This window comes from Chelmon rostratus, chromosome 11, assembly GCF_017976325.1.
Source record: "Chelmon rostratus isolate fCheRos1 chromosome 11, fCheRos1.pri, whole genome shotgun sequence".
NCBI classification, from domain to species: Eukaryota; Metazoa; Chordata; class Actinopteri; order Chaetodontiformes; family Chaetodontidae; genus Chelmon; species Chelmon rostratus.
In genome coordinates this window covers 5,703,201-5,775,289 of record NC_055668.1, presented here as the reverse complement: position 1 = coordinate 5,775,289, position 72,089 = coordinate 5,703,201, and the positions used below count along the sequence as shown (strand labels likewise).

The window sequence follows — 72,089 nt, the reverse complement described above, 5'->3', positions numbered from 1 at the left end:
GTGACAGTTTCCATTTAAAAAGCTTTTGTATAAAATGAAATAAAAGCAGGAAAAGGCCATCTTTGACAGTTCCCTGGTTTACAAGGAAGAACCCCAAAAACAGGCTGATCAAAAACTACCAAACCATTACGAACATCTTTTGAGCTGTGTGCCTTTTTCCTCAAGTCTTTAGGAGGATTTTCTTAGTTAAACATAATCAAGCTATAAGAGTTTGATGATGCCGGGGGATCAAACAGATGAGGATCTGCACGGTAAACACTGAGAGGAAGTTACCACGGCGCTCCTCAGACTCAAAGCTGGAGGAGCTTGATTCTGTGAACTGTTTTTATCCCTCAGTTTGCCTCTTATGATTCATGGAAACACCACTCAGGGGCAGAAAATAGAAGCCAATGACTGTATGTTTTATGGGAAGGACACATGTGTGGGAATATATGTGTGCCAACAATGCAAAAAATAACCATTGGCATTCGTGCCCTAATCGGGGATTGTAATTTATTTCAACTTTCATACACTTGATTAAAAAAAACTTTTTAAAAATCAGTTAACTTTATCTCAGTACTTGTTGACTGATAGTGATGGTGATACCTTTTTAATCTTGAACAGTCTCTACCTCCATGTCCCTGTATAGAACTACTTTTTATAGAAAAGGGATGCATGGAAGATTTTACTGGAAAACATATATCATCAAGTGGTGATGTAATTTTTGCTTCAAGGAAAACAGATGTCTACAGCCACTGTGTGTCGTATCAAAATGAATCAGCTGAAAGCCACACTTAGCAGCAGGTGTGTGCTTTTGGGAAGCTGATCAGTCCAGAGTCTAGAGTGGCCCCAAAGTACACACATAGCCTGTGTGGCAATTACTGTGTTGTAATTCAGTTACGACAATAAGGACCATTAAAGCAATATTTTAAAAATGAAATGGTAATGCTCCTAATGTGGTTCTGTTGATAATCTTGTTTTAATACCATTAATATTTCAGTTGATATTATGCTTTCATGATACGTAACACTACCTTTCCCTGTCCAGACGGCTGCACCTGATCCTGGAGAGCTGACCAGCAGGATGGGAGCCCTTCTCATTCCCTCACCTGCAGCCATGTACCAGCAGCACAAAAAAATAAAGCTGTGTTGCTTTTTGAATGGTGTAGTTCAGGGATTACGTTTTTTTTTTTTTTTTTGCCAACAACACTGATTACCTATCATCTATGAGCAAACAAAGATTGTTTTAATGTTTTGTTAGCAGTTGGTTTAGCAGTATTGCAGGTTGATTTGTCTCCTTTGTAGTGTACTAGGCTCTCCACCAGGTAGCATTGTAACCTAGGCTATGAATACTGTGTGACTGTACACTGTGAAGTAAAGAACCACAAAAAGTCAGTCTTATTCAGAAGTGCAGTGACATTTGTTTAAATACCGGAACGCTGCAATGACAGGCACATACGTGCATATGTTCAGGTGCATTGTTACTCTTGTTGAAGGTTATACAGTCACTGTTCATACGGTGCCAGCTTTACATACATTAGTCGCTTAAAGAATTAATGAATGGTCAAAGTTGTCATACTAAACTGCAGCTTTTCCTCAGAATGGATGATATTGCCTAATACTACTAAGCTAGATGTTTGACTGACTGCTGTAATTAATGTTATCTTAGCAAAAAGACTAAAAGCTGGGAAACAGCTAGCCTGCCTCTGTCCAATGGCAGCAAAGTACCAGCACCTCCGCAGCTCACTAATTAACACCTTGTGTCTGGTCTAATTAATCTGCATAAAGCACATGGAAAAAGGGTAACGTGTGGTTTTGTGAGGGAATCACATGCAGACCTATTTCGTGGCTGAGCAAACGGCCCTGCAGTCATGTCGTCACCATAAGGTTACCAGGCAACCGGCATAGACTTCAGGAAGTCACTGAGTCATGAGGAGTACTACCCAGCATGTGTATAATGTCTTGAGCAGCTGTGGAGGGAATGTTCCAAGAAAATAACCCTGAGGATGTCAGAGTAATGTCACCAGAGTTATCTCAGCAAACTTATTACAGCCTGTTAGGAACTGGTGGCATGGAGTTTGAAGACATGGCCATTTATTAGTCAAAGATGGGGTAATGAAACACACCATTGAGCCGTGTGAGGGTCCTCACAGTACAAATGTGTGTGTGTGAGTGCTAATGTGCTAAGACAAGTACAGACTGATGCAAGAAGGATGTATCAGGTTATTGTTTTTTCCTCACCGTGTAATATATCGCAGTGTAACGAGGAGTTCACAAGGCAGTGTCTGTTTCACAACAGAGGCCCAGGTCCTGCACGTCCAAATGCACCTGATTCGTTTTGTACATGCAAATAAAAGTAGTAGACTACCTGGCATTATTCATGGGCTGCACTGTGTTGCTGCAGGATATGTGGCTTATTTCCTTGAGCCAGAATGCGCCTGAACCATGACTCATCTCTATACTTTCACTCACCGGAGGCCAAATGCATTCAAACTCCCAATGAAGCTCACCTGTGTCAGTTGGAGACAGCACTCCTCTCTGCACTGCTTTATTCACTTCTGATGCATGGTATCACATAGCTCAAACCCCAGCCATTGATCAGGGGAGTGGCAGAGGCTTGTTTAAGATGAGAAAAGAGTCTTGCAGGCGCAGGAGCTCCCCAGCTAAACATTTTCCAGGGTTGATGTCACGACTGCATACCCGCCATTGCGGCACATGAGAAAAGGGAGAGAGAAGAGAAACAGAGGGAGGAAAAAAAAGGGGGTTTTAAGACAGGGTTTGCTGAAGGAAGTAGCTGAAATATACATCACAGCATGCTGTTCTTGTGAGATCCCACTGCAGTCTCGGGAGGTGCAGGGGTGGGAGAATGGAAAACACGCTCTTTAGTCACAGAGAGATGAAACTCAAATACTGCAAGGCGAGAGATGGCAGGAATACAACAGCGGAAACTGTCTTAATGTAGCGGTGTGTTAGGTAGTAGCGTGAATTTCAATCACGGCGCGGAGCGAAATTAATCAGGGACGTGGAGGGCTCTTGACGATTCCAGCAAAAGTGAACAAGATCACAGGAACGTCACAGTGCTGCATATTACAGGATCAGGGTTAGACAATAAGATAATCTGCTGCCGGGAATGAGGCATTATTATGAATAACAATGTGTGTGTGTGTGTGTGTGTGTGTGTGTGTGTGTGTGTGTCCGTGAATATTCCTTTTTGTTAATTGGAAGGTACGGCTCGGCTCATGAGCTTACACCTTGTCAAATGCGTTCACCTTTGAAAACACGCCTTCTGCTGCAGCGTCTCTCTCGCTCGTGCACACACACGCACACACACTCTAACTACATATCCTGTGAGTCTATGTATATTTGCACGTACGCACAGCCATGTTAGTCTTTCCCATCAGCTTCTCTGCTCCTCTGTCTGTTTGCCTGCCTTTGTGCATGTGCGAATGAGTGTGACTGCGTGTTTCTGTGTGTGCTGGTAAAACGCTGGAGCTGCTCTGTATTCTCGACTCCCCACTGCGATGCAGAGGCTCCAGACTGAGCTATGACTCATCATGGGCTCTCAGCGAGATCTCTGAGGTCAGACACAAAGGAGTACAGGCAGACGAAGCGGCACGGAGACATACCAAGAGGAGTAGGCTTAACAAGCGCACGAACATGAGCTTGAAATCCACCACCAGGTCGTAGCCACTCCACTAAAATAACCTCTGACAAAATATCCTGCTAAATAGGAAGAAGGGCGAGCCAGACCGTGCAGAGGAGGAGGAGGAGGAGGAAGAGACACGCAGAGAAATAGGCAGAGGTGGGAGTAAGTCACACATGTGGAAGTCGCAGGCAAGCCTTAGCCTGCAAGTATCAAGCGAATCAAACAAGTGAAGTCCCTGCGATAAGCCAAGGGTGAAGGTCAAGTCATTGCTCAGATCCGGCAAGTCGTACGAAATGCTGATGTCCTCCTCCAGTTTCCACATTCAAACCAAAACTGTCTAGCCTGCTTACACCTCATAAAACGTACTAATATCTGTCTATTGTGCAGTAATGAGTAACAAGCCTCTTAAATGAACAACAGTGGAGAGTAGGGCTCTGAAATCCTAAATGACTCGAAAGGGCTCTTCAGTGAAAACTCAATGTATGACGCCAAAAATTTACATTGCAATTTACAGCTTCTTGCCCTGGAATGTATTTTTAATATGACAGTGACCATGATGAATTATAAGCATGTGTTAGATCTGATGAGGTTTCTCACAGCCGCAACACCTCTGGCAGCAAAGTGATTGTAACAGAAAGGTTCAAATGAACGTTGTATAAAGAAGCAGAATGGAGTATAATGGCATGTTATGAGTAGACTAATGCTGTAAAGCACCTGGAACCATTTAGTCATGAGTGTGCAGCTGTGTTAAGCTAGTAACACCACGTGTAGTTTAACACTGGCCCCGAATCAGTCCCCTGATTGTCTTTAGATTAATTATATGATTTCTCAATAAAATGCATAACCGAGTGTATAATCAAGCATAATCAAGTCCTCAGATTTATGACTCCAGTCTGACTCAAGTGTTGTGTGACTGGAGACCCCCACCTCTGCACAAGGAGTAATAAGGACATATAGTAGCTTGAAATCCACCAGCTGCCTCTTCAAGGGTCAAAGCTACCAGATCATACAACCTCCTTTCTTTGCTTTTTCTTGCGTTTGTTAGATGCTGTGCACCTAAAATATGGTGCAGACAAGGCAAACATTCCGCAACGGCCCAGAACATTTCCATTAGGACAAACATGCCTCAGCTTCAGAAGTGATGACAATTCAAAAACACTCAATGACAAAACAAATACATTAACAGCAAACACTGCACCGCAAATACAGAAGTTGTTCCACTAGAGGCCTGGAGACCTGCCGTTGTGTTGCTGGATATGCAGCACTTTTCTGCTGCATTTGTTTCTGTGTCTTCAAATGGGTATTGTTTCTCTGTGTTTGTCGTTAATGCACTTTTCTTGGATTTTTGGATGTGTTTTCGAACTGGCATCGCTTCTCGAGTTGCAGCATGCTTCTCTTCGTAGAAATGTTTTGGGCCGTTGCAGAGAGTTTGTGGCCTTGTTGGCCACCGTACTAAAACGTGGCCGCTCCTGCTGCCTCGCAGGAGCTTTGGATGCAATTCAGCGGAGAAAAGAGACGGACAAACCAGACAGCACAGTGTTGTTATCACACAAAATGCTTGTTACGTAAACAAGCTCAGATCCTGCTTCCAATTTGAGCCCAATTACATGGTCCTCACAGGCCATAGGGAGAAACACAGATCTCAGGGCAGATTAGGGATCACTGCAGCACGCCCAGCACGGGGGCTCTCAATGGAGGCTAAACGCTGCCATTCTGCTGTGATCTCACACATGGGCAAAGTGGGGGGCAGATAGAGGTGGGCGTGTGTGTGTGTGTGTGTGTGTAGGTGAAAGAGGCAGTGAGGATGTGGATTTGTTCATGGTCTGCGGCTGCACATGACAATGAGCATGGAATCACATTTGATAAGACGTTGTGCTAAACAGCCCCATCTGATAAGACTGCTGTGGATGATTGTATAGAAGTGAGTCACTGAAGGCAGCGCGATAACCACAGCAGAGATAATGAAAGCGCTTCCTCAGTTTACATGCAGCTAGCTGGTTAGTGGCCATATTCTGACTTACTTTGTGTTGCTCAGGTTACGTCCCAATTAACTTTTAGCCCCTCTGCAACAGAGTCTCTTTTTAATAGCATGGGCTGAGTAAATTCAAAGAAAAATGTGCAGAGCCGGCCATGCCACAGCAAACCAGTGGAAAGCTGGTGCACTGTGGTTTCTGTGGGGTCCGGCGAGTTCTCACTGGCCCTTGAAAATCCGGGGGAGAAGGTGTAAATCTTGCTCCAGGCTGTAGTCATATCAGCAGCAGGTCCCCAAGCTGAACAGCCTCTGGCATGTTAGATCAAGGGGGCTAAGGGACGTCGGAAAGATAAACTAAGATAAGCATTACCGGAGGCCAGAATGAGGAGCCGTCCGGCTGCATGCCAGAATGACTAATTAATCACTAAAAGCGTGAAAATGATCTAAGAGCAAACTTTACTTGTGCTTGTGATGAGGCTCGTGAGTTGGCCGGCGATGCAGAGTTTTGGAGGCGTTAAGGTGGGCATGAGTGAGGGACTGTGGTTGAAGCTTGTCTGAGAGCGTTTGGAGAGACTTGGTTGGGACAGGGTGTGAGACTCACCATACTAGCCAACCTGATGTGATCGCCAGATCATTAAATACCAATGCCAATACCAATCAGATGCAAAAGGTACGCCCAGAGCACCTGCTCCACCCATCCAGCATGTTCTAGACAGGCCGTCTAACACGTGGTTAGTGTTAGTGTGGTTAGTGAAACAGTCACTGTTTGGTTAGGTTTAGGCAACAAAACTCCTTGGTTAGGTTTGAGGAAAGATCGTTGCATTTGGTTGGATGAAAGGCTTGTGTTTGTTTGACCCATCAATCCACTCCACCTTTCTCCATTCGTGGACTTTCTTGTTCTTTCTGGGTTTACAGTGGAGTTAGCTGAAAGCATGGTGCATTTCATACAGGTGCTAAAGGGTGACTCGTGCGTCAGTATGAGATGCCGAAGGGCAGGACAAAGCATCAGCATTTGACAGTCCAGGAATGAGACCTGGCTCTTGTAGCTGCAGAAATGTTGACCCCTCAGGAAAGTCAGAAAGCTCCCAGTGGCAAAGGCTAAGGCAATCCCTTGTAATCCTTAGCCCAGGAGGGGCGGTGACAGTGAGGAGTATATGACTGTGGAGAAAGGCATTAGGACGCAGATCCAACAAGACCATGGAGGTTCTTTCAGGCGGCTAGCAAAGCCCCATTAAGAATAACAAAATAGTAACGTCCTCAAGTGTTGCCATGTTCATTGTTTAAATCATGCAGATCTGGAAGTTCTGCACAGTCTGACTGGCAACATGTGTAGTACGTGAACAATTACTGTATGTTCACAACACAGCATGTTGTCTGAGCAAGTGCGTGGGGAAAAAAGCAAGTATATGTCCAGCCTAACGCTATCGGATCATATTAAATGATAGCCTTGAATCTACACTCGTGTGACTGGCTGAAAAGTGTGAGGAAGTCTCAAAAAACCCAAATGCAGTGAAGCTCACAGATTATTAACAGTTTGTAAATGCTGGTTTGTATATTAATGTAACATCCAAATGTGTTTTGCTGTCAATTTAATGTATTTTTAATCATATATATTAATGCATTAATGCTACATTTATCTAAAACAAGAAATGTGAGTGTGCACCAGAAATCAGGAACTATTTTTATGTGCAATAAAACATATTTATGTGCAGAGAGTCATTTATACATAAATCCCAAAACACATGGGACTCCTTCTGTGTGCATTCATTAGACTGATCTGACTCCATGTAAGCTTGGTGTATCATCTGTTGCACAGGTAAAGTTTAGCCTATATTGTCACAGGGAGGACTACAAGTTAGTGTTGAGCAGAAAAACACAAAATGTGCTTGGAAAAATGTATTCACATTATATGCTAGCAAGAATATGGGATTGTGTGTACAGAGCTCTTTTAAAAACTGTATTAAAACACACCTACACACCTATGGATCAGCTACAGTTGTCCTCCTCTCAGAACTGTGTGGGTGTGTGTGTATTGCAGTTTCCCCTAACTGTCCTAATAGTTGTCTACCACTATTTTGTTGCACACGTTTATTCCTCTTACATACATACTCTTTGGTGACTTGCAGAATTCCTGGAAACACCTGTGTACCTGTGCAGGGCCTTTAAATTGCTCTGAAGACAGACCCCAATCTGAAAAATAATATTTTTTAACCAGGTTTGAAAACGTTCACATTTCTTGGAAAAGACATAATTTTTTTTGTCAAAACTAGCTAAATATTCCTTCTTGTAGTGTCTTTGCTGTGAAATATATGCGTTTGATGTCAGTATTAAGTTTGATGCTATGCTATTTTTAAGTTTGGTTTGCCCAGTAATACCTGGACATTTCACTCTTTGTGTGGCTTTCTTGGCTTTTTCTTTCACTTACAGCAGATTTGTTACACATGAACTGTTAGCCTCTCAGTCTGAGTGAAAAGGAGTTAAATTAACTGGAAAAATGGCAGCTTATTTACTTTGTGGCAGAATAGGGAGTGATTCATCTCATGTATTGGGACCCTACACTCTTCCCATGTGCTCATAGATCTGGGGTCTGATGAGGGGCCACAGTTGGACCATCTTGTGTGATAATGCAGCTTCAGTTTTATCCTTCAACGAATAAGAGTTGGGAGAGAATGTTGGTGTCAGGCAATAGAACCAACATCATTAAAGACATGTTACCTTAAAGGCATAACATGCAAAATCTCTGCAGTAAAACGTCTAAAAAATAGACTAGACTATTTATAATATATTTTGCTGAGTTGTGCACCGACATTATACCACATGGTTCCACAGCCCAGGTGTAATAATGCTTAATCATTAATAATGAAATTAACGATGGCTGACTTACAGTACATTCAGCTTCTTCAGTTTCAGGGTCCTTATATCGTGCATGCTGGCTCACTGTCACACTGTCATGGCTTACCGGGACACTTGAATAGAACGAAGCCATCGTTAATGTGATTAGCAACACCTGTGCCTTCCCTGCTGTGACAGTCGAAATATCTGCTTTGAAAAAGGTCCGTGCTGACAGCTTCTGTGGTGTGCTAGAGCACCATATGGCCCTGAGCTTCATCTTCTTCTCAGGGCTGTTTCTGGCCCACAGGTGATCCATGTGAGGAATTTTCTTCCAGTTGTGAAGGTATGGAGAAACATACATGCTGAAGATAAGAAACAGTAAATATCTTAAGGTAAAAGCTAGAGATTCTTCCATTTCACAGCAGATAACTGCACAATTCCACTCATATTAAACGGAATGGAATTAATATACTTTAACTTAAACTCATGTTATATAATGTATGATTTCTGTATCTAACTTTGCTGGCACTCTTTGTATCTTGAGGCCCTAGTTTAGAGAACACATGCTTTGTGGAAGTAACCCTGTTATGAGGAGTGTGTTAAACATAGTGAGCTAAATGGCCAGTGATTAAAAGGTTTGATTGAAATTCAATTAGCAGGGTAATGGTCCCAGTGGTCCAAATTTGCAAATTACAAGGAAATCTGATTGACACAGAATGGGTCACAAGAAGTGGGTAACACTATTTCTAGCTGAAGTGCTGTAGCTGAGAGCACTTCAGTCCCGACGTCTTCGCAGTTCTACTCTTTCATGTTTTAATATACTCATACAATACAGTTTACTCAGTTGTCTGTAGATACGCATGTCAGCTTTCTCTGCTCATTACCTGTTTCTAAAATGTACCCTTTATTCTGCTGTTCTTTTTCATCTGTTTTTCAAATTTGGTCTTATACTGTCTAAGATCTGTAATGTTCACACCCAAATTTACTTGATATTAAATGTAGCCTAATTAGATAAATGACAGCTCATGCAAGAGTGAAAATATCTGAAGAAGCATTTCCTGAAGAGGTCCTTCTGTGAAGCTGATGCTGACTGCCATGATTTTTGACTTAATAACAATGTCTAAACTCAGTGATGTTTGGATGTATGCCAGTGTGTTGGGTGAGTTGCGGCATGAGTACACAGAAAGCATTTCAGGCACATTTTTCAGTCGTCTTTCTCATGCGTGTCTGACGTTGCAGTGGACATCTATTCAATCAATCCAGCCGTCTATGCAGGCCTTGCTTTTCACTCGTGCTGTACACCTCAGGCTAACACAAATGCTTCACGTCTATATTCTGTTTCATGTTCATAACTGCAGTGACTGTGTGTTGGGCTCTGAGCATTGCCAACACACAAGTGAACACTGTGCCAGAATGCATCATGGGTAGACACAGACAGACTGTGGCTGCTGCTGCTCTACTCACATTAATGAGCTTATTCACAGCTGATCAGAACTCAGTTGTGACTATTTTGAAAGTTTGTACGACACAGGTGAGTAATACAGTGGGACTGAATGGGCTTTCGAGGCGGAACGCATTTAATAACTCATGATGAACTCATGGTAACTCCTGATCTATGCATGTCATCAAGTGAGCATATGTACAGTTGATCAGAGTGCAGCAGTTCACATGTTGAAATCTGACTGGAGGTGGTTCTGTAAACTATAAATACCAGTGGGCCTCCATAGATTTAAATGAATCATTCCACTCGTAATAACTCACACTGTAAACTGTACATGCCATTGCAACAAGCTCATTCACAGCCGATCACTGTGCAATAATGAGCATTTTGCACTTAAATAGAGTTTGTTTGTATGCGGGTTAGTTATGAATACAGTGGGAGTGAATGGGCCTCTGTAGACTTTAACGCATTATATTACTCATACTGTAGTAACTCATATCCTGTATGTCATCATAAAAAGCATATACAGCAGATCACTGTGCAACAAAGCATTCTGAGTGGAATTTGCACTGGTGCTGAGTTATGAAAACAATGGAGGTGAATGGGCATCCATAGACATTAACAATACAACTCAATAACTCAAGGCTAGGGTTGGGACTATAGCAAGTTTATGTACTGTTCAGTGTGGAATCAGAATGGACTTCATGCTGTACACAACAGCTAAGTTATAAATACAATGGTTGGCTATGGAAATGTAATCATAAGAGGAAAAGTGACACCAATCATCAGAGAGATCAGACACTTGATGTATGAATTATGTATTGGTACTACAGAATTAAAACTTCAGGAAGAGATATGAATTACATGTGTCTAAACAAACAAACAACAAAAGAGTCTTCGAAATATCATGTTCAAGAATATCTTGTTAGATATGCAAATGTATGCACATTTTATGAAACAAAAATGGACACACATATCAATATACCTGTTTGAACAGCATACTGTATTTAGCATAAAAGGCTTTCAAGTAAAAGTTGGTGGGATGCACAGAAGAAGAATGTGTGCAATCACAGCAATTAGACTGCTTCTAATAAAGAATTTACTTGTGGTCAGTTCACTGTCATGTCAGATAGTCGGTGAAATATTGTGGACCAAGGTTCAGTAAATGTAACATCAACTATTTCTGTTAACTCAGCAGTGGTAGAGTCTCTTCCTTTTGCATTAAACAGTGATTTTTTTTTTTTTTTTTTGCACAACATTAAATATTTGTATATTGGATGAGTACAGGAGAGTAAATCAATCAACCAATCACTCGATCAGTCTTTTAGTCTCATCAGTTAATCAAGTTGCTTGTTAACACTGCAACTTTATAATCCACTTAAACAATTCCATCACCCAAGCTGAACCTCATTTTAATGAGCATCATTTTTTTTTTCCACGTGTGTCTTCCTGTGACTGTGACCCGCCGCTCCCTCAGGAGAGGAACACTGAAATTAAACATCAGACAAACACACACACAAGTTTCACGCACCGAGTCTGCTTAACACTAAAGGGGGGGTCGTCATTAAACTCTGATAACAGCTGATGCTTCCTCGCTGCATCTGTGTGAGTGGATCTCATTGTTCTCCTGTTTTGTTGCACATTGCAGCTCCTTTGCACTGCAGTGGCTGTGGTGGTGAAATGTGATTCCACACTGCCATCTTGTGGTGACACGGAGCAGCACGTTCTGGTGCTGTCCTGGCTGTGTCAGAAGAACATGTTATGGTATTACAAGGTTAAACAGTTTACTGATTTCAATTTGCAGTGTGACTGTTTACAAAATTAGCTGGCCATGGACCCGTCACACCTTTTACTCATTAACACTAAAAGCAGCCATGTGGATCTTTATTATGGCTTGTAAAGCTGTCGACACGAACAAAACAAACAGGAAATATGGCAGCAAGACTTAAAACATGGGCAGCAGTGGAAGAAGTATTCAGATCTTTCACTTTAGTAACAATAAATCAAGTACCAAGAGTAAAAGTACTCATTATGTAGAATGGTCCGTTTCAGAGTCATATATATTATATACTGGATCATAACAAGTGATGCTTGCATGCATTGATGTGTACATCACTCCAATGTTGCAGTTGGTGCAATTGGTAAAGGTGTGGCTAATTTTAATTACGTCAGTTGTTAACATAACATGTATTATCTAAATCTGTAAAGTAACTTGCCAACTTAGGCTATTAAATAAATGTAGTGGAGTAAAAAGTGGAATGGAAGTATAAGGTAGCATAAAGTGCAAATACTCAAGTAAAGTACAACCTCAGAATTGTACTTACATTCCACAGCTGCACACATGGTGATACAGAAATCTGTCCAAAGTGCACCGTCCACAAACGCACACACTTATACTACGATCAATTTGTTGCATGCTTTGGAAAGGTCTCATCAATTCTGTGTCAGTAATCTCAGTGACTGTAGGAATTTATCTGCTTGGCAACAATGCAATTACGCGTGGCCTCGACCCCCTGCTGCTGTGTGTTTGATTAGACTATTGATATTCCATGGACTGTGAGGGAAGATGATTGCACGCATTATTTCAAATTCTTGTGTGGGTTTTCTGCCAAGACAAATGTAGTACTGGTGTCGCTCGTGCTGATATGACCTTGAATCTGCCACCGCCAGATCTGTTTTGATGCTGTGATAACTTTCTGTGCCGCTTCTCCTTCAAACCGAATTCAGTCTCTCTGTCCTGCGTAGAGAGTGACGGCCTCCGCGATGTGACTCATCTTATCAGTTCTTACACCGATGTAGCTGATATTTCACAGTGCCGTGCGGCCATGATACAGATACACTATCTGATGCCGCCAGTGTTAAAAAGCATCGTGTCTGCACTCAAACTCACTCCAGAGATCATGAATAAAAACAGAACGCAGGGGTATCCAGGTAGCCCCCCTTGTAGAGTGTGCACACCATGTACTAAGGCTGTGCCCCTTCTGCGGCAGCCCAGGTTTGATTCCAACCTGTGGACTTTTGCTGCATATCACCCCCCACGCTTTTCCCTGTGCAACTGTACTGATCAATAAACAAAAAGAATAAAGACTTTCTCCCTTATCCAGTCATGTGTTCACAAAGTGGTGAACCTCGCTCCATCCTTGCTTGCGAACTACTGAGCCTTTCCAGGATGCTCCTTTCATATACAATCATGATACTATCACCTGTTACCAATCAACCTGTTTACCTGTGGAATGATCCAAACAGGTGTTTTTGGAGCGTTCCACAACTTTCCCAGTCTTTTGTTGCTCCTGTCCCAAATTGTTTGAAACGTGTTGCTGCCATCAAATTCAGAATCAGCAGATATTTACAAAATGAAGCTGATGAGGTCAAACATTAAATATATTGTCTTTGTATTGTTTTAGTTGAGTTCATGTCAAAACGGACTCGCAGATTATCACATGGTGTTTTATTCATGTCTTTCACAGCATCCCAGCTTCTTATATAACTGCTAACAGTTTATCCTCATATGGTGGTTTGAAGTGTATGTCTGTGTTGTGCAGTGGATAAAAAAGGAAAATGAAATGCCTTTTCTCCTCTTGATTACTGTCAAAATGTTGCAAAGTATTACATAAGTGTCTATAACAGTAGAGTATCATCATGAATATTTTAAATGATTACTGTGAACTTGATTGAAATGCCTAATGGAAGTTTGATGACTTGAATAAAAAAATTAAAACAGTTTGTGGTCGATACAGAAAAAGTGAAGTGATGCAGAGAAGTTCAATGCATGTTGCTTTGTATGAATGTCGGGTTAACTGAGATGTGACTTCGTTATCCATATTTAACGCAGCATATTCAGCAAATACAATAAGAAATGAGAAAATGTTTCCTCCATTTTTTTTTCACATTTCTACTTGTATTCGTTTTAAGGAAATGACTTCTGCGGACCGTTTTGATTGGAGCTGCTCCAGTATTCCACAGCATTATTTGATGATGACCAATTTATTTGAAAATGCAACAATGATGAAGGTCATGTTGTGTGCGAGTTTTGCATTGAAACTGTAAAACCCAGCTATTTTGCATGCATCAGATTGGTGCATGAGGGTGGTTGTCGAATTTGTCATGAGATAACACATTATTACATTTTTATTAATTTAATTTTAATTTTAATTATTAATTTAATGATTAAAATGATTCATGCAAACAAAATACACAAAATATTTGAATCTCAATCCCATTCCTTCGATTAGGTAGTGATGACCAAGGCCTCTGCTCATACAGCTGCCAAACAATTTGTGTTCGATTTTCAGACATCAATGACTCTGTCCTCACCACAGGGCTCATTGTGTCTCCCAAAATACCTGAATAGCAGTTCTGCATGTCATTTTTGTGTTCATTCATTCTGACTGTGATTACCTTTTGGGTTGTTTAAAGATGTGAGAATAATATGAATGCATCAAAAATTGAACACAAAAATGCTGAACACTGGGTCATGCCCAACCCTTTCTAGCAGCAGATGCTGCCTCATCTGGGTTTTCCTGGGTGCACAGCACACTACTGCAGATATCTGCACTGCATATTCAGCCTTGGGTGGGTGTGCATCAGTAGTGAAAATGAGCTAAATTTGTGCCAACGTCTTAGACACAAATCTCACACATGGCTCAAAGCCTTTGCGATATATTAGAATTGGCTGAACGGGCTAGCTGGCAGAACCAAATGTCTAATAAGGCTTTTGGAAACATCTGGTGGAGGACTGATATTTCCCCATATATAGGTGAAGGTTAGAGAGCCTCTACTGCGGAGATCTATGGCCTGACAGTGGTTGCAACTGTTATTATTGCATGATGAAACGTTACAGGTTGTTATTATTTCAGAGAAGTGTCGGTAATATTCAGAAGCAGAAGATGCTATCAGATGTTACAGCTTTGTAAAAACCTAAAACCTGATTTACCATCAGACACTTCATGTATGATTAAAACTGAACATAAAATAGTGCTTGAGAAGGTCAAAACCTACACCTCTGATCTGTACCATGTCCCACTTATGATCTCATTTTAAAGAGATTTATGACTGATTCAGTCGAAGATCAGGATTTATAGTACGAGGATTATACAGACTGGAGAGACGAGGGTGCCATTATTTCCATTCCCCTTTTTCAACTTTGAGGCAGCATACAGTAGGTATTGACTTGAGGCTATATTGCCAGGCTCTGATCCTCATAATCAGGGCTCCTGTTCATCCAGAGAGCAAAACCTACTTTGTTGCTTGTGAAGCTGACCTTCTTTAGCCTATGTGTTCACATATTTAAATCTATGTGTGTAACCACTGTTTACTCTAATTCTATGCTACTGTGGTGCCTGCTGGAATAAGTGTACTTTTGTCTCACATAGGGATGCACGATAACTGTTTTTTAAAACCGATACCGATAACCGATAACTTTCAGCTCCTAAAGGCCGATACCGATAACCGATAACACACACATATACCTAACATCATGACATCAATACCACGAACAAAACCAAAATCAGTTTTGACTCTTTAAATGAAGAGATATTTATTTTTCCAGTGAAAAACTATTGGTAAGCCTCTCAAACGTGTTCTTAAAGCTATCAAACAAACCTATTTGATATCTCACATCAACTTAAATAAGTTGCATTACTTACTGATATAAAAAATAAAGGCCCCTTGAAATGATGCAAATACATGCATCAGGATTACAAACTGAAAAAGTGTATTCCAGAAGTTTGCAAAAAAATAAACATACATAGAAAACTAATGCACTGGCACAAGTTAGATTCAAACATTTCTATTTAAACAAACTGAAAAAAGTGCATTCCTCAATGACAACAAAAATAATGCACAGTGCATATCGTACTGACAGAAGTTAGAAGACGGCGCTCTAAAATACTCAATTCTGATTGGTCAGTTGCAAAAATTCGGACTAAAGGGGCAATCCCTTAATGTACCAAGCTCAATAACGCATCGCCAGCTGATTTGAGAGGCAAAATATGGAGCATTTTCCGTGCATTATTTTTAATTTGTTTGGAGAGGACCAAACACTTGGCTGAAGAATGATGTCCCCAGCAAAAAAGACGAGAAAAGTAAAGAACAACGCTGGACCGACAGCAGGAGCGATATTAAGACACAAAAGACTTGAGGACGCAGAGATTGACCAGATTGAAGCCGACAGACACGAAAAAAACACCAAAAGAAACACAGCATGGACGATTGGTCTGCTAAAAGACTGCTGAGTGGAGACAAAACTGGAGACAGATTTTTTAATGTCTGACGCTGAAAGCAGCAATCAGCTGATGCAGGACTTTTATCCATCAGTTCGAAAAAATAGCGGTAAACCAAACTCTGTCTCCAGCTACGTCTCTCTCGGGTCTGGGTTATCCCGTCACTTCTCCACATTTGACATGATTTCGCCGAATATCTGTAAAGAAATACGTTTTCCTGCCTGCCGGCCTGCGCACAGTGTGAGGCGGTTGCTAGGCAACGTACGTGTTTACTTTCAGAGCCGCTGCGCAGTGAGAGCAGTGACAGGCGAGAGTAGACTCATTTTAAATCAGTAAAATATGTTTTAATCAGCATTTTGTGTCACACTATTGAATGCTTTAGTAGTAAGCCGTGTCCTAAGCGGGATAACATATAGTGAGCAGTTTTCTACGGAGAAGCGTCGCGTCGGGCTTCTGTGTCATCCTGAAGGAAGATACATGGTCCCTTACTTAGACTTATCTATGTAAACAAACTGAAGAAGGGCAGTCCATAGTAAGTCAAGCACCATCACGTCCATGATTAAATCTTCAATAACCTGAGCCCGTGGGTCATCTTTGGCAAATTTCTAGGACTTTTCGAAAAGTCAGCTGCGTTAGCAGCTGCCTAGCTAACGCTTGCTAACGCAAAGGCCGGGCGTCCTCATACGCTTTCCAAACTCCGTCAAAACGGTGGTTATGTTTCAGGTGACTGATCGGGTATTAAAGCTTGTGCCATTTCTCGCTCCTAGTGGAAATCGCTTGGAACATTTGTTACGAATAACCAGCGAACTGTCTCCTTCGGAAACTTTGAAGAAGTCTGATCTCCATCCATCCATCCATTATCTATACACCGTCTCTTGGGCGAGGCAGGGGACACCCTGGGCAGCCTCGCCGTCGCGTAAGTCCCGGTGGCTTCCTTGCAGCTGCCTTGCTAACGTTGCGTCTTTAGCAGGCCGGGCGTCTGACTGATCAGGTCTGATCACACACTGACATGACACACTGACATGACACATTGGCATCACACTGTGACATCACATCACACAGTGACATTACACGGTGACATCACACGGTGACATCACACACTGACATCACACACTGACATCACACACTGACATCACACGGTGACATCGCACACTGACATGACACGCTGACATGACACGCTGACATGACACGCTGACATCACACTGTGACATCACATCACACACTGACATCACATCACACACTGACATCAAACGCTGACATCACACAGTGACATCACACGCTGACATCACACGCTGACATCACACGCTTACATCACACGCTGACGTCACACGGTGACATCACACGCTGACGTCACACGCTGACATCACACTCTGACATCACACACTGAAATCACATACAACACAGTGACATCACACGCTGACATCACACGCTGACATCACACTGTGGCATCACACGGTGACATCACACACAGTGACATCACACGGTGACATCACACACACTGACATCACACGGTGACATCGCACGGTGACATCACACGCTGACATCGCACACTGACATGTCGCGCTTACATGACACGCTGACATCACACTGTGACATCACATCACACACTGACATCACACGCTGATATCACACAGTGACATCACACACTGACATCGCACGCTGACATCACACTGTGACATCACACGCTGACATCACACTGACATCACACTGTGACATCACACGCTGACATCACACGGTGACATCACACGGTGACATCACACTGTGACATCACACGCTGACATCACACTGTGACATCACACGGTGACATCACACGGTGACGTCACACGCTGACGTCACACGCTGACGTCACACTGTGACATCACACGCTGACATCACACGCTGACATCACACGGTGACATCACACAGTGACATCACACTGTGACATCACACACTGACATCACACACTGACATCACATCACACGCTGACATCACACGCTGACATCACACGGTGACATCACACGGTTACATCACACGGTGACATCACACGGTGACATCACACTGAAATCACACTGTGACATCACACACTGACATCACACAGTGACATCACACAGTGACATCACACAGTGACATCACACTGACATCACACTGTGACATCACACGCTGACATCACACGCTGACATCACGTGGTGACATCACACTGACATCACGCGGTGACATCACACTGACATCACGCGGTGACATCACAGGCTGACATCACACAGTGACATCACACGGTGACATCACACTGACATCACACTGTGACATCACACTGTGACATCACACGCTGACATCACACGGTGACATCACACAGTGACATCACACAGTGACATCACACTGACATCACACTGTGACATCACATCACACACTGACATCACACGCTGACATCACACGGTGACATCACACTGTGACCTCACGCTGACATTACACTGTGACCTCACACGCTGACATTACACTGTGACATCACACGCTGACATCACACGCTGACATCACGCGCTGACATCACACGCTGACATCACGCGGTGACATCACACTGACATCACGCGGTGACATCACACTGACATCACGCGGTGACATCACAGGCTGACATCACACAGTGACATCACACGGTGACATCACACTGACATCACACTGTGACATCACACTGTGACATCACACGCTGACATCACACGGTGACATCACACAGTGACATCACACAGTGACATCACACTGACATCACACTGTGACATCACATCACACACTGACATCACACGCTGACATCACACAGTGACATCACACTGTGACCTCACGCTGACATTACACTGTGACCTCACACGCTGACATTACACTGTGACATCACACGCTGACATCACACGCTGACATCACGCGGTGACATCACACAGTGACATCACACGCTGACATCACGCGGTGACATCACACGCTGACATCACACAGTGACATCACACAGTGACATCACAAGGTGACATCACACTGTGACATCACACGCTGACATCACACGGTGACATCACACAGTGACATCAGACAGTGACATCACACTGACATCACACTGTGACATCACACTGTGACATCACACACTGACATCACACGCTGACATCACACGCTGACATCACACTGTGACATCACACGCTGACATTACACGCTGACATCACACTGTGACATCACACGCTGACATCGCACGGTGACATCGCACGCTGACATCGCACGGTGACATCGCACGGTGACATCACACAGTGACATCACACTGACATCACAAGGTGACATCACACTGTGACATCACACTGTGACATCACACTGTGACATCACACGCTGACATCACACGGTGACATCACACAGTGACATCACACAGTGACATCACACTGACATCACACTGACATCACACACTGACATCACACTGTGACATCACACTGTGACATCACACGCTGACATCACACGCTGACATCACACGGCTACATCACACAGTGACGTCACACGGTGACATCACACTGTGACATCACACACTGACATCACATACTGACATCACATACAACACTGTGACATCACATCACACACTGACATCACATACTGACATCACACGGTGACATCACACTGTGACATCACACAGTGACATCACACAGTGACATCACAAGGTGACATCACACGCTGACATCACACGGTGACATCGCACGCTGACATCGCACGGTGACATCACACAGTGACATCACACTGACATCACAAGGTGACATCACACTGTGACATCACACTGTGACATCACACGCTGACATCACACAGTGACATCACACAGTGACATCACACTGACATCACACTGTGACATCACACACTGACATCACACTGTGACATCACACTGTGACATCACACGCTGACATCACATGCTGACATCACACGCTGACATCACACGGCTACATCACACAGTGACGTCACACGGTGACATCACACTGACATCACACTGTGACATCACACACTGACATCACATACTGACATCACAAACAACACTGTGACATCACATCACACACTGACATCACATACTGACATCACACGGTGACATCACACTGTGACATCACACGCTGACATTACACTGTGACATCACACGCTGACATCACGCGGTGACATCACACTGACATCACGCGGTGACATCACACTGTGACATCACATCACACACTGACATCACACGCTGACATCACACGGTGACATCACACTGACCTCACGCTGACATTACACTGTGACCTCACACGCTGACATTACACTGTGACATCACACACTGACATCACACGCTGACATCACACGGTGACATCACACGCTGACATCACACAGTGACATCACAGTGACATCACAAGGTGACATCACACTGTGACATCACACACTGACATCACACAGTGACATCACACAGTGACATCACACTGACATCACACTGTGACATCACACTGTGACATCACACACTGACATCACACGCTGACATCACACAGTGACATCACACTGACATCACACTGTGACATCACACACTGACATCACACTGTGACATCACACTGTGACATCACACGCTGACATCACACGCTGACATCACATACAACACTGTGACATCACATCACACACTGACATCACACGCTGACATCACACGGTGACATCACACTGTGACATCACACAGTGACATCACACTGACATCACACTGTGACATCACATCACACACTGACATCACACGCTGACATCACACGGTGACATCACACTGTGACCTCACGCTGACATTACACTGTGACCTCACACGCTGACATTACACTGTGACATCACACGCTGACATCACGCGGTGACATCACACGCTGACATCACACAGTGACATCACACAGTGACATCACAAGGTGACATCACACTGTGACATCACACGCTGACATCACACACTGACATCACACTGTGACATCACACTGACATCACACTGTGACATCACACACTGACATCACACTGTGACATCACACACTGACATCACACGCTGACATCACACGCTGACATCACACGCTGACATCACACAGTGACATCACACAGTGACATCACAAAGTGACATCACACGCTGACATCACACGGTGACATCACACAGTGACATCACACAGTGACATCACACTGTGACATCACACACTGACATCACACACTGACATCACACTGTGACATCACACTGTGACATCACACGCTGACATTACACTGTGACATCACACGCTGACATCACACGCTGACATCACGCGGTGACATCACACTGACATCATGCGGTGACATCACACGCAGACATCACACAGTGACATCACACGGTGACATCACACGCAGACATCACACGCTGACATCACACAGTGACATCACACAGTGACATCACACTGACATCACAGACAACACTGTGACATCACAGATCACACTGAGTAACCACGGTAACAGGGTTTAACATGAAATATTTCCAGTTTATCAGAAGTGAAAACTGACAGGAAGTGGTTGTAACTTCTTTACATTTGATCTAACAGCTCAGTTTCTGTTTCTGTAACTCTGCCTCCAAGTCATCAAAGTAAAAAATGAAGTGCTTCTTTTCCAACATGTTAAAATAAACCTTCTGGACGCTGCAGCTTCACATCAGAATTAAAAACTGACTCAGATTCACTTTGTTCATTCAGGTTTGGTAAACAAACAGCTGTGAGCTCAACAACACCAACGTGCAGAATGTGTATTTTCCCTGAACGTCGCAGCGTTCGAGTGATGGTGGGTCTCTGTAGTTTCTGCTCAGTCCAGTTAACCGATGGTTGAACCAAACACTGAAACGTCTGTAAATCCACAGTTTTTGATCAGCGTGTGTATTACTGACTGCCCGATTAAAACCAGTAAAAGCCACTCACCCGTTAGCGATGCTGAAAACAGGATAGTCGTGTTGGTGTCCTCTAGAGGCAGCTGGGTTCATTACAGCACCCGAACATTCAGATCTCCAGTGTTCATCCTCTGAGGAGTAAGATCCGCCTCACTGGCTTTGTTAACATGCTGATGTTTAGCAGCTACGTCTAATGTTTACCATGTCCATCTTAGCTTAGCTTTTTAAGACTGCATGCTAATATTTAGCTAATTAGCAAAAGGTGCAGCTGAGGCTGATGGGAGTATCTTTATTTCTGCAGGTATTTGCTCCCTAGCACTTTGGTTTATGAGCACTAAAACACTGACCTGATGGTGGCGCTGATGAAAAGGATCAATTCACTTATTAATATTCATCTTGAGGGGAACATGAACTTTTGAACCACATTTATTAGTCATCAAACATCTGCTGAGATGTTTCAGTTGTTTCCATGGCGGCAGCCCAGCGCTCTGAAACTTCACCATCGACACCTTCTGTCAACCTGTGTCTGTCCCTCGGCTCTTTGACCTTTCCTCGTGAAGCAACAGGAAGTCTTACTGCTGACATCGGTGACGTCAGACAGTGAGTCGTGTTGGTGTCCTCGTCAGACACTGATGCAGGACTTTTATCCATCAGTTCGAAAAAATAGCGGTAAACCAAACTCTGTCTCCAGCTACGTCTCTCTCGGGTCTGGGTTATCCCGCCACTTCTCCACATTTGACATGATTTCGCTGAATATCTGTAAAGAAATTTCCTGCCGGCCTGCGCACAGTGAGAGGCGGTTGCTAGGCAACGTACGTGTTTACTTTCAGAGCCGCTGCGCAGTGAGAGCGATGACAGGCGAGAGTAGACTCATTTTAAATCAATAAAATATGTTTTAATCAGTATTTTGTGTCACACTATTGAATGCTTTAGTAGTAAGCCGTGTCCTAAGCGGGATAACGTATAGTGAGCAGTTTCCTACGGAGAAGCGTCGCGTCGGGCTTCTGTGTCGTCCTGAAGGAAGATACATGATCCCTTACTTAGACGTATCTATGTAAACAAACTGAAGAAGGGCAGTTCATAGTAAGTCAAGCACCATCACGTCCATGATTAAATCTTCAATAACCTGAGCCCGTGGGTCATCTTTGGCAAATTTCTAGGACTTTTCGAAAGCCTCGCCGACGCGTAAGTCCCGGTGGCTTCTTTGCAGCTGGCTTGCTAACGTTAGCGTCTTTAGCAGGCCGGGCGTCCTCATGCGCTTTCCAAACTCCGTCAAAACGGTGGTTATGTTTCAGGTGACTGATCAGGTATTAATGCTTGTGCCATTTCTCGCTCCTAGTGGAACCCGCTTGGATCATTTGTTACGAATAACTAGCGAACTGTCTCTTTCGGAAACTTTGAAGAAGTCTGAACTCTGATTTCATAATCACGCTGTACCGCATGCTGCATTCACGGTGTAACGTACATTCCCCCGTTACCTCGTTTGCCAGTCGTTCTTTCGGCCTATTTAAGTTCATGTTTCTATTTTTTGTGTGTAACATGTGAAGAAATACTGCGAATGTTAATTCAAGTCAGCAACTAGCAAAATTATGACCGAGTTAACGAGTTGTTTTCTGGCATGAGGGGGTATTCTTGATTTTTCCCAGTGAGAGAGATGTTTTCTGATTATGCCAATGTCACATGAACGCAGCATTCACTGCAGGCCATTCGGGTCTCACAGTGGGAGCGAGGCACTGCCATGCTGACAAAAACACATATATTATCGGGGCTGTTCGTCATGATATCGGACTTATCGGAATGACGTCATAATTTCCTGTTATCGATAGTTATCGTGCATCCCTAGTCTCACATGTTCCTGTTCATGTATTCGTTATATAAGTCGAGGTAGCACACTAATTTGTTTTATCACTTGTTTATTTTATTTTATTGTGTTTTATCGTATTGTTGTTTGATATTTCTTGTGATGTAAAGTGTCCTTGAGTGTCCTGAAAGGCGCTTTTAACAAATAAAATGTATTATTATTATTAGTAGTAGTAGTGTTTTCATATATTGTATTCATTTGTTATGCATGGAAGTAAGAGTAACTTTACTTTACTTTTTTTTTTTTACTGCTTGTTGTGTTGGAACTCACAGCACAGCTTAATGAATGCACTGAACTGTACACATGCCTGTATATAGTCAGCCAGACCATCCAGAAACACAAGCAGCTATAAAGAATCAGTCCTTCCTGTGTGCGCGTGTGCGTGTGTGTGTGTGTGTGTGTGCGCGCGCACTGTGTGATGATCTCAGATCGTCCCCCACTCTGTATTCTGCTGACTCAGAGAAAATGCAGCTGCAGGGAATTCCAACTCATTATTAATTCAGACTAAAGCTCCAATAATGTGATAAGTCAAATGTATAAAGAGTGTCAACGATACACACTTTAAACCTGTTTTATTGCTATCATTCATATTCATACACCAAATAAACATGCATAGTGTTACTATTTATTTACAATGGTTAAGCAAACTGATGCCTATATTAACGTGGTTCTACAGTATATACTGTAAATGCATTTCACATGAAGATGTCCTGGGAACTGTGCCGTCGGTAGCCAACGTCACCTTGAGGCATTGTTTGACATGTCCCACAACAGGGAAAAAAAAGGGCAGTCCGTGGTCGTCATTTTCCATTTTTCTGTTGCCAAGTGTCGCTGAAAAGTTGCTGCAAATATGTCCTGGCAAAGCTGCCCATAATATTCTGCTTAATACCTTTGTTCCCGCAGTGTATCCTCACCCTTCTTGGATATTTCTACCCATCCACAATGCTGTCCATTCACATTATTCACTCGTAATCCAGGCGTGGCCATGGAGCCACAGGACAGCTGATACTCTTAAGCCTTGTGTATGGATTAAGTTCATCATTGGGTGATGAAACGTTCTATTTGCATCCACACGCACGGGAAAGCTTGAATGTTTGCTCTTGTGGTTCTTTGGCTCCATATTGGCATTCATTTCTTGTAATATACACTGAGAAGATAACTATCAAAACTACGGCCGTGGTGCTTTATTGTATAAAACTTGACAGTCTGTGTTTTATCACGTTAACCCTTTCAATGGACCAGCGCTCGCCGACTTGTGAGAGCGCACGCAGCTCCGTCGGAGGCAAACGAACACTGTCGCTGATCACTCATCCTTTTGAAGAATAAGGTTCAAAGAACGTAAGTGAGAACAGAAGGTTGGCCATCCTGCACTTCTGGCCCCTGACGAGAGCCCAAATCAAAGTTGCATCATTAGCAGTCACAGATACAGATGTGATCCTCTGGCCTCAGCTGAGCATTCATGATGATTCTTCTCCATCATATCAAACCAAAACAAAATGAAGCAAAGCAGGAGAAACAAAAGCTACACTTGATAACCATGCAGGAAGAACAGAAACAAAAGCAAATCCTACTTCTCTATTATCATCAGGCAAGGAGAGCAATCAAAAAGTTTGGTAGTTGATGACATATTCAAAAATAGATTAAAACATGAGAGGCAATGCAGCAAAAATATGAACATAAACAGTCTAAAAGGCAATTAAACATAAACAGATACAGACAAATTTAGCTTGCATTGTGTTTACTACACATTGAATGGTAGTTCTTAAAAATGTAATGTAATGACTGAGAGTATGTCACAGCAATATTGAATACAGCAATAAATAAGCATGCATCTCTGTTGTTAAACTAAATCCATTTTTCTATCTGAAATGTGAAGTGTAATGTCCGTCTGCTCGCTGACTGCATGCTGTTCCAGAGTCACCCCATCAACAACAAACGGAATAACAACGAATTAACATCTGAAAATGCACTTAAAATCTCCCAGTTGAGGAACTAAAGGGAAGCCATGAAGAACAGTAAAATCAAATCAGAATCTTTGGTTCTTTGGTTCACGTCACTGCTGGCAAACAAACTGTATCACCTGAACTGAAACACCCAATACTCACACAGCCTGGAAAACTGAGGAGAGGAGTGATACCTCAAGCATAGCACATCCAGGCATTTTTCCACATGGATAATGCACAGGTGATGACACCCTGTTGAAATATTTTGGCAATTGCATTCATGTTCAAATCACTCTACAATGTCTAACACATCTAAGTCTGACTACTGCTTTATGTATTACAAAAGCATACTGAGAAACACCACCAGCAACACCTGGAGTGCTGCACATCACTATTACATACCTGTCTGTCCAGGTGCTGCCGTCCTGTATATCAATACCATTATATTACATCACACCAGCCCAATTAGTATGAAATCCCAAAGTGTTCAATATTAAATCAATTAATTAAACACAATGAAATAAGCAAATGGATAAATAAAGTGAAATTGGACCAAGTGGACCAATAAATAGAAATAGCTATTACAAAATGTTCCTTTCCAAGTTGTTTTTATTTCATAACAGCATCTTTCTGTGTAATACCTTGATGTAATGTCACTTTTTAATTTCATAATGTCACTCAGCACCATTCACCTTTCCACCAATCGCATGACTCTCATGGCAGGCCCACCCACAGCTGTGTTGCTAGCAAGCCAGCTAGCTAGCTCCTCTTGGCGAGCACGAGGAACCAAAGAGAAAGACTCTTTCCGCTTTTCACAGGGCACAAGGTAAAGCTGATTTAGCCTGCTAGCTAACGCTGCTAAAAGCGACTGCTCAGTTTGATGCCAAGTGAATAATCCAGCCAAATAAAAGGAGAGGTTGGCTACTGTGTCTTTGCTTAGCTAGCTAGCTGATTCAGAATGACTTTTGCAGTGTCGCAAGCTAATAGGAGCTAGCTGGTCAAAATTTGGTAACGTTAGCAGTTGTTAAGCCCTGCTAAAGGAAGGGTAGCATTATGAAATTATGAAATAAAAAGTGACATGAAATAAAGAGAGTGTCGCCGGGGAGGAGATGCCCTCATGAAATAAAAATGTAGGTTTGAAAAATGAAATTCTAAAATAAAGACAAATCCATAACAGAACTGATGAAGTGATTAAATTCAATTGTAATAATAAGGACATAATTTAATTAATTCTTTCAGAATTTATTTAAATATTTCACTCTATTTATTCATATAATTATTTATTTCATCATGTCAGCCATTTAATTTAATATTCAACATTTTGTAGTTTCTCAGTGTTTCATAGGCAGCCTTACTTGTGAAACTGCAGAACAGATTTGTGTGATGACAAGTGCCATAATACTATTCATGTTGGCTAGACTTCCAGAATACAACTGAAGGGATCAAAGGCCACTACATTTATAATGTCAATGAAAGGAGTAAATGCAGGCAACGAGAGACAGCACTGCTCTGTGAAGTAAAAATATCTCACAGAAGGACACAGAAGAAGAGAGAGATTTCAGCTGCAAGGGGGGAATGATCATCCTTGAGAGGCTGATCTACAGTTTTTAAAACAATTTCCTTGTTATCTCTCCAGCTCCCTCCTCTCTCTTTTTCATCCTTCTTCTCCCATCCATTACTTTCTTATTTCTCTCTAACTGTTGTACCCGCATGCAGAAAATGGAAAATGAGGTTGTGAAGTACCAGTGATCAATCCATCACAACATAGAAGTAGAACAGGCATTTGCTGTCCCTCTGCAATGCTAGCAAGTTGTCATAAAGCCTGAAATTACAGCTCCATCTTCTGTGAGTCAGACAGCAACAACCTGCGCGGCGATGCACTTCAAATGAATACGCTACAGCAAAAAATAATGCAGACTGGCCAGTTTCTTCCTGTTTGCAATGTTCATTTCATCTAACGGTCTATCAGAATTGATCAAATCTCACCCACTCAATGTCAGGTCTGCCTGTTCTTTTTTTTAACAAAACCAACTCAAGTACACATTAAAATCTAAAAATGGAGCTGTAATCATGAGCATTACTTTTCCCGAAAACAACCCTACATGAGTATGCTACTTCGCTCATGAATCCAGATGTAGAAATTTTTACTCATCTCAAAACACACCTAAATAACACTTACTGTACATACATACAGTAAAATACACCTCTTGTCTACATACACTGTCTGTCTCACACTCTCTGGGACACATGTGAATGCTAAAAGTACAGATAATATATCCAGTAGAGCAGGTTAACCATGACAAAAGAGAGGGGGAAGGTGACTCTGGAGTAGTTGTCTATGTGGTGGGGGTTCTCCACATGACAGCAAAATATGGAGTTGAAAATTTTGCGGAGGATGGACAAAGCAGTGAAGCACCAGTTGGTGGGCTCCGGAGGTGACGCCTCGGGTTCAGGCTCACTGCCCGAGGGGCTGGATGGGCTGACAGTGAGTTCTAGGGTGGCGGAAGCTGGGGTAGGACTAGCGGCCGGCTCCTTGCGTCTCTTGGCCCTGTTGGAGTGACTGGAGATGGTGGTGACTATGCCGTTCCTTTCGTCGTCGAAGTCGTGCATGTGGTGGGCGTACTGCAGGAGAGCGAGATCCAAAGAAAGAATTTTGAATGGAAACAGAAACATGACAATTCTGAATTTGAGAGCGTGTAGCGCTTGTTCAACTCACCCCCCAAAGTGCTCATGATGATGATGATGATGATAATGATGGTGATGATGACAATGACGATGACCACCATCAAGAAGACAATGACTGTGACCACAACAATTTACCATAACACAGTATATCCAGGAGGGTCTCACCATGAGCATGTGTGCATCAGCGTGAGTGAGGGTGCAGAAGTGGGCAACAGCGTACTCAATGAGCGCTCCGAAGATAAAGCTGAAGCAGATGCCCAGGTAAACATCAATGGCCTTGATGAAGCAGTTGGCATTGGGTAGTGATGTCCGGGCCCCCATCATCAGAGTGGTCATGGTCAGTACTGTGGTCACTCCTGGCACAAGAAACACACAGGTGAATTATGGAGTCTTTGATTGACCTTTAAAGACTCTGAATTTGTATATCCTATAGGGAACATCAATCAATCAAAAAACAAAAACATAGCCACAAGGAACACAATAAAGTCATAAGAACATTAGTCCATTTTCTGATGGAATTTTCTGTCACTTGGCTGTCTCCTAGTGGGGGCCTTGGGGTTGTGGTCAGGTAAAGGGGTTGTCTTCAGGCCAGCTCATGTTCCAGGTGAAGGGAGAGGTCTGATTTGCTCTGCTGGAGAACAATGCAGCTGTTGGGTTGACTGGCACCCTTCGGATAGGGAGAGAAGCCCCATTGCTGAGGCGACCAAGGGCATGGGTGATAAGCTGTGCTGTCCTCCAGACATTGCGGGACAGACTGTCTCCTGTTAGAGGAATGTGTTGATGGCGACTTGAAGATGCTTGCGACATGAGCTTTTTTTAAGGAATGGAGAGCCAATCAATTGATCACACATGACCATAATTGGGCATGAACTAGATCTAGCGCTCCCAGCTAGGATAAAGGACTGCTCACAGGAAGCATCCCGCAGAATTGAGGTGGCATCAGGCGGTGTTCACACTGTGGTGATAATCTCTCTGTTCTCCTCGGCCAAGCATCAATAAACCTTCCTGCATTAAGACATCGAAGTCTCCAGACAGGTTTCCTTGAGGGGCACGAGTAGACCAAATACAACATTTCTCCTTCACACATTTGAGTTTTATTTTTATAGTTTGTTCAGGGCAGTGATCACAGAGGGCACAAAGCTCTTACTGGAGCACGCTTTTTTAAAGAGCAAAGATCTGAATCTGTGGCCCAAAGGGAGTGAAGTGAAGCACAAATTCAGGGGTTGGGTGGGGTCATGTGTAATGAGTGTTATGATGTGTGCCTTGCAAGAGGGCTAGAAGGTTGGGACTGGGAGACCAATGATTTGTAATCATACAGATACGGTGAAATTTAAATACACCAGTTCCTGCAGTTGTGTAGTAAAATGAGTTCAAACAGAACATGAATAGGATCATAGTGGTCTGAGGGTGGAAGCTCCTCCTCAGCCTCTCAGTGCTGGCCTGGTGTATCCAATACCTTCTTCCCGACCTCAGCAGGGAGACAAGGCCTTTATCCAGGTGGTTTTGATCCATGAGATTCTCTTAATATTATTCTTGCAGCACCAGGAGTTAATATGCTTGAGAGCCCCACCTATTTTTGTTCAGGTCCTTGGCCTTACTGTCAAGCTCGGCGCTGTTTCCATAACAGGCAGTGACGTTCCCCATCAGGACACTCTCAGTGGTACAGGAGCAGAAATTCCTCAGTATTTGAGGGGATACCTGGAATTTCCTCAACTTTCTAAGGTGACACAGTCTCCCCTTGCCTTCTCACCACTGAGTCATTATGCTGAAGCTTGAAGCCACCCGCCCTCTTCACCGAGGACCCACTGAAATTTATGGGGGGCATAGCTTCTTCCTTACACCTTTATCTTACTGTTCAGGAGTAGGTTGTTGTCCTGACACCAGCGGGTCAGATCCACCAATTCTGTCGGAGAGGCCTTTTCAATATTCATCTATCGTCAGGCCCACAACAGCTGTGTCATCAACAAACTTGCTTATATCATGTGAGTACAGCAGGGGGCTCAAAGAGCAGTCCTGGGGTGCTCAGGTTTTAAGGATGAGAGTGGAAGAGGTTTCACCACCTAGAAATTTTGCCAAGTTTCGGTGTAACAAAGGACATTACAGTTCCTGATATCCTGTTAGAAACTGATGCGGGCACAAAAGTCATCCAGAGAAGATCCATGTGGTTGCCAATATTGAGATGAATGCAGAGATGGACACTGAGGTGGTCTTGCTTGTCTATGCGGTCAGGATGAGAACTGATGTTACTCCCCTCCAGCTTTTCTCGACATTCACTGTGTTTACATTGAAAACCACAACCTGCCTGGTAGCAGAGCAGGCAAGAGGAGAGTTTACAAAGTGGTTAGTTCACAATTTCTCTATCCAGATTCGTGACTCATAGTCATATGCTATCATTGTCCAATGTTATTCACTAAAAGTAAAACTAATACTTGTAAAATAATTGTAGAATTGAATCAAATCTCATCAAACCACACACACACAGTATTAATGAAGGAGATTGGCTGAGTTTTTGAAGGTTAAACTCTTACTACCTTAAAATTACATGTAAGGATATCTTTAAATGAATATGTCACAGACTAATAAACTTCATTAAGGGATTTCGATACAGGCAATATTTGTTAAATAGGATAAATTCATTGCTGGGTTTTGGTCTTTTCATGGGATTTGTTAACTTTGGTAACAACACAAGAAACAAGCAAAGACAATCGAGATAATCTGCACTGACACCTCCGGTGTGCCATGTAGTGGAAAATCTTGTAGTTTTGTTTCCTTTTAAGAACTTAGTATTCTCAGAGCCCCCCTGCAGTAGTGGTGGATCTAACTCAATGCAACATCTATGTTTTGATGTTCCCACTTGATAACACCAGTGTCGCAGATGCTCTCTTGAACCCCCAGCCCTCTAAAATCAAAGCAAAAACAACATTTGTGCTCACTAAAGCAGAGTAAAAGTCTCTTATGTCTGCGTAGGAGTAAACATACTCCTGATGATGAAAAATTCTTTATCTCCTAACAACAGTACACAGCACCTAAGATGACACTCAGTACCTGGATATGGTGCAATGTAAAAGTATCCGACATTTGCTCACATTTCACATTCGAGATTGCTTTGCCTCATACCTATACAAATACGTGCTGGAACAGAGGACAGGGAGATCCAGAACGAAACCCACGAGAGGACAACAAGCAGGCTGGAGGGGACGTAAGTCTCCAGGATGAAGTACAGAATGCTCCTCTTCAGCTCAAAGTGGAAGACTAGCTTCGGGTAATTGCCTTTGAGAAAAGGGACGAAAGATTGTCAATGTATTTGATAGAAGGAAAAACATGGTGTGGATCAGAAATCCTACCCTGAAGAACTTACCAGTTTCGTAAACGGCCTCTGAAACAGATGTGTAGTGGTCCTCTACTGTGTACTGAGCCAGCTGTAGAGTGTCTAAACCACTGACGGACTCATTTCCTCTGGTCCAGTAGAACATGACATCATTGATGTTGTAACCCCCTGTAGGAAAAAAGAAATGAAAATTACTTTCTTTGGACGATTACAGAAAATAAGTTAGGCTGCATTAGTCAATATTTTTCTATTAACGATGGACCAAGCAAGTATGTGTAATGTGTCACCTGTAGAGAATTATCACCCAATTCTTTAGCTCCCCTACAGTCTACACATGGCCAGTTTTTGGCTCGACTGTCTTTGCTGAATTATTGTTTTGGTTTTATGGCCTGCAACATTACTGCTGGTGTGTAGTTCAGACTTATCGCTCTCATTCACCTTGTTTCTAGCTGCAGCAGGCAAAAAAAAATAAATAAATAAAACGCTCTGATTACCCCACTGTACACTAACCAGCACCTAGCAGTAGACAAAGTTAGCGACTAGCTGAATATGTGGAGCAGGCAGCAGTTGAACAGTCAGATATGTCCCATAGGAGTAGACCAGGAACTAAAAGGAGAGTGAATATCTGACCTGTGCTTGCCATGTGGCCACAATTACAAATGAATGTTGCTCCATGTCTGTTCAGTGTCTACTTGTATATCGGCGCTGCTAACACGTTCGCTGTAACTATGGAGTTTTGTTGCTTGTGCAGATGGAAATATGAGTGCATTAGACATTAGCCTAGAAAGCTAATTCCTAATTATTGTGGTTGGGTGATGATGATGATACAGAAACAGTACATTAGTAGTTTTTAGTACAATCCAAAGTTGCCATGGTGGCAACAGCTGGGAATGATAATTGCTCAAGCTATGCTAAAGTCTGATCCTCTTAGGGTTGAGTTGTTTGGGATTGCAGTCCATAGTGGGTGGTAAATTCCCTCTGATGCTAAATATCAGCGCATGAGAAACATTTGGCAAGAACCAAAGGGAATGTGAAAACACTTCTGAAAGGCTAGTTTAAGACTTCATCTCACCCCCAAGAAGCATGTGGGTGAGGTCTACACGTCCGACACTCAAACAGCACATGAATCTGACATAACGTGTAACTACGACAACCCGACTTTAAAAGACGATGTTAATGTTTCATGTGTGTAATTACAGCCGCAGCGGAAACAATATTCCCCCATTATTCAGTCTAACATAGTTTGACACACAGAGATCCGACAGGCCCGACTAACAGGAATGCATTTGTGGTGTTCATTCACTTGTTCATGGGGGCAGTAAAAAAAAGTCCTGATGAAGAGCTTAACACTTGCCCTGTACCATAACAGACTAATCATGCATATTACACTGGGCCCCGGAGAGCCTTGATAACCCAAATAAAACTGGGAACAAGGAGGCATGCAAAATTAATATGGTCAAAGATGCCACGGTTAAGTGTGGTAGTGCTCTTGATAGTACCATGTAACTGTAATAATATCAATTAATAAAACCCAGTGTGACTCTTATTTGCTGAGGACAAAGAGGTGCGATTAAAAACCTCTTTGGTGTATTTTTCTAATTTATCTGCAGAGGGAGCAAGAGAATAAGAAAAAAAAAGAGGAAGTGAGGCTGGCTGAAGCTGGGATGCACCTCTGTGGTCTGTTGCACATGAAATGCTAATTAATGTTCCGCTCCCCATTTAAAGCCATGTAGAGCTACGTATTATTGACCAGTGTGAGCCATGATGCTGGGAGCATAGTACCCTAATGAAGGGCAGCGGTGACTTAGATGCTCACAGGTCCTGTAAATCCACCATTTTCTCTGTCATTGTAATTATCTTTCAAGAAGATCTCATTATTTTCCTGACCTAAAGCCCTGACATTACTGTACAAGTTAGAGACACAAATGGGGAGTGACATACTGTGCAACAGCATGGAAACAGTAACATTCAACCTTCCAGTGGCCTGTGGCCCCTTGAAAACAAGAAGCCACATCCACAAACCGCCAAATACAATTAAAGCTAAGCTCACAAAAGACTGCGCCTATCTTCAGAGTCTGCCGTCAGAACGCACTAAATATTTTACCGCAATCCCGATCTAAATACCCTCCCACAACGTCGCACTCTTTAAACCTTCCCCCTGTGCAAAGGATCCACTTTTGGCACAGCATTAAAAGAAATAAATCCTTGAATATACATCTTTATAAAGAGACAGAGAGATGGAGCAAGAGGGAGATAGAGATGGAAGGAGAGGAGGAACGGAGAGACAGGCAGAGAGAAAACAGCAGAGATACAGCAGCAGGATGAGAGAGAGATTGTAAGAAAAGAGACAGAAAGAGAGAGAGAGAGAGAGAAATGCAGATATTTAGCCTGGAATTATTGAAGCAGCAGAGGAAGGATCCATCATCCTCTCAGTTACCTAACTTTAACCTCCAGATGTCTTTTTGTCTGCTAAGTGGGACTGGAGCTGCCGGTAAATGTTTTATTTGGCACTGAGGTCCTGGTGGGCTTCTGGCAGGGATCAGACTTAGCTTAGCCTGGCTGGCTGTCATTTAATAGCATGGAGCAAAGGCAAGCTGGAAAGCAAAGGAGGCAGATGAGCAGGGGGGGGTGAGAGAGGAGTGAGACGCTTTTTCTTCCCTCCACCTCTCGCAAAGTCAAAATATCCATCTTGTCATGTTATTTGATCTTAATAACAATTAGCTTTAATTCTAAGCATGCTGCCAGCACATTTCACTTGAAAGCATTTAAACTGTGTTAAAATTAGGCAAATCACACCTCGTATTTCAGGAAAATGCTGACAAATTTCACAACTCTTAACAAACAAACAGTGTTGTAAGCCTGCTGGCAGAGGTTTGCATTTGTAGGATATTATTAATATGAGTGTAAAGGATTTGTAAAATTAGGTGGGCTTGGTATCAGCAACAGGACCGACACTAAAATATGAAGGCTTTAGGGAAAATGACTGCTATGAAAAGCGTATCTGGATCAGTAGAGGAGTGGTTCAACACTTTTGAAAATCCGCTGAGGTTGATGTCTCTCTCACGCCTGTGCGTTATAAGCATTAACTGCACTGTTTGGTTTCTCACCAAAACACTGCCGCACGTGTGCAACGGGAGGCCAGCTCATAAACATAATTCTCCATAGATGCTAGAAAACCTCCACAGGGTACCTTTAGCTATGGCACAAGAGCCAGGAAATGATAAGCTTAGCTTAGCAAAAAGCCTGGAAGCAGGGGAAAAAGCTAACCTGGCTCTGTGCCAGCAACTCCAAAGTTCACTGATCAACATGTTGCATCCTCTCTGTGTCATCCAGTGGTTTGCATCATCATCAAGACATATTGGCTGCACATACCCCCCCAATAAAACCAATTTAACTATTGCATTTCTGTTCTTGTATGAGTAAACCAACACGATGCAACATGTTACTGAGTGAGATTTCAAGGTGAAGTAGGCAAATTTTTCAGCTTCTGAGTGAACTGGGCCAGCTGTCCACCCCTGCTTTAAATGTAAAGGATAAGCAAAGCTAATGGTCTTCTGCCTCCAGCTCCATACTCAACGGACAGACGTAAGAGTGCTATTGATCTCCTCGTCTAACAAGAAGGTAGCTGTTGGCACATTTCCAAAGCAGTTTTCACATGAGGTACCTTCCAGCTTCGTCTCTGTTTTCATAACAGTCGTTTATGAGAGACAACATAAACGCACAGAAGAATACTCCATCGTGACCAGAGTTGCCCCTGCAATGTCTGTCTGCTGTGTGACATAAGCATGCAGGCGTACGCACACACACACACACACACCAGCAGTTTAGAAGATGAGAGGAAGTGATCTGTTTGATCCTTTGGTTTGATGAGATTCATTTGACATCCCGCCCACCCACCAACTCTCTGCCACAGCTTCAAGCTGCACAGTTCACATTTTCTTTATTAAGAATGAAGCGTCCTTACAGCTCTCCAGTTGTAGTGTGCAGGTCTGCTTGTCCATGGGGTATTTGGTCAGATCCATGTTGCAAGCCACGGTGGTGGTAATCCTGAAAAACCAAAACGTTGTTACTGTTGGGTAATAGGGGTAAATGTTATTTTGGCAGTAGGTTCGAGCACAGTGGTCGCAACTCGTACCAGGTGTTGGTTCAGAGCAGATTTATTTCTTTGCTCTCTGATTGAAGTTGTGCTGAGGGAATAAGCAGACCTGGTTTTTGGTATATATGAAATATATGAATTGAGCCCTCTATGGCACATGGAGACGGCTGGTTAAGGATGACATCTTTTCATTGAATTGCAGCCACGCTGTAAATCTGGGCCAGTATGTATGAAAACCTCTCACATTATAAATGTAGCTTTAGGGGCTTAAGAATGATGCAATTTTGGAATACCATGCATAACCGTTCCTTAGTGTTGCTCACATGTTGCTGTGAAATGAGTCCATGAATAAAAAGCACAGAAACAACAAATGAACAGGATTTAGACTTGCCAGTACACCTTTTAATGGCTACCACAGTGTATCTTATCTTATATTCAGGGTCAACACGACTGTAGGGAGTCTTCGTTAAGCTCTCCTCTTGAAAGCATCAATATATTGAGTCAAGGAAATGTCCAGTGCCACTAATGATGAGCAGTCTGACTCATGACAGGGTGTTTATGAAGCTTGATGATTGATGTGATGCAGCCATGACACAAAATCTCTGGAGGCCTTCTGCCGGCTATTGATATTACTGTTGTCCATATCCACAGCACTGAGGAGTCGCTGCACTCAGCACCTGAGAATCTCGCTCATTTTGCCAAAAGTAACTTTGAGGTTTTTTTATACAAAATCCTATTTTGCTCGAAGATTCTTTGGACTCATCGGTGAAAGTTAAGGGTCGTTAGTTTCTGATGTGCATTCATAGTGAAGGGGACAATGATATTGCTGCACATTGACTTATAAATGGGAAAATGGAGTCGGGCTCTCAGAATAACCACCTGGGCAGCCTGCCATGCACCTTGACTGCAGCGACAATTTACACAAGCCTTCCTCGGATGGCCATCTCAAGGGTTTACTGCGCTGAAATTTGGATTTCTTTATATTTTTCATCACAAATATATACCATACACCAGCCAGAAAAGCAGCATGCAGTAATTGAATCTCCCCTCATTACTGCTCAAGCTTTAGCTCCGATCACCTCAGTGCTTTCTCATGTATCCCCTCCGGCACAGCATTGAAACATTTACCACAGCTGTCCCTTTCCTTCGACACCTCACATTTCTTACTCCACTCTGTCCTTCTTCACAGCTGCAATTCCCTGAAGTGGCCAACCCTCTACTGACTATCTTTTCTGGCTTGTTTTGCTCTCACTAGTCCTGCTCTCTGACTGTGAAGCGCTAGCCGCCTCCACGTTGCCTCTGTCAGGGTAAAGCCCAGGAACTATGCAATCCTCTGTGTGGCCTATGAAGACTATGATACACACACACATTCAGAACAACATAAATTAACAAATGCAGTCACAATGTCATACACTTGTTAAAAATAAAAAACTCGAAGACAAATCTTTAGAGACATGTTGTCTGTGAGGCCAGACTGACCCAAGCTTGAATACACAATCCAATTTACGATAACATGACACCCACGAACAGCACAGCTACGAAGTCGCCATTAGCGGGAACAGTGAGAAGGACTCCCATGTGATTTTTTTCCCTCTTTCATTGTGCAGCCAGAACATGTGTAGCCACAACTAAACTGCATGCGTGAAAAGAAGCTCAGCGCCACAGATCGAGGCACGGAAGCACTGAGTGAGCGGAGTCAAATCAGGACCATGGACAGCTCTTATACAATCCATAGACAGGCTGAGGTTAAAGCGTGCGACATAAAAACAGTGGGATGCCTAAATCCCATCATCACAGGCTTAAAGGAGCTGAACAAATTCACTTGCTGGATCATCTATAACCTTTCTATCTATAACCTGTCTGCTTGGCCCAGTGTCTAATCAAAGAGCCAAAGCACGTTTCAGAAGCTTGCCAAGAGCCTGTCACATGTTAAGCCCTTGCACACGGTGCAATAAATGCCGAGAAGATGCTGAGGGGACTCGTGTTGCTTTGATAGCCCACAGGTCTTTCTATTGACAGATCACCTGCTCCCGTACTCATGCAATCCAATACTCGAGTAATAGAATTGACACAAGTCCCTGCTTTGCAATCACATTTTCTCAAATTCAACCCACTTCCTCCCCTAACCAATCTCTTCCATTCCCTGGCCTACTTTTCATTGTCTCGGAGCAGGAAAAAAACAAACACAACATGCAATAATTCAGCAAGCTTGTTCGTTATCCCACCTCAGCGCGTAAAGGACGGTCCCGTTGGGGAAGATGCGGATCAGCCTGTTCTCCACCGTGATGTCATGGAGGAAGGACTTCTTGGAGTCCACGATAAAGGTGTCGGGGACCCAGAGCAGCTCCACCAGCCTCCCGTCGAGGCTCAGGCTCTTGTTGCCCTCAAACACCAAGCGCTCATCCGTCCAGCGCTGACGGAGGAATATGGTGGCGGTGTAGTCCTGCAGGATTGGGGCTCAAAGGTCACAATAGAGCTAATAGAGTGTTTTAACAAGTATGTCAATAATATGCTGACAAACAAGTGAGGTTTTGCAAAGCAAGCCCCTCCAGTGTGCTCGTATTTCATTAGTCAGCTTGTGGCTTCTTTTACATTGTTGGTTATTGATGGCTTCAGGTCCCTAAGCCCTTCTGTGCCTGAAGCAACAGTAATCCACCGCACTGCTTCAAGTCAGGATGTCTCATCAGATTTTTACCACGCTAAACATATGGAGATCAGGTTTGGTTGTGTCCCGCTCTCCTGAATTGGAGGACGAGGCGGCTAAAGCATTCACTATTGCTACTGTACATATGTGTGCCATTATTATTATACAGCTCCAAAAGCACCTTATTGATTCATCTACCGATTGTTTGGTCTGTAAAATGTCAGAAAACGTTAATATCTTCAAATTGGGTGACACAAAGACATTCAGTCTACTGTCATAGGAAACACAGACAGCTGTCACATATTCATATTTGGAACAGTGATTATCTAACCAATAAACGATTAATTGACTAGTCATTTCAGCTCTGATTGATTATGACCCTTCTGTAAATAATTTACGTTATAGGTGTTGACCCTTGACCCCTATGACGTCAAAAGGGTTTTGACTTGAGGGGGCGTAAAAATACTGTCTTACCATGTTGATCTCTGAGATGGTGTCAATGCTGGCAATGTCCAGGCTCATACCCACCGTCACAGGACCATCTAGAGACAAAGAAGAAACCAATAATGAACTTCAGGATCGGTCACCTATTGTATGTTCACACAGTGTATAATCCCCATCATTTGAATACGTACTTATGTTTTAGTGTGTTTTTAAGTGTTAATGCGTTCATGTGGCTGAATCATATGACATAAGAGGGTATACTGAGGAGGCATATGGATATAAGGTTGTATAATAGAGCATAGTCTTGTATAATGAAAGGTTATTGAAGGACAGCATATTTAAAAAGACCCCACATTGCTGGCACATCAACAGATGCAGTCTGTCGAGTCTGAACCTCCTTGAGGGAGTTAGCTATCCCTGATTCACCATCAAAGAGGGTAATTTTGCTGCTCTCCCATGTTTCATCTTCCCATTCCGCTTTACTCTGACTTATCAATCTTCATTTCATTGAGGGAGATTAATGAGCCTGTTGTCATATTGCAGATACTGCAGATGTGTCTTTGTGCGTGCCCACTGTAGTTTTGCGATGACAGGAAACGTTTCCAAAAATTCGAAAGACTTTTAAAATGATGACATTTGGCCAATAGTTTCACCGGGCTCTGTGCCGAGAATATGAGGCTGCCACTAGCAGTCAGTTAGCTTAGCTTAATATAAAGACTGGAAACAGGGGGAAGGGGCTAGCCTAGCTCTGTCCAGAGGTAATAAAATCTGCATCTCTAATGATCACTAATTAAAATGCATCTCATTTGTTTAATCTCTACATAAAATGAAGAGCAAAAACAGAACACAAACAGCTGGTAGCCGGCTGTTGTAACCTGACAGAGCCAGGCTAGCTTTCCCTCTGCTTCCACTCTTTACACAACACGAACTGTCGCGACCATTGTAATTAGTCTCCAAGCATGTTGAGTGGTATTAATCTTCTCATCTAACTCTCAACAAGAAAGCTAATGTGTGTTAATCAGAAGGTCAAACTAATCCTTCAGGGTTACTTGGGCATTAGAAATAATGACTAGGTTTTGAGTAAGGGGGGGCAATCCACATCAAAAAATGCCAAGTCAGACTGCACTGAGCAAACCTAGTGGCTGTGCCTGAGGCTTTGTGGCCAGAGGATGACACTAGCTGCGTTTCCATTGCCCCTAGAAATGCGCAAATCCTAAATATCGCAATAAAAAAATGGTAATGGAAACACCTAAATTTCGAAAATCCTCTCAAATATCGCAAAAACATTTTTTCGCTCTCATGAGGTGGTTTTTCAGATGTGTCGATATGTAGCTGTATCGCAAAAGTGTAATGGAAACACTTTTTTCGCATTTACACGTCTCCGAGGTCAGCGGACTCCCCGTTTCAGGCCGGCCGCATGCAGTCAGATATAACATCTTGTCAATTTTGTAGTGTTTGTATGTTTTCTGGATGTAGCTGACAAAAACACTCCAGCTGTTCCAGCTGCCATGCTGGCTGATCTGTTAAAGACAATCCGACAGCTGTGATCTCGTCCTGTGCGCACTTTGCAAAATCTAATCATTCCGTTTTCATTTATAGTGAGATGAACTTGTGATGAGTGTGTGCACCTCAGCTATGTGGGAGACACGCGTGCACGCCATTAACTTTAATATTTACACATAATTGCTGATAGAAAATATGTTCAAAGGACACTTCAGTAATTCACAGTCCTGTATTCTGCTGCTGCTCCGCCGGCGCGAGCTGACGCTGTCAGAGCGAGCCTCACGTAATAACAAAGTGTGTGTGTGATGTGATGCATTTGTGCATTAGAGTATGCGCAATCCTACAAGGCCAGGAGCATGCATGTGCTTTTTGATTATAAGGCTTTGTGTTAAGTTTTACCGACGCACAGCACGCACACACATCTCACGGGACGTCCGAGAATTTACGAGAATTTCGGCTGGTTCGCAAAACACTGTTCAATGGAAACACCTGCAAGTCGCATTCGAACTTTTATTTTGCGAACAACTGTAATGGAAACGCAGCTACTGACAAGCAGTGAAACCCTGCACCTTGCACTAAAATGTTGAAAATATATTAACTTATACTGTATGTGTGGCTAAAATGCCATGAAAACACAAAACACAACATTGGAGGACAAAATTACAGGTGTCACATATTTAATGAAGCCTATCTGGTTGTTTTTTCCTTAAAAGGGTTAGGCAATGAATGAAATCAATGGAAGTTTTCACAATGCTAATATGCGAATGTTATTGTTATGTTATGTTTTTACCAGCTCTTTAACCATCACTGTGTGCCTGCGTTCCCAGGCGAGGGGGAATGGTGACGGCGTTCGCCTCGGAAAAGTCTGACGTGTTATTACAGATCAAACAGCGAGTGAACAAACCATAATCCCATTGTGGCGGATTCCCGGAGCCCAGAACAATAACGCTCGCAAGGGATTTGCAAGGAGTGACATAACATCGCTCCTCTGGAAGCGCACAGTGAGACAGGCTTTGTTTTTCTATTGCAAGTAAATTAGTCGCCTGCTGAAAATTGGAATCAGACTCACAATGTGTATTAGCAGCTCAGATCCTGGTTAAACTACTAACAACATTATATTTTCAGATGTATCAAGATCATAGTGTCAAAGCATCTGAGACAATCTACTCTCCTCACTGCACTGTTGTGTTGTTTTCCTCTGCAAGTACGTCCTTATTACCATTTCATTACACCCAAAGCAGCTTTGGGACAAACCAATTTCAAAGATAAATTTGACTTCAGCTCATATTATCATACACGTATGCAATAAATTTAAATGTCTGTTTGAGCGTGTATTACTCAGAAGGGACACGCAAGCACAAAATTGCAATATGAACCCATCTTGTTCTCTGTCAAGCACACGGTTCCCCCGAGTGCTCCGTCTTTCCCATGGCTGCATGTGTCTGCAGTTTCCTTACTGTCAAAGAAAGGCCTGAGGTACTTGTTGTATCCTTTCATCAGCCTCTGAATGGTAGGAGGCAGAATCTCTCCTTCTTTCACTTCCGCGTTGAGCATGGAGCTCTCTAACAACCTGAGAACAAAGACGGAGAAAGAGAGTGGGAGAGAGAGAAACAGAAAAAAAGGATTATTTTTTCGCGTTTACCAGGTGGATTTCGACCACCTCGCTATTCACACAACCTGCAGGGTGCCGATTGAGCTCCACGGCAAATCTTAAGAACCACGCTGAGTGGAAGAAGAGATGGGAGATCAAAATGGCATTGTGGAACTGGGAATTCAGAAGAGAAAGAATAACAGAACAAAAACTGCTTCTTTTAGTTATTAGATTAGCTTGAATTGACTGGTTTCAGAATATTTTAAACCATCCGTCTTTTTCCCAAGCATTTTTCCATTCACGGACGCCTTTAAAATGACTGTTTGCTTTCAGGAGATTTCTTTCCCCCGTTGTTTCTGAATGCTATCCATAAAGGCACATTGAAGAGTGGGAAGATGATTATATTGCTGGCAATTGCAGCGGGGGAAAAGAACACTCATTGCGCCCTCCCCAGTGGTATGTGTGTTTGTGTATAAATCAGGCTCTAAATACAGAAACGCCTGCTCTGTGGAGAGAAAGCCCCGGGGCACGTGCCATGATGTAAGAGGGGCTGAAGCAAGACAGATCAGGCCATGCGAAGAGGCAGAAAACATTCATCTCCACGTACTGGCAGAGTCCCCTCTGTCACTTGAACAACGCTGTAGTCAAATGTCTGACAAGGAGAGCGAGAACACAGCAGCGTGATGGCCTGCTTTTCTTATCACACAGCATCATCAAACGTCCACGCGTTCGCGGGCCGTCCATCGTTAGGCTGAGGATGCTACGTGTTCCAGCGCATTAGAATGTTACGGCAGATTCATTTTGATATCGTAATTGCTGTACAATCAACAAGTTAATCTGCTTGGGTCAGGATAATTGGTGCTCTCTATCTCATGGCAGTGTTACAGTGTCAGGCGGTGCTGGAAAAGCAACATCCTCTTTCTTTTTTGTGCTCTAAAGCAACCTCATTTTGTCGTAGCGCCATTACGTAGGTCAAGCTTTCCCACTTTATTTGACCCCCTGGGACAGGGTTTCTTCTTGGTGATAGTAGACAGTATAGTTTGTATGTGTTTATTACAGAATTGTCTCAAGATGAATGCAATGATTTATTTATGATAAAATGCTACATGTAGCCAATTATAGCTTTGTCTGCTGTAAGGGAAAATGAAAAAGTCTGTAGCTCGTACTCTGTGAGGCTGTATTTAAGCACAGCAGGGCTTTGAGCAGAATGCTAATGCTAGCTTGGCAACTAACTCACAATGCTAACACTGAAATAGCAGGTACAGCAATGTCTAACATGTTCATTACTTGCTAGCCTGCTATCATTTGCAATTAGCACAAAGCACAAAGTACAGGTGAAACTGGTGGGAGTGATATTAGTTTTGGTTGTATTTAGTCATAAACCAACGCATTGAAGCAAGACATTTAGCCTCATGATGGCTTGTGGGGAACATGAATGTTTATGCCAAACTTCATGGAAATCCAACCAATACTCGAAAAGACAATTCACTCTGAACAAAAACTTTGCAGCACTGGATGAAAAGTCAGGGGGCCACTCATTAGGAGTCATCCTCTGGGGACCACGCTTATCTGTGTTAAGTTTCATGGAAATTTCACGCAAAACCAAACATGTCAACCTCATGGTGGTGCTGGAAGAAAAGTCAGGGAACCGCCACAGTCATCGGCACACATCCTCTTGGGATCATGAATGTCTGCACCAACCTTCATTACAATCTATCTAATATTTGAGGAGATGTTTCAACCTGGACCAACTGGTGGACTGACGGACCAACGACGTCATACCTAAAATCCAGATGCCAGAGTGGCTGGATTTGAGTGTATAACAAATATAGTTAAGGTCATAATGAGCATTTCTCACTACATTCAACTTTTGTTCCCATGTTCCCATTTTGTTCTCAACATGACGGAGACATGTGTTTAAAATTTTGTTAGTCACAGCTCATGATTGACTAAGAAAGATAGAAATGGAGGACGGTGGTGCATGAATCCATTAAATAGCCACTGAAAAAAAATATGTTGAAAGAATTTATTAAATTAGTTCACAGCGAGTGTCCAAATCCATCTATGAAAGAATCACTAGGACGGGCTGCTCTACTGGTGTATCCACCACACGGCAGAAAACTCGGAGCTTGTTCCACCTGACTGTGTCGAATCAGCTTAGACAGTTGGGTAACGCACTCCCAGCACACTGTTGCTATGCTGCATAAAGTCTCACTCACATGGCTTCCAGCCTGTTGTTTCGGCAGGCAACAGCCTTGGATGGGAAAGCCATGTTAGTGACGGCAGTGGCAGCACTCTGCCTCTAGCATACTGCACTATCAATCTGGGTCGGCCGTAACATTCACAAATGGCTTTGCATCTGCGTAAGCGCAACATAGATGAGGATGTCAGATGGAGGAATGTGGCAAAACGCGGGAATTAAAACATCAGATGTTGCAGAAAAGATTTTTTTTAACGATTAAAAAAGAGACTAGAATTCATCAGAAAACATACAACTCCATGTGCCATACATCACGGAATCGATTGTCGGGCACTTAGTGATAGCAGCAGAGCTATTTATCTTTCATGTTTGTCAGTGTTTTGCAGTTTGACAGTGAAACACTGCCTCGTTGACCAGAATCTGTGCTAAGAGCCCCCAGCTCCTCTCACTCTCCATCTCTGCAAATCCCCAGACTCTCTAACTTCTGGCTGTCTAAACCTTCACCTGCAGACGGGGAAGAGACCTCAGTTTTCCAACCTGCCAAACAGTCGCTATCCACTGAGCCCTGACAGTAAAAAAAAAAAACTGAAAAAAATAGATCTTTAGAATCCCAGAACCACACAGGCTACTAATACTAACAACTCATTTTTGTGATTTACAGCATGCACAAAGCAGCGTGATGATGAAGACAAAAGGGTCTTCGGGATGTGTGCCACAGCGGCCGCTGCACAAAAACTCGCACTGTACGCAGGTATGCATCCTTGCAGGCATGCACACACAAACATCGCACATATTCATGTATTCCAGGGTCCCTCTCTCCCCAGATGAAAGCACAGTCTGCGGAGTGCACGATTTTTTTGCACACTGACAGACCCAACACACCTGCCCACCTGGCTGCCTATCAAGAATAACAAGATGACATGTTGAATGCCCACGACTGATCTGAGGAGGAACTCTACCATACTAAGTCACAAGCTAGTGCTTGGTTTCCACACAGTTGCAAAAAATAAATATATAAATAACTTTTGATGATTGTTTTATTATGCCTTTAAATGTGCCTCTATATTAGCTCAAGTGCATTAGCCGCCATGGACTTCCAGTAACATGCTGGCACTCCTTAGCAGAACATTTGAATGCGCACCAGCAATTAAGTAGCTCAGGCACAGTAAAGCATCAGTGATAATGTGGTTTGATATGACTAGTTTGTGTGTGGTGGATGATGTAGAGGTGGTACGAAAGCTCACTAGCACTGTCACCTCACAGCTCGTCAAGCGAATGCACCAGCTGGGTGTCCGCCCACAAACGAAACGCATGCAGGTCATACGTGGTTTGCCTGCAGGTGTGAATATGCTTCTCTGTCCATGAGCATTAGCCGTGTGACTGACAGCCCGTCCGGGGTGTAGCCTACCTCTGACCTGCTGCAAGCTGGGATGTGCTCCAGCACCCTCACAGCCTTGAGCGGGACAAGCCATATGTAAAATGGATGGGCGGGTGCATAATTTCAAAATGTTAACATTACATCTGGCATTCATGGCCAAATTAAGACACAACAGGTTGTTTAAGATAAATGAGTCGGCAAAAATGATCGTAAGAGCTTAACAGAGATTAGCATGCACTCAAATTTGTCGCTGTGTCCAGATTTCTTTCAGTGGGGTGGCCTAAGTGGGGCACTGGCATAAATCACCATTTCTTATGTCTAACTTAAGAAGACAAATAGTCAACCAATCACAACACAGCAGAGCGGCACCACATATTTTTAAATCCTCAAAAAGAAACTGTATCTCTAAAAGTTGGCAAAACTAATGTCCTGCCTCTCACTGGGCAGACAGCCAATCATACTTGAGAATAATGGGGTAGCACTTGGGGTGGCCAATCAGATGCCAGGCCACCACTCCTGGATACGCCTCTGTGTTTGACTGAAAAGTGAAGGACACTTCCGGTGGCACCACAGAGACGCAAAATACTTTTCAATAATGCCTCTAGCAGATTGCCACTCCAGCCACCGCTCAACAGTTGGATGTCGTCATGAGTCGCGTGACAGCGGCTGATTTCTGAGGGCTCAATCTGTCGCGGCAGCGGTAGCAGCTAGAATATCTGTACAGACACATGACACCGTGGATCTAAACAACACCTTCTAATGTGCTAGTTGAATAGTCCCACAGGACTGCGTCTTAGCCCTCTGAACTCTGTAGGAAGGAAGTGCCAGCAGGAAGCAATGATCACTCCGTCTCTTTTCGTCAAGATCAGAAGCTGCTGCTAACTTTCCGTAATGAGCCCTTTGGTTTGCTTATTCGGCACGCCGTCTCTCCTGTCTGACTCCTGTCCTTTAATTATTTCTCTCCTCATCCCTCATCTGTCTTGCCGTATCTTTCTCACAGTATTAACAGTCAGCGTCTGAGCTGCTTCACCGCTCCATGATGAAGATAATTAGCCAAAATGTGACACCCATCATATGACTGCAGGCTATCCTGCATGCATAGTGAGAAATGAGCATAAAAACGCCGCCGACACTTTACGCAAAACACTCAGCCGTCACCAGCGAAAGAGTAATTTAGACACTAACTGCCAGTTAATGAACATAGTGGCAAATACTTACATTTGCTCTCTTTTAAAAAGTTAGATGAGACTATAAATACCAATTTCACATTTGTGCATAAAGTATGGAGCTGCAGCCATGTGATTAGCTTAGCTTAGCATAACTACTGGCAAGGTGAAACAGCTAGCCTGTCTTTTTCAGTAGGCCTTCCATTACCTCTAAAGCTGACGAAACAATGTGTTGCATCTTGTTTAATCCAATACAAAAGAAAAAGTTCCAGCATGTAACTCACTCTGCAGCCACAAATTGGCCTTCGTACATGTCTTTCTTTTAAGAAGAAGATACATTTAGATTGAAATACATATTAATAAGTGAGCTTTTGAACTTTGAAGAGAGCTTGGTTGGCTGTTTCCACTCTTTATGCAAAGTCAGGCTAATCGCCACCCAGCTCCAGCTCCAAGCTTAATGCACTGGCAGATATTGATTTTCTCATTTCACTTTTGGAGAGAAAGCAAAGAAGCGTATTTCCAAAATGTTGCTAACTTTTCTGCACATGTCATTTGTGAGGACTGGACCCACCACAACAGATCATACTAATGAGAGAGCACAATCTGTCCTATTAGCTAGCTGGTGCTAGCTAATAGGACATGTGGATATGAAAACTCCACGTAAGTGCTAATATGGATATGAACTTAAGTGATTCACTAAATGTTTATGTAATGACTTGGCACAGTAGCAGGAGACAGAAATTAGAAGTGCGGTAAGCTCATTATGTCTGAAAGGCTTCACGTTTCATCAAATGCTTTGTTACACATTGCAGGCGTCAACTGCAACACAACAAGTGAGACTAAGAAGCTACAACTTCAGGAAAGTAAAGCAGAGCAGAACACAGTGCATACTGGACATCTGGCCAGCCGATGTAGTACAGCCATAAGTGACCTCCACTACCGCAGGATGGCCTCGGCTGGGTGTCTATATGCTCTACATTCTACAGCCTATAGGCTACGCTGATGTGTCTTGTGTTTTGATGTTGGATGCGTGGGTGGAAGAATAGGTTCAGACAGAGTAATACACGGGTGACAGCGTGGCTTGGAATGAAAGATTAAAAGCCTGTGGGGGAATTTGCCTTTTCAGATCCTGTTTCATGACACAGCCTCCCCACAGACCCCCCCTCCATCCCCCTACTCTTCTTCCCAATCTCCAGTGCACACAAGGCATCAGTCCAGGCAGCACTTTTCACAATAGATTAATTCAGTTGAAAAAAAAAAAACCCTGCAGAGAATGAGTAACACTCTCTGTGGACCCTCTTCTCCCTCTCCTTCTTCCATTCTTCCTCCCACTCGGCAGTACATTCAACTCTGTGCCGCTTCTCACTCTTCTTTCGTTGATTCATGTGATTCCTCGTTCCCCAAACTCCCTCAGCTGGCCTCCACTCCTTCGCTGGCATGCCACGATGCTCGAGCCTCACAGAGGAGTGCAACATATGTGTTCTGTATACGCGCGGGGAGCAATTTGATTGAATATTCCCCATTCAGGAGCATGAACAAATCAACTGAGCAGAGCGGGATTTGATAAGCTCCACTGCCACTTTTTTTTCTTGCATTCCCCCAAACGAGCATAACCACAGCTTCCCTGATACATTTTCAAGAGACGAGTCTCAAGATTTGTCACTAAATTCAATATAATACAGATTCTTTGTTATATTACCACATGGTGTAGTTTCCCTTCTTATACTATCCATCACAGTAACAACACAAAGCATTTAATCACACTTGATGGTAGATTTCCTCATTGTCGGATTGGTTCCAGTTCTGTGGGTTATATCATCCTGATTCCAATACGGTCATGGATGTGTGAGGATTAGTTATTCCACACACCATATGAAATCAGGCAGGTCCTCGGTTGACCTTCAAAGTCAGCGATTCAAGCTTATTCATATTCAAATGACAACTAATGACATTTGCGTCTCAATTCACAGCCCCACATCAAATGGTGAACCATAGAAATTGGTTCATTTTCTCTCTATACAGGGCTGAAATTACACTGCGTCACTGCATGGAGGTTTCAAATTCAGAGCACCCTCGTGACTTCCTCGGTACAGTAGGCCGGAAGTCAGACGACACACATCGTCGTGCAGTGACGGGCTGCTGGAGAGAACAGGTAAAACATACGGCGTTAGCTCAATCCTCAAGGTGTGCTTGAAACGCTCGCTCCACACTGGATGCTGCGCCTGTCAAGTCGCATTAAATATCTTCTTTTCTTCTTTTGCAGCGAATATTCATTTTTTGCCGCTGTGAAATGGGATTTGAGGGAAGTCGCTGCTGCTCTCATACACAGAGATTATTCTCTCGCTCATCAGGGACTTTCGAGGCTTCCTCAGACCCCTCAGCCGCTCCGTGCTCGGAGCTGCAGAGGCAGGCAACCAGGCACCACCAGAAGAGTCCTCCTGAGTTCATGTCGCAGGCTTTCGTGGATAAAAGCAGCTGTTTCTCCCTTTCATGCTATCCCAGGCAGCTCCCAAAGCCCCTCCACATAGGAGAATAGAACATTTACTGTCTTCATAAGCCCACTGAAGTCTGAAGCTCAGAAAAAAAGTGACTATATTTCTGGCAAATCAGCAAGTGCAGATGTTATATGTGCATTTTATATGGTTTTAGCTTCTTTAGTCTCATTTCTAGCCTCAAACCTTAAAAACAAGAAGCCTGGCAGGCCGGCTGTAATTAACAAGTGGAAAAGGGGAAAAAACATAATTGCTGTCGTTTTGCCTTTAGAATTCAATTAAATTCTGATATCTTTACTTCAATATTAAAATACCATGTCTTAATCATTGCACATATAGATGTACAGCCTTTTGCTCATTCCATTATATTATTCTGATCTCGTTTCCATTAGTAAAACATGCAGGACAGGAAACTTTCTCTGATGATTATTGAAGGGGCAGACTGAGATTGGTCAATTAAGTGCTCCACCACATCACCCCCAGCCAATTAAACTGAAGCACTGCTCACTTTTGCACATCACTTGTCAAGCCCTGTTACATCCACACAGCGTTCAATCAATTACAGCACCGGCACAGCCAGAAATGGACCAGCATCCTGAATCGTACAGTAAATTAACTAGATTAACTATGTGATCTTTACAGCATTGTGTGTTGTTAGCGTACATCAGCTTCTGCTTTCTGTGGCCGATTTGTCACTAAAGGAGCTGCTAAAGGATTCATGCAAACTTGTGAAAGTTCACATGTGCGAAAGTGTATTATTTATGGGAACAGGAAGAGCACGTCACTGTGCCGGTACACTGCAACTTGACAAAAGAGAAAACACACATGCAAAATGGCAAAAGACACATGCGCCTGTCCAAACAATGTGCGGTGCATGATTTGCCAAGCGGGATTCAACAAAAGGTTGTTATTCTTCAGCGAGTTTTTCAGAGTGATTAAACGCTGCTGTTGTGAGCCTGCTGCGAGAGGATCCAGCGGGCTGTGGGGAGCACTGATGGTTTCATTTCAGCCTGATGTTTATAGATGCACGCTCATGCTCACCTCACTTAATGGAGTTATAGCCAGATAGCATCTGAGAATCAGCCGCATGTAATGAACTGAATGCAGTCTCCTGAGCCTGGAATCATGCAGGTCCTTTACTCCTTAATGCTAAAGGAAATTACACCCAGTGCTGCACAATGATGCCAACTCCTCTGACAGCAAGTCTGAATGGAAAAGGGTTTACCTGACATGAAGTAACTCTAAACTGTCCAGACGTATATATATATATATATATATATGTATATATGCTTGGTTGCCAGTGCATCCACAGGACAACAATACCTCCTCTTGCCATGCTAGCAGCTGTCAGTCGGTTGGTCAGTCCATCACTTCCGACCGGAGAGAAACATCCCAACAACAATTGGATGGATTGCCATGAGATGAAGGATGAATCCTAATGACTTCTTCGACCCCCTGACATTTACCGTAATGTTACCAACAGGTCAATGCTTTCACTTAGATGCATTGTCACACTGTGGTGCAGACATTAATCCTCTGACAACGACTGGGTTTCCATCCGAATTTGGTCTAAGCTTTAACTGGATTTTCAAAAAAATCAGCACATTAAAAGGCAAATTAATGTACATTTCAACCCACTGCTGTTATGCAAATATTTGGAGATAGTTAATATGGATAATGATGGATCGGCAGTCTGCCTCCCCTTTTCCTTGTGTTTCTGTTTTCCTTTTCCCCTGTGTGTGTGTGTGTGTGTGTGTGTGTGTGTGTGTGTGTGTGCGTGTGTGTGTGCTCCTGCAGGTCACACTGGTGGGTTTCCTCCACCTGTCCACGCCTCCTCCTCATCACCTGATCACACCTGATGCTCGTCTGCCAGTTAAGACCCACCTGCTCTTCGGTATATTAACCCCGGTTCTTCACCCCATCGAATCGTCCGTTATGCAAACTGGTTTTCTAATCTCCAGCCACCTGCTTCGGAGTGTCTCTGTGATTTATCAGCCCTGAGTACAAGTCTGGACCCTCCACCTGCCTGCCCGCTCTCCTTTCAAGAGACCTGTTGGATCGCTCCTGCTGCACAAGTTGAAAGTGTTGATGAAACGACTCTTCACAACCTCCCTGTCTCCGAGTCTGTGTGCAGCCTTTTGGGTCTTTAATTTTGAAAAAAAAAAAAAAAAAACATGACAGGTAAACAGCTGGTGGTGCTAATCCTCCAGTCAGGTGTCATTAAACGACTGCGGATGAAGAGCGGTGCAGCGAGATGACATAATTAAAAGAAGGCCAGTCACATCTCAGATGGTGGAAAAAACATGACAGCACTTCTGCTTGTTTTATGTATTAATTTGAGGAAGGTTGCAGCCTCCTCATCGCTCCACACAGATCTGATGGTTTCATCTGTCACTGCTTTCAGTCTCTTCTGCATAAGCTTCGGCATACATTAAGTCACATGCTTGGTGTACGTCAGGATAGATTGTGATCTGTGATCCCCTGACCTTTCATCAATTGATACCATCAGGTCAAAATTTCAATGTGGCCAATACTTGGGTTGATGACCAAATACCCCCAAATCTAATGACATTTCCATCAGCCGCCAGTTTGTCAGGACGTAACGAGGTGTCCCCGATGCAGCTGATGTTCAGCTGTGCTCCCAACACCCCACGTCTGTCGAGTCAGGCCGTTATCGGGCTGATTCTGCGTAGTCTGATCCATTAGTTTCCATCCAGTACCTACAATATCTGTTTAAGTCAACAAGAAGCAATATGAAAGAAGTATGTGGTACAGCACGTGGCTCACGTAAGCAGTTTTGGTGTGGAGAAAGTACAAATTTGCAGAGTACAAATTATGAATGCAACATGATCACCAGAGGATCGTAAAATACACCAAACACTGATGCATAAAATTGAGGTTTAAAAGCCAACTGAATCAATTTGAAATGTTTATTAGAAACTAAAGGCCTTGAAAGCAAATTCTTTCCACAGATTGGCAGAACGTGGAGTTAATGTTGTCAAATATTTGCTGAAAGGATATGAATCAAATCAAGTGAAATGGATGGAAACACTACACTGATGCTTAATGTTATGTTGACAGAAGCTGACTTCATCCTACCACGACTGTAATCAACAAGTTGGATTTTCATTAAGGGAAATCATCAAAGATACATTTTATGCCTCTGTGGGTAATCTGCAAGCACGAGCATTTCTTTCCTGTCCATTACAGCGCCGCCGCCACTACGGAGGAAAGAACTCATTAGATATGAAGAAAGATTTAACCATCCAGAAAAATCTTATCAGCGGGATAATTAACTGTGTTTTCTTTCCAACGCCAGAAGAAATGAATAAGAAGCCGGTTAATGGATGCCTCTCCCAAATGTGTCCACACATATCATGACTGAAGGGAGAGTCATGCCAATAAAATGCTGAATTCAGAGTCACCACGCAGGAAACAACAATGTTACAGTGTGTGAGACATTTTTAGCCAAACTTACAAAAAACGAAGCGTGTGAATACTGAATGCCAGCACTGGGATATGTGTTAGAGATGGATTAATATTAAAAACAGGCGGCTGGGCCAAAATCTGAATGTAAAACACAGCAGCGCTGCACTACAGACTGACAAGGGTGCGTTTCCACGCTCACAAGTGTGCTGCAGGGCTGAAATCACTATTGTCACACTGGACCACACGCACGGACGTTTAAACATCCTCACAGTCGTCCAGGCTCAAACACCTCCTCCACAAGCCCCCAACCCTCAAATTAAAGGCTGTCAGATGCTTCTGACAAAGAACACAACGTTGGAGAATAGTTGGCAGCCGTTTTGTCACATCCAAAAGACTGTACTTAACAGACGTTATCTCAGATCCCCCGGATCTAATCCAGGGTTAGTCAAGCAGCTCTTCAGACATCTTAAAGATTCTGATGATGTGCAACACTGGAGCAGGGGCCAGAGGTGCGTGGGTGGCAGCGAGCTGTCATGCCTTCTTACCCAGCTCGCTAGCATTCACCACTTGTGAGTGTAAATCCTGCTTTTGTTCAGATCTGGATTGCTTTGAGGGGGGGCTTCAGGAGTGCTGGGTAGCCACTGGGGCTAACGTTAAGCCACAGCTGGTGATGGTCAGTCAATTCCTTAAATCATAATGTCGTTATCTGTTTCTACACCTGTTAAATACTGCAGACGCTCTGACTGAGCTGAAAGTCGTTTAATGTCTGATGAAACAAATCACTCCTGCTGTAAAGTCATTCATAAAGGACTGCAGTCAGTGTTTTAATGAGTAATCGATTACACTTTTCATGTCATGGGACTTTCACTGATGCCCAGCAGCATTCATCAGACCGGCAGAGCTTTTCGCCACCACAGGAAGAACGCGTGCCACCTGGTTGTTCACTGTTGACTGAAAAGTGACATTAGAAAAACTATAACAAAATGTGAAAAATCTTGTGAAGTTTCTCTTCTTGAACTTCCTGCCCCCTCAGATAATGATTCAATTACACTCTTACTCTTGAACTTAATCCCAGGATCATCAGGAAGTGAAGCCCGTGAAGCTGTGGCGTACGAGACAACTGAACGCATGACAATCAGTTTGCGAGGTGGGTTTTAACCCTGAGAAAGGGATTCCGCTGGAGATACAAAGTAAACCTCTGTGATCTGGAGTTTAGAGTCCCTGTCTGATGGGATAAGCTATCAGCTACAGTAACATTCCTCTTCCAGCAAGCGTGTCCTTCTTTATTAAATCTTCTTTTACAAGCTCTGAGGTTTTGGGAGCTCAAAGGAAGGCCAAAATAAGATCTCTGCTCATATTAATTAAAACGACACTACAAAGTGTTATCATGGTAATAAGAGTCTTATCCCTCGCTCCAGCTTTGTAGTCCTGTAATATGAAAAGGACCTTGGAGCTTTGGAGGAGCTCATGCACAAATACTGTACGTACAGTACAGGCTTAGTTGTTTGAATTTCACATCTGATGCTGAGTCACTTATCTAGATTCAGGTCCCGGCGCTGGAAAGGTTGGTTGCAGGCTGTAAGTGACACATTAGTTTTTTTTCATTTAATGCTGTCCAAGAGATTGACTGCTGACCTTTCCTGGTTATATGTCAGACGTGACAATTTCTAACCAACCGAGCCAACCAGCGAAATGTTGTAACTTCTGGGAGGTTTTTACCCTTTCCCCCATCACGTACGTGTGGCTGGATGATGCTAAGTGATATGTCAACTCCTAACTCCACATTTTCAGTTCAATTACACTGAACAGTATTCCTCATATCTTGAAGGAGAAGTTCATGAGGGAAGTGATGGAGGAAGCAACAAGCAACAATCAAGGTAAAATGAACATATAAATTGTGCTCCAATGTGTAGAAATGCAGTGTTGTGCGACTGTGATCCGCCCTTTGGCAGCATGTTAATTACGACTTATTCAACAGGCTTTCTGATCAGTTTTATTGAAAGGAAAGAAAGGAATGTAATCTGCCGTATTCAGTTGTGATAAAGTGTTGCAGAGCAGCATCAGCAGACATTTCTGCAGATAAATCCAGATTATGTTCAATGGGTCTCGTGCAAGAGCCCCTCATACAAACCGATTCTTTCTTCTACCTTAAGAGGGATTTAAGAGGAATATACTCCACTGAAAACAGTTAAAAGAGGCAGGGGCAACAAGACGAGAAGTTTAGATATCATACCTAACTGAACTAACGTTTTATATATATATCGAAAAAAATGATTTACGCAAAATGAATGCTATTTTTTCAATATCATCATCATCATCATCATCATCATCATCAACAACATGGCTTGTCAATTTACTGAGAGGCTTTTTTAGATTTCATGCACCCGACAGTGTAACATCACATATATACTGGCTACTATTCTCAGTTTTTACCATTTGTAGGATGAGAAAATGTTCCTGCAGGTGGCCTAATGATGCTTTTTAATCTTCAATGTTTTTTAAATTCCTTCTTTCCACAGTATCTGTCAGGTTAGAGGAAGGCTGAGGTGGTAAATTAACAGCTTAAGTAGCGGTTACCTTTAGACTACTAAAAGACTTGGTTAGGTTAAAAGAAACCTAACTACAATAGCAGGTTGATGATTGGCTGCACACTTCGCAGACTGCGAGGTGCTGACATGTCCAATATGAACACAGCTCCTGGGGGACACTGGGATGGACAGGGCAGCAGTGGCCAGGAGTGAATGCCAGTAACAGTTAACAGAGCAAATGCATGAACGTTTAAAGTTTGCAAATTAAATTCACAAAATTCAAATCACTCTTAGGGTTAAAACGTTCAACTTCAAGTCATGTGAATGAGACGATGGGACACACCGGTTCCTCGTGGAAATTAAATCGATCATTTTGTTCAAGGAGACTCATCTTAGAAGAATATGCGTAACCATGACAAGAAGAGGAATTAAATTCACTCTCCAGTTTGTCAAAAGATTCCCCCCCTGTCTCAAATCAAAGTGTTGTACACTAGGTGTTTGTATTGTTGTTGTTGACGACACGGTGCTGCCACAGAAATAAAGTGGCCAGTAAGTACACGTAGCCCTGTGGTTCAGAAAGTTTAGCACTGTAGCATATTTGATTGAGAGTGAGAAAATTCCTTGCTGAGGGAAAATATAAGTGACAATAGTACCATGACTAACTGCTTTGAAAATGGAAATGGCAGAGAAACCCAACAGAGGAAAGATATTGTTCCAGATAGGGGACCTACAATTAAACTTAATGAACATGAAAAAGTGGTTTTCAGTTTGCCGTGCTGCTGAAAATGATAAATGACGGGCTTCAAATAGGCGAGACGAGGCAATTACTTACAGCCGATATAGTGCAGAGAAGAGGAGATTTTGTAAAATTTAAAAGGATCTCAATTGTCTCATTATTTAAATGTGAGGAAACAAGGCACCATCAGCTACTGAGTTAGAAGTATTCTCGATTAAAGATTCCTTCTTGAGCTGTCTGCTGCAGACCCACGATTGATTTCACTTCACATGGAAATCTGACCTCTTAACAACGCAGACTGAAAAACTTCCAAAATCCTTAAACTGGAAACAGGAAGTTCTTCAGCTGAGCCCGGCCGTGGCGTCGGCTCCGAAACATCAGCTGCGTTATATTTGGGTAACCCCTGACAAGTGACATCAGCCAGCGGCCTCAAGCATTAACTTGTCAGAAGCTGTAAAATTGAAGCTCGCTCTTCTACATCAACGTGTCAAAGCACTTGTTGGAGTCCAATCTCACTTATTTTATTTGATCTCCGGGGAGCTCGCGGTTCAACATACCATCCAAATGTATCCAGAGACATTCTCTAATTCTGAATAATAAACTTCCCCAAAGATGAAAATTTCCTTTTAATTCACAACCTTAACAACTGCTCACAGATATGATAAAGTCCTTTTGACAAGTTACACACGAAGCACAAGGCACAATATTCTCTGAAGCCAATTACTTCTCCTCATGTACCTCTGGAACGTTTCTCTCTGTGGTGTCAGGCTTGAGACGAAGTAATTTTCTGAGCATAGGGGTACACTAATCTCTCCAGTGACAATCAATAAAAAAAAAACTGACATGTAATGGATTTCTATACAGGAGTAAGTCATGTCTCTCCACATGAAAAGCATAGCATAAGCCTTTAATCTGCCTTTAATAGGCCTCAGTAAAATTGTATCCGTGCTTTCTGTAACCAGTGGCGTGAAACCGTTGGCTCCTATATGCTGTATTATGGTTACTTTATATTATTTAGCCTCTGTTTAGAGAGATTAAATGAGTAATCAAGCCTCAATGCTTTGATGCCGCAGCCTGGGTTGGTAAATGTGGGTTGCTCAATGGTTGCAGTTAGATTCGGTTAAATCAGAAATAGACCCTTTCAACACTGAGGCTGCTTTAACAACGAAATTCACAGCTAATCAAATAATTGTCAATTAAAACAGGGCTATATAGGAATGCCATTTTAGATTATTTTTTGACTTTATCATGGATTAAACTAAACAGTGATTGTGTTATTATAGCTTAGCAACTGTAGCTAGCCATGGCAGCTGTGTGCGTGACGCGCAAGCAAGAGTGGTAGTTCGCATTGGAGGAGGCTAGAGGGTGGTGAGACAGTAGCGAAGGGGGCGAGTCACATTCATTGTTTCATTTTGTCTTTCTTCTCAGGAGACATATTTTTCATGTTGCTGGTTTACTGTAACTCTAACGTTCTGACGCTTTGTTTCGCCGCTGCATCTTTTCATCGCTGCTCGTGGTTTCTGACCTCTAACTCTCTCACTCAAACGACAGCAGCCATACCTTTTTCATACTTTGACCTTAATTCAAATTACATATAAAAATGTTGTGACTTTAAAGCGTATGTGTGGTCTGCACCGTTGCCATTTAGTTGACAATCAGTAAATGTTATATATGTCAGCCGCAGCCATGGCTGGCTGCCTCAGATGACAAATTCAGGTCTTTTTTTTTGTTTTTTTAAAGCAACTGCTTTTTTCTTTTTTAAATAACAAGCTCAGCTGTAATCCTCAGCTTCTCCTCTTGAATTTCTTGCTTTGTTCTTGTGACTCGGGGAGAGAAACAATGCTCCAGTGCTGCCAGGGCTTTCACAAAGAGCCAGAGGAAGATGAGAGCAGGAACCTATCCGAGGCTGGATTGGCACTCGAGCATTTGTGTCATTATGGGATTCAGCTACACTGACGATATGTATCTTCAACATTAGGCCAGACATCAGTCTTTCCACAGAGTTCAAGCGGGCCATTCATGACCCCGTGAGCCTTTTCCGCTCGATGAGAGCCTTTCATGACCCTTTATGAGCCTAGGCTGCTCGTAACGAGGCGCTCATTTGCTGTGAGGTGAAGTGAGGGTCCTGGCACTTCAGCATTGTCAAGGTCACAGCTCATCTACACAAAGCTGTCGGGTCAATGATGCGGCCGTATACGCAGGTGAAAGTGGTTGTAGTGCATTTGTATTCCACTGGCAGATGGCGAGTCGTTTTTCCTAATCACTGAAGCTATCAAGGCTCCTTTGCTGAGCACCTCATGCTGACAGGGTTTACTGATGGGCCGCCCGCAATGCTAAATCCACTTTCCAGGGTCTTCACACAGTGTCATGGAGGTCACAACAATTGAGCTGCTCGTTACCATTTGCAATCATTGAATTTCCATCACACGATCAGTTGTCTGTTTGTGTATCAAGCACGACATGGAATTGGTGTTTGTGGCACTAATGTTGGAGTCTGTCTAAAGGTGCAAAAAGTCTAGATGAAATGGAAAATTAGAAGACACACTGAGCGGGAGCTTTGTCCTACAATAGCATAAACTATCCTAAAACTCTCCTTTGACTCCTTCTTTTATGGACAAATGCTGTTGAGTAGTCTGTCAAGCATACATGTGAACACCTTTTCTTTTCATTTCAAATGAGAGTCAAATGTCTGCAAAGGTTTGCACAAAGGCTTAGTCTGCAGAGACTTCTGCCTGTATTTCTTTGTATTATTACATAGGTTGTTATTACTGTGTATTGAAATGTGAAGGAAAACCTACCCTAAACCAGCCTCCACGAATTCATTTTCAACAACAGTCTACAGCCGCGCTGCAGCACAGTGGTGCTTTGTGTTAAATGGGAGCACATCAATGTTTGTCAGACATAATGTTTACCAGGTATGATATTTATCATGGTCTAAGTTTAGCAAGTACAGCAGAGGCTAATGAATGGCATTTCTTTAGGAAGTAAGTCTGTTATATGGCGTTTACACTAAAAGCAGATGCATTTGGCAACATGGGCCTACTAGTGTAGCAGGCAACCTGCTATAGCACATTAGTCCCAGAGCTGATTGTGCAAAGAAGCACTATACAGAGAATATCTTATGGCAGGATTGAGTGAGACCCAGAGGGTTTGCCTTATCTAAAATGTGCAAAGAGCATTCTGTGCTTTGAAAATAAACTGCGAGAAAAGGAGAGGCTTCTCTTCACGGTAACAGACAAAATGTGCACCAAAACATCCCATCATTCTCTCCGTATGACCTCTGCAGGGATTATAACACCAATTGTGTGCAGTGAGTGATACATGCGATGCTGGATCCTGCCTCATCGGTTCTGCTCAGCAGCATCATGAAGGTAGCAATGGAATTTCAAGGCTTCTTGTCTGATGCGTGGCGAGTTGTTATTGACTATTCATGGTTCACAACAAAATGACACAGCTGAGCACCCGTCTATCGTCTCCTCCGCTCATCACGTACAAAGCCTCGGTCGCAATGGTTGTTCCAAATTAGTATCTAACATGACTTGATTATGCTTCCTGCCTATTAAGATATCTTTGTGGTTGCGGATCCCAGTGGGTGCATTTCTCCTTCTGTAAGCAGTCTTACCTGCTAATGAGGAGGACGGTGAACATAGTCCCAACAGATACAGAGAAAGCCATGGCTGCCAAAGGAGTGGAGAACCCAGTGGAGTTTATCTGGAATAAAAGCACACAGAGGACAATGAGATGCAATTTAGAGGGATACAAGTGATGACAGTAGGTTCGGAGAATATAGATTTTGGTCCGCTTGAAGCCAAGATCGTTTGGTGCATATCAGCGAGGATAGGAGATAGCACTCGTGCTGATCCACTGACTCCTACATCTTTCTTTTTACAGGAGCGGTTTTCAAACTGAATCAGCTGGCACACATCACAAATGATCTGTGCCCCCTTTCCTATTTTTAATCTGTACAGTCTACTTTCTTTCTGAGATGCTATCTGTCACATAACGGTGAGTTTCTCCGTGACACTTAGTTATCTTTCACAGAATCTCTCACAGACACTGAAATGTAGGACAGTTTTCCAGACGTCTTTCGAAATCACACAATCGCAAGCTACAGCACTGACACGCCTGAGGGACGATCTCTCTGCAGCACAATGACCTCTTGTTACTGACTCCAAATCTGGCACTGTTGGGTGAAAAGTAATAAAGCATATTGCAGTTTCCTTCAAAGAGAGTCCTCTTGCTTCCTATATCTCCCTGCACTCTCTCTCTCTCTCCCTCATGCATCTTTTAAGATGAAAGCAGACAGAAAACCTTCAGAGACCACAATGACTTAACCACAGAGACCTGACTAATGTGGATGGCAAGCTGGGCTAAGGAAATATTTAATGTAAAGTTGAAAGTGAACTTCTGTGGCTGTGGTGTTAAAAGCAGCTTCACAGCGGTGCAGGCTTGAAATACAGCAAGACTTGTTGGTGGTAATGCTACCGCTTTTGCTACAGCTTTGGTTACATAACACAAGGTGCGTGTGGTTCTGTAGCAGGTAATACATTGTCACTGCTCAGGTTAACGGTACAACTGACAGTGGGATGTCTTTATGTACTCATGGTGGTCTAAGCTGCTTTGGACATGTTTCCTGACCTTCCTGACATTAATTCTGAGTGCGACAACTCTGCACATCAACTAAAACACACTGCACTCTGCCACAATTCAGATTTATTTTGGTCACAGCTAGAGAAAGCAGAGCAAAGATACAGTAGTTTGTCACAAACACACTGCAATAAATGATGTGAGAGTTCCTGACAGAAGTGCAGGAATGTCTCACTCACTGCTAATGAGCTCATTCAGCAGCCATGCATTATGACTCATGAGACACTCAGTTAAAGTCCAGAAAATAATGCATGCGGCCGAAATCCAGCATACATTTTTTTCATTGAAATGTTCCTTCTGAGAAAAAAAAAGTGAACAAGCAGTTCGATGGGGCCTCCATATTCCCCCAAGAAAATATTAAAGATTTTGATTCAAATGACTAATTATTCCAAAAGTCAGTGTTTCAAGATAAAGTAGCAGTGGTGAATTGTAGCAGCTGTGTTTCTTCGTGGTCTGTCCTCAGCTACGAGCACATTAAGCAGTCCCTTAAATTTCTTTAGCATGAGTGCATCATTAACTAGGCTTTATTTTTCCCTTGTGAAAGCGTAACACAGCAAACCCATGTACTGTTCATGATAGGGAGCAGCTCATGTACATGCTGCGTGTGGTAGTGCAGTAGAGTGAGATACAAGAGTAATAAGGGACATTATCTCGCCATCATTTTCAAAACTGCACGTTAGGAAGAAAAATAGGATCAATTATCATATTTCCATCTGTGCTCACCTCCGCACTGACCTGTCAGTCACAGAAAACTAAGCACTAAAGCGCTCCACCTGAGAGTGACTCAAGCTCAATGAAGAATGGTAAAAACCACGTAGAGGGTGTCACTTCTGGACTGAAAAAAACTAACAATGCTTAGATTGAACATGCATTCAGACAAAATACATTAACATTCCTGCTCCTACAAATACAAATTACAAGGTGCTATTTTAAATACTTCAATAGCATGTATTAGAAATTCTGTTCATCTTTCCCAGCACTTCATGCTTGGACCCCTGCAGGGGCATGCATGCATATCTATACACGCAGCCTGGGGATGCATTAAAAGGACTCAGTGATGCCCACTCACACTGAAGCCATTCAGTCAGTACATTACAGTAACCTTGAGTTTCTGCAGGGGGTCAGGGATACACTTTTGAAACCTGTTTGACTTACACTAATCATTCATTGCAAACGCTTGAGTGCATCTGCCCTCTCTATGTACGTCACCCTCACACTGTGCCAGGAGGATAGTTTTTCTAGAGTCAGTGATCTAAAACAATGGTGTAAGACTCAAAATACAAACTGATTTTAAAAAAAGCAAGACTTCAGGTGTAAAGCGATGTGATGTGTTCAGTGTGTGTAATGCCGCTGCTGCAACAGCGCTTCTGGAGTGGAAGGCATCCTGCAAAAAGATCATTTTCATGCTCCAGTGCTTCGATGGCAGAATCACGCATCACATATTGATCCAAATTAGTTTGTGTTCCAGCGTAAAAAATGAAAAGGCAGGAAAATACTCAAATTAACAGAATCCACGCAATAGACTTGTAACCAGCTAACAATATGCGGGCGAGTGCTTCCACATACTGCATTTACCATCTCTTTAATCACACAAACTTACACCCATGAATTATTTAACAACCCTTTTAAATAATTACTGCTAATTTTCTACCCTGAACAAAGTCATGGACTCCGGATATAACTGGGGAGACATAACAAAGACAAAATTCATGTCAAAGCTCCTCTTGAAGCAAAGTCTGTGACTGCCATCATAACAATGATGACACGTTAGTGTCATTGTCTGCATATGCCCTCGCTGCTCAGTGGGTGGATCTGATGGGTCAGACAGCAAATGACAAAAGTACACAATAATTTATTTTTTCTTCTCCCGCTATCAGGTGTAATTGGATTCATCTGTCACCGTCTGTGGATAACTTTTTGATCTCCTGGCAGAAGTAAACAAATTAGCCGACACGCAGCTTTCAGACGAGCCTTTGTGGCCTTATATTCACATTTACAGTCGACGACCTCGCACCAAAACGCACGCAGATGCAATGCTGTGCACAAACAGAACTGGGCGTTGGAGAACAATGTTTTCACTCTAATCTCCAAAGTACCAAATATTTGCTTACTTGTTATTTCAGGAGCTGCAGGCCATGATTTTTGCGTGTTTATGCAGAGCTCCCTCTGATGCACAGATATCTCCACTGTTCAGCCCGTGTTCGTCTGTTATATTCGTCCTGGCATCCAGCCGGGCTCAGCGACCCACCCGGTGAAGGACACTCTAACCACTTGGTGGGAGGCTGGGCAACAGCCCTCCAAAGTGAGGCCTGTCTTTCAGCAGTGACTCTAACTGTCGGCAATTTGATTTTAAGCTGACTTGAAAAGGGCAGCAGCAAATATAAAAATATATGTCAGGCAGAACTGAGTCACTTCATCTAATTCTCTGGCTTTTCTCTCCTTTGTTGCTCTTCAAGGTACTTATCCAAGGCACACTGGGTGAGTCACATCAATAGCATGTCAACCTCTGTGGCCTCCCAGCCGATGCCCAAATTCACCCATTCCCCCAGTTGTTCTCATTCTCTCTGTCATGACTTGTTGAATGGTGGCAGTGATTTTTGTTGTCAGTTTGTTTTGGGTTTCGCCGCAGCCTTGAAATACACAGCAAAAAAATCTTTTCCTGCAAGGATGATCTTTGATAGGTGCCTTAAAGGGAACCAGCGGGAACTTTTCTTCATTTCATTGTCTTTATTTCGCTGTGTTCATGTCCTTAACCTTTTAATCATTTTATCTGCTTTACCTGTTTTGATTTTCACTTGATTTTGTAAAGCACTTTGTTAAGGAAAGTGATATATAAATTAAGCTTATTCTTATTCTTCTTATTATTATTATAACAACAGAAAAAAAGAATATCATTATCCTGTATAAATATGGTGTCCAGTTAGCCAATCACTGCGCTGTTAACAACGGCACATGTAAACCACGTATGCCAACATACAAGCTTAAAGCTAGCAATGACATGTTAGCATTTCACATGCTACAACACAGTTTCAATTAGCTGACATGTTTCTTTTTGCAGATAAGTGGTCTTCGTAGCTAGTTAGCGAGCTAACATGCTAAAGCCAACACCTCCCTCGTTTACTATCAGCTACATAATAAAGTTTACTCTTGAGTGACTGTGCACAGCTGGAGCACACAAGCTGGAAAAACACAGGTGTAATTTGTCACCTGAGAGGCGGCTGCGTTCCATTCCAGTTGGGCCGTGCTGTTGTGGGAGCTGGCTCTCCAGCACAGCTTACAGGGACACCATTAATATCATTAGGTACACTTCTTGCTGTGACAAATCAGAGTTTTGGCTGTGAGAAAGGCCCATTTAGAATCCAAATCTATCAAAGCAAAAGACTGCAGCGGGGATTTTTTAGCAAAAGCAGTGACCATGATATGGACACAATGTCATTTTGCACTATAGTGTTTGCATTTCCCACTAACAACTCAGGCATCTAACAAAATGGCAGACAGTAAATATCATGCACAATAGGCTCTAATTAGGAAATCATGTTGGACCAAGTTCCTGGCTGCATGATTTTAACTCCCCCTTTTTTTTTTTTTTTTTTTGCCGCTCTCAGTTTGGGGTTTCACAAATCTCTATGATGCACAAATCCTACTTTTTCTCTTCCGAGATTGATTTTGATACCAAAACTCAAGGTACCAGCCAATACTCAGTACCAATCTAATAGCAATGCTCTCCTTTCCCTACATTTAAATCTGTATACCTCACTCAGGTAACAGAGAGATACCTGTGGCACTAAGAGCCGAGTCAGGACCATCATGGCAGAACGACTGCAGCTGGAACAGCAAACTCCCTCATTTAAAAAATCCAGCTGAACCAGTTTATAAAGGACTTAGTTCAATGTGGTCTTTGCTTGTAATATCCAACAGGGCACCTTAATCTAGCTACTTAACGACAATCACCATTTATACCCCTCATGTGAACATACGTGCATCCCCAGTTTATGGTCTGTTTGCTCACTAAGGGCCAGCTCTGGCCACACTTTGGAAAGTGATTGCTTTGGATAGATTTTGAGCACGTTATTATCTCGTCACTTCTCCCGGCATCAGTGATTTAATTTATGACCCCTAACAACATCAGACCGTCTCTGCCCTAACAGCTTTCGCTTCTCTAGTTTGATTTTCATCCAACAGTTTCTCACCAGACTTTATGATGTGTTGTCAGATGAATGATTCTCCACATATAACCCACTTAAAAAAAGCTCTGACACAAAGGTGAATAAGATATGGTGAAAAAGAGTGCCAACAAGATATAGACTCAATCCCTGGCCCTCTGTTACAATCCACCCATTATATAAGAAGCATATAAGAAATCTAAGCAGATATACAATGTGTATGAGTTTGACGTTTCAGCCTTTGTACACACATAATATGAAAGCCTTCTTTCTCATACCTGTTTAAAGATTCCACAATTCACTGGGGAACTGGCAGTTCTTGAAAATCAATGTTCAATGTGATGGAATAGAGGAACGGAGCATTTCAACGTGTGGTGGATTAGTTTCATTTCTGTTATCAAAGGACCTTGATGTTGTCAGTGTAGGGTCCTTCAGGTTCTTGCCACCGTCTAACCAACATTTCTCATAACATGAAAAGGACTTGACTCTGTGCGCTCCTCAGCTCACCTCCCATCAGAGACCCTCTCAGTCTGCTTTGTCTCTTTGTCTCTTTGAAACAGGCGATGTCTCGCAGAAACAGCAGGGACCCTGTGGACTTCCTCGAGGCGGAGGCCTCTCCGCCCCTGTTTCATCTGTGGCTTCAGAAGCCCGGATTCAGACTCTGAGTGACTGCTGCTTCTCATCATCCCAAACAGGTCTATAGTGTCCGCACGCTCTGCACTACCACTGGGATGAGTTAGCAATGCTAGGTTACCACTCAAACATACCGTATGGGGAGGAAATGGTGAGGCTGATGAAGAAAGAGGAATCAGAAGAGATGGAAAAGCCATAAAAATGGAGGTGAAGTGATGAGTAGACAAGCAGGGGCTGTATGTAAAAGAAGCAGCAAGTTAGCTTAGTACAAAGACTGGACAGGGGGAAAAGCTGAACTTTTAAAGGTCACACACTCCACCTCCCAACACCTAAAAAGCTCACAAATTCACACACAGTACAGTTGTGAAGTGGAAGAAGCTTTTTCCAGCACATTTGGTTTCTGCACTGAAGGTCCCTTTCATTTCCCCCATTGACAATGTTACATGACTCCCAGTTGAAGAACTTTCACAGCTTGGACGGACAGGTAAAACTCTTCTGGTTTAATTACTGGGACAAAAGACCAACAGCTATATGAGGAAATACCTGATTCTTTGATAAAAGTTGCAGCCTGTTGTTGTACAAGCCTGTGTTCATTTGGATTTGGACTTTAGGATTCAAGTCCATTTTGGATGAGTTCACAGCTATAGTCTTGTGTTTTGTTCCGAACTAAAACAACAAAGTGCTTTGAATTTGCTAATGCTCTTATTAATGCCTCCATATCTGGCTTTCTTATTTTCATAGCAACAGCGACCGAGGCTCGTGGGTATCGTAGTATTTCCAAGTCAAAATGACAGACCAAACATGAAATAATAAATAATAACTGATAAAGCTCTAGCATAAACCAACGGAGCCGTTACACTCATCAGGAGAATCCTGATCCTTTAAATGACTATTTATAGGGAATACAGAAAAGAGGAAAACCACATGCACCCCGGCTCCTCCCACTTTGAAAACAGCTACTCATTTGTTCAATCTGTGCAAAAACTGGAATGTAAAAGCGGCACTTTGTGGTTAAAGGGGTGTGTGTGGGACAATTTCTTGGCCAGGACAAATAAACCTTTGGTGATGTAAAGACTTCAGGATTTTGTTACCTTTAGACAGAGCCAGTTTCCCCCCGTTTCCAGTCTTTGTGCCAAGATCAGCTAACCAGCTGCTGACTGTGGCTTCATGCTTAGCATACAGAAATGAGAGTGGTATCAATCCTCTCATCCAACTCTCTGCAAGAAAATGAAGAAGCATATTTACCAAAATGTCAAACTACTCCTCCAAGAAATAATGCCAATGATGACACACAGGACCCATTCACAATCCACGGGAACATTGTTTATGCAACTGCTCGAAAGCTTCTGGTCCATCAAGACCACACCTCTGGGCTTCGGTCACATTTCACATGTAATCACGTGTAATGCTTAAAAAGGAAAGCTTGAGGGACACCAGTTGATCTGAAGACACATCTGGACACTGTGACAGCTTGAGTATGGACAATACCAGAAGCATTTATGCCATCAGATTACATTACCGGTGACACATGGCACTGTGCCACTGAGCCAAGGCAAGATCTCACGAGACAAAAACCAGAAAGTGACTGTTGCCTTGATGCACCTGCACTGCGCACAAACCTGCCGAGTCTAAAGCGTCGCTTTGAACTCAGCACCAAAATATAAAAAGTGCCAAAAAGTGAGATCATAAAGTCCGCACCTGACGTAAGAGATGATCCAAATGAATCCAGTGCTCCCTGTTAGCTCCTGAGACCACAGCCAGCAGTCAATACGCAGGTAAAAGAAGCAACCAGAGGAGGGAAAAAATCAATAGAAGACAACGCTGTCACATGTCCAATAAGGCAAAGCCACTGCAGTACTTCAATTTGTTGTTTAAGGCTCCAGTTTTTAATTCTTGCATGCTGTCCGTCTGAGAGGGAGAGAAAACACGCTCCCAGCTCCGGGGTTTTGATGATAACAGAGAGCCTTCCCATTATCTCCACACAACTCCACTTATGTAAATCTCATTCCTCTCCCTTCCTCTGCCTTCTTGTGACTGCTGGCCTGCACTGTGAGGGCTAAATCTGAGAGGCAGCTGGCAGTTCATACCCAGCGAGTGCACACAAATCTGCACCAATTAAGTGTGCCTCACAATCTGTGCTTACTCCGCTGATTACGGGCATTATGATAGTGGTAAATATAGTTTGAGAAATTAGAGGAGGACTCAGGGTAACTCATCACAAGGCTTCATGGAGCATTAGCGTGATTTTAATTAGTTTTTATCACAGAGGAATCATAGCATTGCTGGGGGCGTTTGTCTGTTGACTTGACAGCTTAACTGTTTTTATCTGATGCAGAGCTGCTGGGTAGAGACAGGCCGAAGCAGACATCTCAGCTGATAAGAATCATCTCATACACGAGGTTAGATTGCCTTGTAAATGTCCACAAGCTGTAGTGCTTATCCTGATAAATTCTCCAGTAACCGCCCACTTCCTATAAACACACAGCTGCACAGCAAGCTGCACATCACCCTGATGGGCTCTATCACATTAATCCCTGACCTCTTTCATGTCAATTTGATACTTGTCATCCTTAAAATCACCCCTGTGCCCAATTAATGGTTGCAGTGTGCTTTATGAGCTCGGCCAGGCTGGGAATGCTTGAATATTCCTGCCATTATCAACAGAGCACAATATTCCAAAAACGGCTCTGGGGAAAACACTCAACGATCAGGTGGCTTGTGTGGTTAAGCAAAAACTTGTTAACCTCCTAACCCTCATTCGCGTCGACAAAGAGCATCATCTACGCACTGGTGCACCAGCAGCTTGGCACGGGCAGAATTAATTGAAAGAGCCACAATTTAGGAGGGACACGCGCACACGCACTGAGGCGCCCACGTACAGACACACAAACACACACACACAGGCGTTTGGCTGTTAAGTAACACTGAGACAAGCCTGCAGTTGGTGACTACGCATGAACATTTTTACAGATTTTTGGATATATTCAGACTCAAAACAAATCACGCCGCACTTCAAAGTTGAAATCGTCCGGGGACTTTTGTATCCAGGCGGCATTAGACTGCACGCTTTATTCAAAGGCGCGCTGGTGAGAAAAAGCGCACGGAAAAAAACAACAACAAACGTCTCCAAAATTTGAGGCGCAGCAAACATGAGCAGGTGCTACATATCGTTTTTTAACAAAAACCATCCAGGATAAGGAAGTTAAAACCCCAACTTTACCTGTAACTGCCGATCGCCGCGAGCATGTCACATATGTCTGCGCATCCTGGAAATAAGAGTCCGTAAGGGTGAAAGTGTTCCCTCAGATCGCTGTGGCTGTAACCGTGACTTCCATCCAGTTAAAGACAGCACCTGCTGATCCGCGCATACAGTACATATGCCCGCACAAACAACTGGTTGTGCTCCGTCAGCGGATTCCCATTAACCACTATGGGCTGGACGCGCCGCTGCGCAATGACGCACGCCATGGACTCGCAGCTGATTTCTCCAAAGCTGCCCAAGATGAATGCCCAAAAACATATGTCATGATGATGTCTGCTGTGCGTTGCCCTAAAATGTGAGTTTGATGGTGGGAAAAACGACATTTTTCTGCCACAGTTAAAATCGTGGAGGAGTTTTTGTCTTTTATCACCTCGTTCACACGACACAGATTTGTCACAAGGGGCATTTAGTGGATATTTGTCTCAAACCCTCAAAAGCCATTCACATCTTTAAAATCAGAGATCATGGTGGAAAAATGGAATCTATATGGACACACAACACATGCACTATGTTATCATTCCATCTCTATTTTGGTACTTTGATGAAATCAAGTGACAATAATCCTGTCAGTGCACGTTTAACGCTTGGCAGCAGGACTTAAAGCTATTATACTTTCTAATCAGCCTCACAGAGTGAAAAATAGGTTGTTCTAAAAATGCAGGAAAGAAGACTCTGGGGTTACAAGTCAGGATGGAGGACCTTGTGCCAAGGTGTCCGCCTCTGATGGATGGAGCTCGACAACCTTCCCTAGGCCTTACCTCTTTGATTCTGCGTGGGTGTACCAGAAACACTTCCATCCAAAACGCCACAAGGGAAGTGAGGGGCGGTCAGTCAGGCAGCAGCTGATCCAATCTTAGCTCATATGTGCGCCATAACTGTTGGAGTTCAGTCGCTGCATGGTAGGGCAGGAGAGCGCCGTAGTGGTTATCGAGAAACCATTCAAGCGGCAGAGGGTTAAAGCCCTTCTGTTGGCAAACAGCCATTCAGCTGATGCATGCTTAAGCAGGACACTGATTGCCTTCCACACATGGTTGTATTAGCTCCCACCTCCAGGGCGGCTGCTCTCTAGCTGACCCTGACCTCTAACCTTACCGTGAAAGTGGCAGATAAAAGAGGAGTCCCCCATAGGGATCGTTAAAGCATTAGCAGAACGGACCTTTATATCCAACATACACGGTATTTCAAAGAGGGAGAGGTTTTCTGCAGGCATTTCACTGGTTCAGTTCAATTAATGGAAATAATAAAAAAAGTCAAATCTAATCCAAGCTGGTTTTCAAAGAAAGGAGAATTTAGAAAGTCTCAGAACATGAAGAGTCTGATGAGAAGAGCTGACATTTTAGCAACCTCATTCACACATTTTTTACTAATTTACACTTTTAGTGCAAGAGGTGGTCAAAAATCTGAAGGTCACAGTGGTGTGGCCGGCGCCTCACACTGTGTAAGTGTGACATTTAGTTTGAATTTGACCCAACACTCTTGTTAGATGTCTTCCTGTCTGTCAGTATCATCTCTTTTTCAGTTCTTATAAATGAAAAGAGAAAGAATGTTGTCAAGTACTTACAAACACTGAAGAAACATTAGTAAAAGATAAGAGACTTCAGGCCACAATTTCTCTTTATTGTATCAAAATATAGACTATTTATGATAATTAAATTAAACAATCAAGTATGCACACTAACCACTCACAGGCATTAGCCAACTATTTCTGAAGACAACCCTGTCTCCTAGAAACGACCTTGTTGTCGGGGTGGATGGTGGGTGCACAAAGTGCAGTTCTGTGACACCAGAATCAGAAACCAGTATACCTGCAGACTGTGGTCAGGTTTAGGCAACAGCAGTGCTTTGGTTAATGTAAGTGAAAGATCATGGGTGCTGCTGAGTGTTTCTGGATTAACACTGAACATTTTTTCCAACATTAACTAAGAGCTGTCAGTACCCACCGAAACCAGAAGAAAGTGAAATAATGCTGTAGTCACAGGTGGATAGTGCATTGCAAAGTTTCCTGTTTTGGTGGAAAACAAATGAAATACATTTTCAGTGAACATAAGTTCAGTTTCAACATTTTGCAGACTCACCTGGTACATTAACAGCATTTGCTCATTATGTTAACAGAAAATATCATGCGGTCGTCATTACGTTAACTTAGAACACATTTTCTGTTTCTAATTAGTTGTATATGAACAGAATGTCAAGAAGGTGGGGTTTACGGGGAACTGAGAGGGATAGAACCCAGACGCAGACACAGCGGGGACGTAGATTCCAACATAAAAATTTAACAAAAAGATAGTACAACCAAAACCAAAACTCGGGGAGCTAAGATCTAAGACACACTAGGGTAATGGGGTTCACACACAAAGAACAAAGACAACACCGGGGAACATAGACTAACACGAACAACATGGCAAGACTATAGACAAAGACAAGACTATGAGCTAAATATCAATGACTTAACAGAAAACGTAGGAGGAAGAAACAAATGATGGTGAAAGACCTTGAACTTAACTAACAAAACTACAGAAACAAAAATCACTCCGGAAAATAGGCACTATGAAGAATCACAAACAAAACAGAGATTACTACAACCATAAACTGAAAATCGGCTATCAAGCGAAAACCAAACGAAACTAGGCTATGGAAAATACAATAAAAGGAAAGCTCACTCAGGACATGGCACAGACATGAACTCAGACAAACTAAGGGATAACAGACTTGAACAGAGACACGAACATGAAGAAAACACTACGATGAACACTTACACGAAACACGACTCGGACATAACAAAGGAATCACTACAACAAAACACTCACTAGGCTAGGTCTGTAACTAAGGCTGTAATCTTGGCAGTGGCAGTGGCTGTGGCTATAACTAGGACTAAGACTAAAGAATACGGCAAGGTAACATAAAGGCAAGGTAACGCAGACAAGACTAAAGAAACACGCTTACATAGACTGTTAGAGCGACAAGAGACAACAACAAAACTAGAAACAAACTTACATGGAACACGACGCGGACATGACAAAGAATTCACACGACAAACACTTACTATGGGCACTAAGGCAAGGACAACAACTGTGGCTGTGGCTGTGGCTGTGGCAGATGGCAAGGGGACAAGACAATGAGGTAGCACAGACAACGACCCAACAAAGACAATGGAGAAGACACGGACTTAAATACACAAAGGGAGGAACACTAATGACGCACAGGTGGAAACGATCAGACAATCACACGGGAGGGAAAACACAGGAAGTGAAGCAACACAAAGACACATAACATGAACCTTCAAAATAAAACAGGAAGTATCCAAACCAGGCAAAGACAAGACATAATGGGAAACTTAACAAAAATACAAACAAGACAGGGCAAGGGTTGAGACTAAGACAATACAAAAACTCTTACATAAAACATGGCATGACTGAGACAACACTAACCAA

The 72,089-nt window shown here is 43.0% G+C and overlaps 1 protein-coding gene across 1 annotated transcript; it reads right to left on the bottom strand.

Annotated features, from left to right (window-relative positions):
- Positions 1-27,989: 27,989 nt before the first annotated feature.
- Positions 27,990-59,619, bottom strand: LOC121613864 (gamma-aminobutyric acid receptor subunit pi). Its single transcript, XM_041947549.1, has 9 exons — positions 59,576-59,619; positions 41,891-42,003; positions 38,961-39,028; positions 38,068-38,285; positions 35,711-35,793; positions 31,777-31,914; positions 31,536-31,688; positions 28,584-28,774; positions 27,990-28,355 (listed from the first exon to the last, which is right to left on the bottom strand). The coding sequence occupies exons 1-9, from the start codon at positions 59,599-59,601 to the stop codon at positions 27,990-27,992; spliced, it is 1,356 nt and encodes a 451-aa protein (XP_041803483.1). The 5' UTR covers positions 59,602-59,619.
- Positions 59,620-72,089: the final 12,470 nt, after the last annotated feature.

Excerpts from the sequence above, each read along its gene's own strand:
- LOC121613864 (XM_041947549.1), bottom strand. The coding sequence starts at position 59,601 with ATGTTCACCGTCCTCCTCATTAGCAG. Across the intron at positions 38,286-38,960 it reads CCATCTCAGAGATCAACATG|GACTACACCGCCACCATATT; the intron begins GTAAGACAGTAT and ends CCAATCCTGCAG. Across the intron at positions 28,775-31,535 it reads TCCAGCACGTATTTGTATAG|GAGTGACCACAGTACTGACC; the intron begins GTATGAGGCAAA and ends TTCTTGTGCCAG.